Source organism: Cetorhinus maximus, chromosome 6, assembly GCF_964194155.1.
Source record: "Cetorhinus maximus chromosome 6, sCetMax3.hap1.1, whole genome shotgun sequence".
In the NCBI taxonomy this organism is placed as follows: domain Eukaryota; kingdom Metazoa; phylum Chordata; class Chondrichthyes; order Lamniformes; family Cetorhinidae; genus Cetorhinus; species Cetorhinus maximus.
Window position 1 is genome coordinate 138,303,262 of NC_135884.1, and position 72,089 is coordinate 138,375,350.

The window sequence follows — 72,089 nt, forward strand, 5'->3', positions numbered from 1 at the left end:
CCCACCCACCCTTTTCAAATTAAACGGGTTGAAAGTGTGTTTCTGCGGTGGCGATTGCGCCGTGTGGACAGTCCAGAGAGGCTGCTGCTGAGCAACCTCCCTCTTCACATCAGAATCACTCAAACTCACTGGGATGGATTTGTTTTTTTTTGGGGAGGGGGGTGCATTACCCCGACAGGGAAAGCCGAAAGGCTCGATTTTTGCAGACTTGTTAGCAGCATCAGTAAAACTTGTGAGTTCAATGAATCTCTCTCTCTCTCTCTCACACACACAAAGCTTAAACTCAAGAGCAAAGATGCTGCCAGTTGTTATTAGGAGGCTCGATCTCCATCGGGGTCCATGAATTCGTCACTTCTCTCTCTCTCTCTCTCTCTCCAGCGTCACAGCCCCAGTCCCGAGCCAACAACATCACTTCACAGGATATGACCAGCTTGCTCTGTATCCCCCCCCACCCTCTCCAGCTCCCAGCGCAGATATATAAATTCAGCAATCGATTTCTGCAGAGACGGAGAGACCCGCTATCAATCCGGGATCCCTACTCCAGCTGGGAAATCGACCTTAAATAAAAAAGCAAGTGGCCGGTTAAAATTGCTCTTTAACTGCGGAGCTTTCTGTCTTAAAGTGAAGCATTTGGAGCCAAATTCAGGCGCTGCAGGAGACTGAGACTTTCCTTCTCTCTCTCTCTCTCATCTGTCCCGCACTTGGACTTGGTGCAAAGTGAGTAAAAGGAGGCAGGGGATTGACTGACTGATTGCAAAATCTCTGACTTGCATAAACTCATCAAACTTGTTTTTTTTCTCTCCCCCCCCTCCCCCCCCCCTCAACACCTGGAGCCTGGGCTTTGTTTGTTTCACTGAAACATCTGGGACGCTGAAGGCGTAAGGGGGAAGTTTGGAAAATCCGCCGTGTTCCCCGATCAGGGGTCGACTCAGCTCAGGGGACAACCCCCCCCTCCAACCCATTCAGCCTCAGTCGGAGACCCTTCTCTCGATTCGGAGGAGGTGGGGATCCAATCGGTGGGAATCATACAGGGTAATAGTCAAGAGGAGAGTAGAAAGCACATAAAATAATCTTTCATCTAGTCGCCGAAATTTAGCTTTGATTTATTGACATGAGAGCAATGCCCCCTTCTTTCTGATCCAGGTCAGCAAGCTGGAGTGTCGAGCCTCAGTGTCGAAGCGTCCGATACAAGGAAGGGTTTCCAGTTTGTCCTGCACTGAACAAAGCCCTTCACCAAGCTGATGCCGAGCTAGATTCCAACACCAGTCCTTACAAAGAGTTGTTGGCCCAGCTAGCACTCAATGTGACCCATGTGGTCCAGTCCTGTGAACCAGCAGCTGAGTCTGACCTCCTTTCATCTTCATTCCAGGTCGTCCCCATCCAGATCGATCACCTCTCAGACATGAGCCCTTTCCGCTCCTGGTTCCTGCTCGCCGCAGTGTTGGCCCTGGCGCAAGAGTCGCGCTGCTGGTTCTTGCGCAACGCCTCGCATTTCGAAAGTTTGGTTGAATATTTCCACTCCAGGAGCAAGAGGGCCATCCCCCAGATCGACAAGGACGAGATTTTGCAACTTCACAACCACCTGAGGGGAGAGGTCTACCCTTCATGCTCGAATATGGAGTATATGGTGAGTAGATGCCATTGGTCTCTCCATCTCTGGATACCCTGTTGATGGTCATGTTAGTGTCCCAGAGACGGGAGGGTGGGGAACTCTCAGCTTAATAACTCAAAACAGAAAACGCCTTAGATACAACTGCTGTGAGTAAATGAGAAGTTTTACTCTGCTTTCTGTTCGTTCTGCCCTTTTCTGGTATCATTTTTTTTTCATTTTCAGGCTTTCTTGAAAGTTCAGAGCACTTTGTATGTGAGTGTGAATGAGACAATCGCCTAGGGCAGGATAGCTGTCATTGTATATTGTGTGAAGAACAACATTACTACTTGAAATGCCCTTTTTGGTTTTTCAATTTACCAGAAGAAGCCAGGGGGCACCTGTGCACTGCCCTGTGCGACAGCGCATCCATTGCTGAACCAGGCCTGGACTGCACAGCCCCACTTGTGCTGTCCCTGAAGCTCCACTTTCAGGGGGAGCATGACTTCCTCCTCTCTGCGTATAATGATGGAAGCATGGCTTCCTTGTGTTTGATTTGTCTAGAATGGCAGAGAAGCCTTCTCGTGATGCAAACCTAGTAGAATAAACCTGGGGAAAGTGTGAAGAAACCATTTTTTGTTGGCTTCTGCAAAAGAAGTCAATTAAATCCCTTTTTATAACACCTTTTCAATGTTTGCTCATGATTTCCATTTTGTTGAAGACTTATTTTCCCATTGTGATTGTTTCTAGTGGACTGTGGGCACTGGTAAAGCAACATTATAGCCCATGTGAAGAAACTAGGATTAGACAATGAATAAAAGGGCAGGGAAAAGAGTTGATAAGTATTTGTATAAGTAATGGCATTCTTTTCAGAATTGTCAACTGAGAAAACCTAAACATTTTAATATTAAATACTCGGTCAATACAACCAACCCCTCTTATTTATCCTTTACCCTACCAGCAAAATGTATTCCTAAAATTCTTATAACTGGGCTTTAAAGTAAATTCGACACGGAACTAAAACAATATAAAGAGATTGTTAAAGGGAACTTCAGAGGGGGTCTAGGAATCTAAATTAGTAACTTCATCACTCTGTGTTTTCATCTTTTTATTCAGATGTTCTCAATCATTATCACTGCACTAAACTGAAATGGTGTGGGAATGAATGAACAGTAAATGTAGGATTCTGTAATAAAACTTAGTGATGGGGCTATTATAAGGAATGTTTTAACTCTAGTTGCTACCTTTGACTCACAATGAATTGTTACTTGCATGTCATTATTCAATGTGTGGTGTGTCGTTTTGTAGGAGTGGGATAATGAACTGGAGCGGTCTGCTGAAAGCTGGGCCCAGCAATGTGTTTGGGACCATGGGCCTTCCCACTTGCTCAAGTCAATAGGTCAGAACCTGGCCGTGCACTGGGGAAGGTAAGAGTCTTGCACAGGCGCATTGTATTACACTTGTCTCAGAACACAGTTATAACATGGCTTGCGTGGATCAATTTGAAACAAGTACAGGATCTTGCAATAGGGGATCTGATCATTTGGCTATGCTATCCAGCCTGGCTAACACTATTGTATACCTTGTGCATCACAATATTTACACTCTCCACCCCACCCAAAATCATCTTCTGGGAGAAGCAAAAAACAGATGAAAACCCAGGTTAAATCGGGGGAAGTAAAGTCAGAGAAATTCCTCTCTGACCCTCTTTAAGTGATCCAAAGAATCTTTGTTTGGAAAAATAATAAGGTCCAATAGCTGATCTACATTATATTAAACATCTTATGTCAGTATGCACTTAGTGCCATCAAAATGTGTTGTTAGTTTCTTCTATAATGCATTATTGCATCTGCGTCTATAATGAAAATGACAAAAGTAATCTTGTAATTCTGCAATTAAACCCATCCACCAGTGGTGGCATAGTAGCATCTCAGTTTTAAATCTCCCCCAGCTCCTCATCCTCATGTACTGCGGATGCTCCAACCAACTCCGCCACACTGCATCTCAAATTGCCACATGTTTTTGCCATGTAACAATAAAACTTTTCAAAAGCCCTATACTGCCCATATTTTCTACAAAATCTTACACATTGTCACACTTTTGTGTGAACTTTTTACCATTATAGGTTTCTATATCCATGATAGTTTTTGCCGATGTGAATTAATCACCCTGCAACTGCATCATCTGACCAGTTGGTGGCTTTGCCTTACAAATTATTCAAAATGTTTTCTGAATAATTTTCAACTGATAAATTGCCTGTCACCCTTTCCCAGTAATTAAAAATTTTAATGCCCAAATAAAGATTTTTAAAAATAAATTAAAAAATATGTATTTCACAGTAAAATTACCCATCTCTTTTGTGCCGTGGTTCAAGTTTTTATTTGAAAACTTCAAGCTCTCCCGAAAGCTTAGGGATAGATTTGATATTTTTTGCCCAGAGATTTGATGCTGTGAGCTGAATTTGAATTGTTGCAATCTAATAATGCACAGTATGCCTCATTTCCCAGAATGGATCAGCACTGCATTGTTAGATACATCAATGGCATATTTTCCCTCAACTTCCAGCACTGTTTAGTCTGTTGCCTTTTTTCAAACACTTTTGAAAAGCCAGAGGATAAATTTCAACATTTTGTTGAGGTAACGTTTATATTGGATATTTCTTTTTGAAAGGTGGGATGAGGGTGGGGGGATGGGGAATGGTGGTTGTGAGAGAATAATGACAATATACCTGTTGTGGCTTTTGTTTTGGGTTCAATAAATCTCAGAAAGGAAGTCTTGTGGTGTGGTGGTAGTGTCCCCACCTCTGGTTCCAAAGCTCTGGGTTCAAGTCCCACTCCATGACTTGATGGTCAATGGAAGTTGTGTTCATAGTGTGGCCATATAGGTTAATTATCAGCCTGCAAATCCTTCCAATCTGCCTGATGGCAGGCAGTGAGAGTTTCCTGGTCAGCCATACTGCAGGAGGCAATGGCAAACCACAGCAGTACTTTGCCAAGCATAATCATGTATGGAAGGTCATAGTTGCCAGTCCCCTTTTAGGGCATGTTTTTGACATTGGAAAAGATGGTTACAAAGTGCTTACTCTCGTGAGAAAATGTTTGTAACTATTAATACCAATGAGTCAGAGAGAGAGGCAGATTGACTTTTGGCTATCTGCCTGGGGATTGGAGTGGGAATGGACTAGATGGATGATTAATGATGAGATGAATCGCAATGGTGCAAGAGGGATGGAAGTATACATGAGGCAGATTGTGAAGTTCAAAGACAAAGAAGTGAGAGAGTGATGGTTGGTAGGAAGTGGAGGAGATAGTGGAACAGCGAAGGTGGAGGAGACAAATGGAAACACAAGGTTAGAGGCAAGCATGAATGATTGGTGAAGGGGATTTGAAAGGAGAAGCTGAGGAGCACACTTTCCCTCCAACCCCAGCCCACATGTAGCTTGCCCATATTGGTTGTCCAGATTGACTCACCATGCTCACCATCCGAAAAGAGAGAAGAAACAAAAGAGAACAGAAAGAAGTAGAGATTTAGAGTGAGAGAAGTGGAAGAAGAAAAGTTGAGTGAAATAGACAGAAAGGAGCAGAAGGCTGGGTATTGGTAGTGTGGTGGTTAAATTGCTGGATTAACTAATTGACAGAATATGAGTTCAAATCCCACTATAGTAGTTGAGAATTTGAATGTTAATATAATTATTAAAATATTGGTGTTGCTATAAGTCATAGAAGCCCAACTGGTTCGTTAAAGTCCTTTAGAAAAAAATCCTATCATCCTTAACTGCTTCAGCCTGTAAATAACTCCAGTCCTACACCAACATGATTGACTCTTTACTGCCTTCGGTATCAAACTGCTATAGATAGTTTATGGCAATGGAGAATGGGCAATAACGATTACATTGAAAAAAAGAGGAGTAACAGAGACAGGTAAGGAAGTGACCATATTCTCCGACACCTTGTCTGTAACACCACATGTGATCAACTAATAACATATTAAAAATCTTATTTTTGAATGGATGCATGAATTCTCCCTTTCAGTTCTTCACATCTGACCTGCATCCCAAATTGCTGCAAGATTTGCTACTTAACTGAACGATAACATAAAATCAAAAATGTTCTTGTATAAAATTAAGGACAGAATTTAAGGCTTTAAAAGGGGGATTGAATTTTGTCTGCGCACACCCTGTTTAAATTAAACCCTGCTCCCCAACCCTGCTTCACTTGAATACTCCATCCTGACACCATGTATAATGACACCAAATTAAATGAAGATGAGGATGAATTTCTTCTCTCAGAGGGTTGTGAATCTTTGGGATTCTCTACTCCTGAGAGCTGCCGAACTTGAGTCATTGAATTGTTAGGACCACGTGAGGAGGGGTAAAAATGACACCCCTAATTTACCACCCCAAGTCTGATTGTAACAGATTCGTTTGTGAATTTAGGAGGTTGAAGGAATTTTCTCAAGGTCGGTGTTTAACTGTTTATACACTGATTGCAAATAAGCAAGTCTCTCAGGCTTTCTGGATATTTTTTAACAACAGGGGTTGGTTTTTATTGAGTTAAAAATCCACTCATTACAAGATAGCAAAATATTTGAAAAGGTAATCCTATGCTCCTTGAACGTTTTGCAACTCACATTCACACACACACAAGCATGTAAAAAAATTACAAGTTATACTGGAGGTAGTTACATTCCTGACCAAATTACAAGTCAATGCTGAAAAGGTAAGAAAATGGAAGGTCACAGTTTGCGTTCTTGACTGTTGCAGAGATTTTCCTGGTTTCCTGGTTAAAATCCCAGAGTTGAATTGAAGTCAATGTAACTGCACTTGATGGAGACAATTCCCTTTTAATCCGTAAACCGTCTTTTACAGAAATCGAGACGTTTTCTCCTGAGGTTCTTTCCGATGGGAATTGACTATCTCTTGTGATGGATTTTTAGACTGTTGGTGGATAGGGCTTTACTTAACTTAGTGGAGAGAGATTCCTTACTGCTCCATTAGCAGCTTCTCCAGACTACCCTTGCTTCTGAGTTAAGTGGCTGTATTAAAGAGATTTCAAAATGGTCACTTGAGTCATGTGACCTCCTTCTTCAACAATTATTTCAGAAAGGGTTTGTTTATCTGGTGTCTGAATCTGGCTTTTGTTCTCTACATATAATGCTCCAGTCATTAGCTTCTGAAGGAGTCATTATCCACTATGATGACCCTCTTCCAGGTAACGTTTGTCCTGGTAGACTCATAACGATGCAAATGTCACGTCCCATTCTTTTCATTAGTTCCTGTTTGGAATGGACCTTGACACCTTCAGATGTGGAATTCCTTGTGCAACATGCCAGGGCATCCATTCAGTACCTTCCCAGAAAAGTGGTCAATTTACAATTCCCATCATCAGGTGACTTGTGGCAGCCATCTTTGGTCAGTGTCATTTCTTGTCTTTTAAAAAAAGGTCCTCTTTAAACAATTCAGTATGCTTTTAGTTAGCTGGTGAAGTTATAGATAGACATCACTCAATCACAATTTTCCATTGTTGTAACAAATATATTTAAAGCCATGATAGACATATTTGTGAACTATAGGGGCCATCAGGGGTAATGAGCAACAGGCAGTTAAGTGGATTGAGGCCAAGGTCAGATAAACCATGGTCCTACTGAATGGTGGAGCAGGTTCAGGGGGATGTATGGCCTATCCCTATTCCTAAGTTAAAAGCAAAATACCGCATATACTAGAAATCTGAAACAAAAACAGAAAACGCTGGAAAAACTCAGCAGGTCTAACAGCATCTGTGGAGAGAAAAAAAACAGCATTAGTGTTTGGAGTCCATACGACTCGGAAGAAGAAACATCCAGACTCGAAACGTTAACTCTTTTCTCCTCTCCACAGATGCTATTTCTATTCCTGCTCCTCTTACGTTGTTATGTTATAATTTTAAGATGTTTGTGTGGGATTAAATAGGTATTTATGAATCTGATTCACCAATAATATGGCTTGCAAGTAATGGCTGTGAAAGATTAGTGCATCTGTTGTTTCAGATATCGTTCTCCAGCTTCCCATGTGCAAGCATGGTATGATGAAGTGAAAGATTACATCTACCCATACGCACATGAGTGCAACCCTTGGTGCCCTGAGAGATGTTCTGGTGCAATGTGCACCCACTACACACAAGTAAGTTGAATTCCCAAGAATTAGGTTACATTTCAAAACAAATACACAAAGCAAACAACAGATGTTTTACATAATGGCTGAATGGTTGTTGTGAAGAGCAAAATGTTTGTGTATTCTGGTTGGGAATATTTATGGATTACATCACTTCTGACAAACATATGGTTCCTTAGTTAGAAGTGATTACATTTTAACCTTTGTTACTATATCTGCATTGTAGTGGATAAATGAGCAAGAAAAGTCAACTTCAGGAGAGGTGTGGAACTGCTTGTGACAAAGATTCAAAGCAATGATTAATAGGGCAATTATAAAGCAAAACAGTTTTGATTCTTCAACAACACAAGTGGTTGTGTAATTTGGACTTGAAGTTGCCTGTCATGGGATCATGTTGATGAGGCAGTCTTGCACTGCTTCGGTTTGCTAGTTGCAGTATAAACTATAGATGTTATGAAGATTTTAAAGTTCTCAGGGAGCCTCATAAGTATTATTTTTAACTATGCTAGTGTTTGTGGACATTGACTGCCCAATGGGCTCTCTATTAATGTTAAAGTTTGATCAACATACAGATGCTGGTGAATGAGTGTGCTTGATGTATATATTGTATATTATTCTCTAGCCTTTTCATGCACAAAGGTATATAACACAAATATCAATCACTGATTTGAGATAGTTGTGGCAAAGAAAGAGGTATGCAAGAACAAGCAGCCCTATGTGGAATAAGTATTATCAGCTTAGGGAACACAGCACAAAATGGAATCAAGGCCATCAGACAGTGTGGAGAAGATACCGAAATTCTGTCCATCTGGCACTAGCAGTCCACTCCAGTTTGTAAGAGAAATAAATTTACAACCCCTTGATTTGTGCTGTGTCCGGACTGCACTGTAGTTAGTAAGGTTTCTTTATGCCAATACTTGAGTGCCAATAATTTAACTGAATAAACAACTGCCATTAGAATGTAAATGATACCCTAATTGCCACGGTATCCCATGATAAGATGAATCCTGCCTCGAGCCTTTAGAAGCAGTCACTGTGCCAAAGAATGTGGGCTTGGTGTTTACTGTGACTTGCAGTAAAGGCAGTCTCCTATAGGGCTGGGTGTTAAATCTTAAAATGATTTTTTCCTGGAAATCCTGTAGCCTCTCTTTGGGCAGAGGTGAAAAAATGTTTTGCAGGTTTCAGATTTCTGGAAACTAATTTTGCCCTGAGGGCTTTGTTCTTAAATTTGAACAAAAGAGGTTTGGACAGCACTGACATGATGTTCCAACCACAAACATTGACATAAACGTCTCGTAAAGGTTATTGTGCCTTGCTGTAGGCTGTATCTTGGTTCATTTCATAATTAAGAATGGGCTACCCACCAGATCATCTGCCTTAGTGTTTCACCGATGCACCGTCCTGAACATCTGCAGCCAACAGCTGCAGACCATTCACTCACAGATCCGATCATGAACAATTCAGCTATCTTCCAGTTTGGCCCTGTACCAAGGGATAATTCAGTATTTTGCCTTTTTAAAAGCTGCGCATGTACCTTTCACTCTCACTAACCCTCAATCCCATTTCCTCCTCTAATCACCCCTTATTAGAGATTATACACTGTTGATTATTTTGCAATCTGTTAAATAAAATGTTTGTCATGAATGAGTAAAGATAGCCAACTAAGTTGCCTTTCCTTTTTCAAACCAAAACAATAAAGTTACCAGTGCTTATTTTCACTTGGTTAGCAGTAAGTCATGTTCTGTGCACAAGATGTTCTTAAAGCTCAATGCTTTGTTTAACATTCATTTTGTGTTTATTTTCAGTTGGTGTGGGCAACAACGAACAGAGTTGGCTGTGCTGTTAATGTCTGTGAAAGAATGAATGTATGGGGAGAAATTTGGGAGAATGCCGTCTATTTAGTATGCAATTATTCACCAAAGTAAGTTATTGATCATCATCTCATTTATTTAGATTTATTGTTATTTAGTTGATAAGTGGAGATATAAAATGGAATCCTTGGATCTGTCTAACAGTTGTGTTTCTTTTACAATACAATTGGCAAATAACATGTTTATTTAAACAAATAATTAAGTTGTATTTGTTCTCCATGAAGTGTGCATATATCAAGTTACACAATGCTTCATTTACCTGGTCAAAGAAACAGATGTGAGAGGGTAAACCCATCACTTTATTTTAATTCTGATGGTGATGTACTTCTTTTATTCATTCCTGGGATGTGCAAGCCCAGCATTTGTTGCAAATCCCTAATTGCCTTTGAGAAGGTGGTGGTGAACCGTCTTCTTGAACCGCCATATTCCAAGTGGTGTAGGGACACTCACACTGGTGGAGGGAGTGCCAGCATTGGCTTCAGCACCCCCATGTTAGGGAGCTGGAAATCAGTTAGGGATCCCTTAACAGTCCAGTGACATTGCTAGGAAATTTGCATTTGTATACATTGGGAAAGAGCCAGGTTAGACTTGGATGTGATAGCTTTCATGGATGAATGACCCGTCAATGCTGTCCTTGTCTCTGCTGACACAATCAATGGTCATCTGGCTTCTGGCCTGGAATTATAACTCGGCATGAGTCACTGCCTTTGGGAGAAGAAGGAAGAAAACCATTGGGGGTAATATTTATTTTGAGTTTGTTGCAGCTACCTTTGCTTTTTGTTTAGACATGGACTAATTTTTTTTTGCTTGAGCAAGTGTAGCAAACAGATTTGCAGGCAACTTGTGAGATCCTTCTCTCACTTGCCACCTTGAACCTCTCTGACAGGGTTGAAAGTGATCAGAAATAGCAAACTTCCCTTCTGTAGCCCTTACATTTATACTATCAATGATGAAATGGTGCAGATTGCTCTATATTACTTGATGGTGACCATTCTGGCTCAGGATTATACACAAATTTGGAACCTACATTTGGCTAACTATTAATCCCTTCATTTAAGAAGCAAAGAAACACAGCTGCATGAGAACACTTTATTTTAAATTATTTCCTCTGAACTGAATTTAGATTTACCAGAATTAATTTCTGTTTTTAACTAACCAGGGGGAATTGGATCGGAGAAGCTCCTTATAAGCATGGCCGGCCATGCTCAGAGTGTCCGCCCAGCTATGGTGGAGGCTGCAAGAACAATCTCTGCTACAAAGGTATATAAATCTATTGTACTGCTTCCAATAAAATGGATCAGTAACAACACTTGCACTCTAACATCCAAAAATAATCCACAGATTTCTTTAACAAGGAACGCAGGTTGTTTGAACGTGGATGAGTATTCACTTATGTTTCGTCCAATATTTTGTGTCACCAATACAATTTGGTCACTGAGTTAGTGCAGTTGAGTGATCATTGCTGCTGCAAACAATTACACAAGGTCTCAGTTAATGGGTGCATTTCAGGTGAATAGAGTGAGGTGAAATGTGAAGCAAGCACATCTGTGAGAAGGTGAAAGGAAAGGCTTGGGTTCAAAGAATTTGAAATATGAGTAACGGAGACAGGTGAAGTCCCTTAGCGGAGGAACTTGCAATTGACTTAAAGCCTTCATGGGAATATGAAAATAAATATCTAAAGGTTACAATGAGAAACGGCCAACTGGCTTATTAAGCTTGTGTAATTATAATTATATCTGGGGATTGAAAACTGACCCTTTCATACCAATATGAAGGAATCAAAGTGAGAGATCAGAGCAGAGGAATAATAAAAAGGAAGCTTAATCAAAGGAGAATAGGATGGACCCCATTTCACACCAACAAGGGAAATTTAGACAAAAATTTGAAGTCTTTGAATGGAATATTCTGTATGTCACTTGTGCAAAAAAAAAAGACTGGAGGAAAAAATGAAAGGTAGCATTAATCAGAATTATAATTAGCTGTAATCAGTTGTAATTATTTCTTTCCATTGTCAATTTAAAGTTAATTAAATTGAACATTCTAACAATTAGTTTATTGCAATACTGTGTTTCTTAGAAAAGTTCATTTTTTGTAACATTAGAACAGGCAGCACAAGCATTTTTACATTGGCTACACAGTGTCTAGTTTGCTAAATGAGTTTAAAATTTGCCTCAGTTCAAACATAAATATGGCTATTAGAAAAAAAGAACTGGTGCAGTTAAGATCACATTATGTGGTTTCCAATTCATTTTTCTGTTTGTTACAAGTAAAAGATTTCAATGTCTTCCTACTCAACCTAAATTAATATAATTTTCGGTTGACTAATTTAAAATTCTTAATCCAGTTGACTTTGGCTTGCATAATCCACTTCTGTGATGAATAGCTGCTTTTTTCTAAACAGAACCTTTCATTTTGAGCTGCCAGGTACTTTTTTAACAGTTGACTTGACATTAAATTACCCTTCTGAGCAAAATTGAGAGGCTATTGGGCTCCAGTTTATTTCTACTGGGGACAGATAAGGTGACACGCAAATGCAAGAAAATATAACCGAATCAAAGAATTAGCAAAAGGATCCTAGAGTTACCTCAATGGCTGAGACCAGTCAGAGCCGTACTGACCAGAAAAGTCCCAATCCGCCCTTTGTCTTGTGTTGTCTGATGTACCCTTATGTATCAGTAGGGCCACTAAAATGGTCTTTTATAAAAGGGGAAAGTGGCTAAGATTCCTGCTGTGCAAAGACCACTGCTGGAAGTGAGTTTGGTCAGGACTGAGATTCAATGTAATGCCTGCTGTGGTTTGAATAGACCTCTGCCACTCCACTCAGGCCAGGCTTGTACTCTGTACTCCTGTCCAAAAGTGGATGTGACTGTGGCTAAGAACAAGAGAAAACTTGAGTGTTGCAGTCTACTTTCTCTGTTACCTAACTGGAGATACCTTCTCCCCACCAACCCTCTATTTCCATCAGGACTGCTGTGGAAATAGAGGGCCTTGTAGAGTGGGGCCTCTTCTCCCTCTTGTTAATGTTCAGCTGCAAACAGGATAATTCCAGCCTCAGTGTCATGACTTTCACCCAGAGACGGTGGGTGCTGGAGGGAAACCAGCAATCATAGAACCTTCCCCCTGGGGATAAATGAATGCCTTCAGGAGAGATGGGGAGATAATTGGCGAGGAGAAATGAGGAAAAGCTTTCTTAGTGCCTGTGGGGATAGAAAGAGGGATCTATCTGATTTCTGGAATCTGGCCAATGTATATCTTTATATCCAATGTAAATTTGTTCAAGGACTCTGGTGATACATTAATGCATCAGTTTATTTGTGATGACCAAACCTAGTTTAATGCTTGTCCCAGATACCCACTATGACCAATAAACATCTCAGTACCTCAAAAGTATGCAAACAAAAGACTTGCTAATGTATTCAGATGCAGTATTTTAGTTGTTAAAACTAGATTGTGCATCCAATGGAAAGATTTTTTTACTTCAATGAACTTGATATATTTGGATTAACGTTGATAGTTCCATACACACCACCTTTACTTTTTGATATGTAAAGCTAAATGAGGTTAGATTGAGCTAGATATTGTTTCATTCTGGCCATGCATACATTACCTTACACCGGGAAACCTGGTGCTGAATTTTAGGGGAGGGTATATTGCTTGCCAGCCTCCCCAGAAGAAAAGTTGGTCGACCTTTTTTTTGTAAAAAGGGCTGCCCCACAGCAATATTACACTGCCGGCAGTCTTAACAAGCTGACAGTGGGACTTCTGCCCCTCAGTGGAATTAAATCCCCCCCCCCGATTGGCCGGCAGCTCTTGCAGTCCCAGTAGAATTTGGTAGTGGGTGCTGCTGAGACGGCAAACATCTCCATGGAGAAGACTGACGACGATCGTAAGTCCTGGCTTTTTGGGTGGGAGGGATTGGACACCCAAGAGTGGGGCAAGGGATTGGGGGTGGGAGGCAGGTTTCGGAGGCTGGGCGGGCAGGCACAAAGTCGGGGTACAATCTTAGCGGGAAGTGCACATGATGTGCACAGGACACCCCCCAAATGATGTACACCCCCTTTCCCACCTTTTCACCAACTTTGGTGAAAAGAATGGCCTTCACACTCCCGCTGTCTCTCCACTGCCTATCATATAATGGCAGTGGGGGCAGCTTGAGGCAGTTAATCGTGAGTGTGTGTGTGTGTTTGTGTGTGTGTGTGTGTGTGTGTGTGTGTGTGTGACAGTGACAGAGCATTGAAGCTAAGCTACCTATTTAACAAAGATATGGTGAGTCTTGTGCATATTTCGCAAGTAGCCTTTTGGTGTCAGCAAATGGGCCTTCCAATCTTTGGGGAGAAAAATTGACAATTTCTTATGTTTTCCAAAAATGTAGACCTCTATTTTCTAAGGTGAGGTGTATTATCAGTGTGCAAGGTGCATGAGTATCTACAGTTCACACAGTGAGCCGTCCTTCTGCTGATGTGAGCGTGGAAGTGAATGGGTTGGACAAAGGAACACATGAAAATAAACCGTAAAAAAAATCTTGATTCACCGCATCTGAATTCAAATTCTGGTCCCATGCGTGCAAAACATTATTTAACTTTATTTCAACATTTGTTCTCAGGCAATGCAATGAGAAGACCACACCATGAACAAACCAATGAAGTGGAACCTCCCCAGATCAATACAGAATCATTAAACCCATGGACAGTGCCATATTACCAACCAAAACCACAACCACAACCGCAACCAAAGGAGGAACCTAACAGCAAGGAGTACATGAGTAAGGATGCATTTGAGCTTTATGCCTCATTCACTTAAATGCTACTGAAAGCATCAGAAGTTTTATGTTCTGCTTTGAAAAAAGTCTTGCACAGCTCTCTAGTGTCTCAGGAGCACGAGTGAAGATTGGTCTTTGTTGGGATGCATAATTCCAAATAAGATTCAGAAGCTGAAAATGGGCTAAAAGTAATGTAGCAATAAAGCATCTGTATGGGCAGTTCATTTAATTACAAAAGGGATTCCAGTCAGGTCAGTGAGAGATGGCTTTAACCGCGTACATAGAACCAATGATCTGCTAGGAAACTCTATGCACATGGCCGCAAGGATCCTTGGGATAGGGATCTTGTAGCCTCTTGGGCAGACCTTATGTTTATAGCTAGTACAGAAACACAAAAGTAATTATTCATTTGCATCTGGTAATGTTAATTTCCCTCCTTTGTCTATGCCAGGCTTATTTACTTTTGGTTTCATATTTCTACCTTTTTTTTGCTGGTTAGTGTTTCCTCTCTTGTCCTTCATTCTGTCCCCCCTTGCTCATATGTCCCCCTTCACCACTTCCAAAACATTCAGAATTATTTGCTCATTCTCATTGTAATGGACACAAGTTAATGCTTTCTAACCATTATTGTGTAACAGTACTCAGTACTTTTGTATCACGTGTCCATCATGAGAACAGTTCATGCTTAAATTGAAAAGTTTGTATGTTAAAAAACATACATGATCCTTGGGATTTGTAAGTAGAGACAGAGAGTACAAAAACAAGGATATTATACTAAGCCTTTATAAATCATTGGTAAGGCTCCAGCTGAAGTATTGTGTTTAATTCTGGGCATAGCATTCTTTCAGAAGGATGTCAAAGTCTTGCAGAGTGTGTAGAGGAAAGTTATCCAAATGATATAAGGGATGAGGGACTTCAGCCAAGCGGAGAGACTAGAGAAGCTGGGATTGTTCTCCTTAGAACAGAGAAGTTTAAGGGGAGATTTAATAGCGGTGCTCAAATTTATTAAGGGTTTTGATAGAATAAATAGGGAGAAACTGGATGGAAAGGAACTATTTGTAGGGATATGAGGAGAAAGCAGGGGAGTGGGGCTAATTGGTACCTATCAATGCCCTGGCACAGACACCAAGGGCTAAGTGGCCTCCTCCTGTCTTGTAAGTTTCTATAATTCCATATTCGTACAGCAAACCATTTAACTCATTTGTTGCCAACGTTCTCCATCTTGTAACTCTGGGATCTTTCCCCAAAGGTTCAACCATCTCCATTTCAGCTCTCAGTTCATGAGTACCTGTAACCCTGATAGTTCTACTCCACAGTCCCACCTATGTCTTATTAAAACAATAGTTCCCATGACATTCTCCCTGTGTCTCATCCGTCTTGAGGTCTGCTTTAACCATACAAACCAAGATAGTTAAGATTTCTATCATAACTCCCAAGGTGAACCTCCAAGACATGATTCTGATCAAAAGGATGCTATTTATATACCACCCTTCAGCATATAAGATCTTTAAGATGGGAGATATCTTGCTCTATGTTAGCCTTCACTAAATGCTATTTCACCCTGGATAGATTTAAGAATCAGTGATAGTGGGGTTATTGGGTATCCGAATCTAGCCATTACCCTAAATGCCTTTGTTTGGAGAGTCATGTTCACCCGAACTTCAGTCACATTATGGGCCTAGACAAGTACCAATATTTTATTGCCAATTTTTGACACTTCAGTCAGTGCACAAAACATTAGTTTATGAATGAGGCAATTGGCAGTCCCATACCGAAGACATATAGGAGCAGTGGTGATTCTTTCCCCATTCTGAATATCCCATATTTGTTTGATTTGGGCCCCATCTCTTAACTTGGGCAGTACAGATGGCGGAGTCCTTCATCCATAGTAAAACCACATGCTGGCAATGTGCTGATGCACATCAGAATTAGGACAGCCCACTCTATCTTTCATGTTTTCAGACTCCCCATTCCCCTCTTAGCAGTGGTATTGGATGATTCATATTCACAGCATTGATTGCCCAGGAATTCTCCACTTTAAACATTTATCATTCGAGTCAGCCTTCGATAGCCACACTGTCAGTCTTGATCCAACCACATCAATGATTTGGCTACAAGCTTTCCAGGCATAATAAAGGGCTCCCTGCCATCTTGTTTTACATCAGTTTGGGCCTGATTATATTTATTTGTTATAAAAAGGATCCAATTTTCCTCCATGCCATTTAAAACCTTTTCTGGATCTGATTGAAGAGTAACATTCTACTCAAACTGTGCAATATGGCTTTTGATATATTCTGGTCTTTAAACTGAACAAAAGTGAGTGTGATCTTTTAATTGATTTTATCCTGACTATCCTCCATCTCGACTGCTTTTCTGATTTGCCTTTTTGACTGCTTTAGTTATTCCCTTTGTTTACTCTTTCATCACCTTGTCATGTTCGGACAATGATTTGATGCCTATCTGCAATACTTGCTCCTAGTCCTATCCATTCTCCTAAATCCCTCTTTATTTTTCTTCTGTGACTCCAATCCAGGTTACACTGATTAGGGAGATGCTGTGTAAGTTTAATCATTTGCAGATACAGTTGATCATGCTTTTGAGTGCACAAGCCTTTTGGCATAGTTGCAGCAGTGAAAATGAACAACACCGGAACAATGTCGAAGCTCCATGTCATAACTTCAAGTCCATTCTTTCGGCCACTTGCAATGCTATCCGGGTACACCAGTTCATCATCTGTCACATTCACTGCTTATGTTTACTATTCCCCAAACTCACTGTTTCAACCCTTCCTTATTTTTGGTCATTCTTCAAAATGTTGTTTGATGGCTATTTGTGTTACCTGTTCTTTAGTTATCAGTCATGCATGTTAACACTACTGGACCTGTTTCTTGCACCAACACCTATTCTGGCAAAGGCTGTTCTGTAATTCTACCATCCTGTAAGTGGCCCTCTGCCACCACCTTGAGTGCAGTCCTGGGAACCATGATCACCTGTAATAAAGAACAATCTATTATGGCTTTTCTGGAGAGACCTTGAATGGTTTAATTTGCATGACATGTGATGTCTTTGTTAACTTTCTTATATCCTTCTGTCATTTGGGGAGTGCAATTGTTAAATATTGACTCAGATTAAGTCCTGAAACTTAAAATTTAATAAAGCATTATACCTTTACACTCAACATTGCGAATTAACAAAAGTGGTTGCTTAGTGAATCTTTGGGTAGAGCTGTTCTGACATTAGGAGTCTTTTTTTAAACCCACACTGCTTATGGAAGTAAGGGATTTAACTTCTCTACAGTACAGATGGTGAAAAGAAGGGATAGACCCAGCTTCGTCACAGCAGCTGCAGAATTGGGTAGATATCAAGTAATTTAAAGAATCATTACCAAATTAGAAATAAAAAATTATATCTCAGACCCCTCAGAGCTAAAAAGGACATTGTCCTGTAACTGTGTGATTCTCCAAACTCCCTTTACTCTTTTATTTCTTGTGCATTTAACAGTGGAAAATGTTTCTTGTGACGTTAATAAAATTGGCAATCAATTTAATTTCAAATAAAAACAGGAAATTCTGGAAAAACTCAGCAGGTCTGACAGCATCTTTGGATAAAGAAACAGAGTTAATGTTTCGAATCCGTATGACTCGAAACGTATGAGTCTGAGAGGAGGACCCTGGGACAGGCAGTCAGCAGCACCTAGAGGAGAGTGCGAGAGGAGGTCCCTGGGACAGGCAGTCAGCAGCACCTAGAGGAGAGTGCGAGAGGAGGTCCCTGGGACAGGCAGTCAATAGCATCTAGAGGAGAGTGCGAGAGGAGGTCCCTGGGACAGGCCGTCAGCAGCACCTAGAGGAGAGTGCGAGAGGAGGTCCCTGGGACAGGCAGTCAGCAGCACCTAGAGGAGAGTGTGAGAGGAGGACCCTGGAACAGACAGTCAGCAGCACCTAGAGGAGAGTGTGAGAGGAGGACCCTGGGACAGGCAGTCAGCAGCACCTAGAGGAGAGTGTGAGAGGAGGACCCTGGGACAGGCAGTCAGCAGCACCTAGAGGAGAGTGCCAGAGGAGGACCCTGGGACAGGCAGTCAGCAGCACCTAGAGGAGAGTGCCAGAGGAGGACCCTGGGACAGGCAGTCAGCAGCACCTAGAGGATCTGGTCTATCTAGAGGATCTAGCATTAGTCTATACTCAACTAGGAGTAAGGGTAAAATAAAAGAAGTATTCTGTTTAGTTAAGATATGCCTGGGGATCTCAGTCCCGTGATTTGCACATCCTGCGCTATGTGGGAAATCCTAGATGCTCTTGGCAGTCTGGATGACCATGTATGCAGGAGGTGCTTCCAACTGGAGCAACTCGAGTGCCAGGTTTCGGAGCTTGAGTGGCAGCTGGGGGCATTACAGTGCATTCATGAGGCTGAGAGGTTCGTGGATAGCACATTTCAGGATGTGGTCACCCCGAAGCTTAAGAAGGTGCAAGCAGAGATGGCATGGGTGACCGTCAGACAGAAGAATGGGACCAGGCAGGTAGTGAGGGAATCCCCTGAGTGCATTTCACTCGCAAACCATTTTTCGGCTTTGGAAAATGGTGAGAGTGACGGTTCCTCTGTGGAGGCGAACTAGAGCCAAGGCCACGGCACTGTGGGTGGTCCAGCTGCTCGGTGGGGGGTGTGGAGGAAGAAGTGTGGAAGGGCAATATTAGTATGGAATTCGTTAGCGAGGGGAGCAGACAGGTGCTTCTGCGGATATAGACGTGACTCCAGGATGGTATGGTGCCTCCTGGGTGCCAGGGTCAAGGGCCTCACGGAACAGCTGCAGGGCATTCTGAAGGGGAAGGGTGAACAGCCAGAGGTCGTGGTCCGTGTTGGGACCAATGACATAGGAAGAAAAAGAAATGAGTTCCTGCAAGCAGACTTTAGGGAGTTAGGTAGGAAATTGAAAAGCAGAACTTCAAAGGTAGTAATCTCCGGATTACTCCCGGTGACACACAATAGTGAGTATAGGAACAAAAAGATGAATGCGTGGCTGGAGAGATGGTGCGGGAGGGATGGTTTTAGATTCCTGGGGCATTGGGACCATTTCTGGGGGAGGTGGGACCTGTACAAGTTGGACAGGTTACACCTGAATAGGAACGGGACCAATACCTCACGGGGAGGTTTGCTAATGCTGTTGGGGCAGATTTAAACTAAATTGGTGAGGGATGGGATACTGAAAAGTAGTTCAGAGGGGAGAAAAGCTGAGATGGAATTAATAACGCTAGTAAGTCTGGAAGGCAGAGGAAACATAGGCTAGATAAGAAAGAATTGAGTTTAGCAAGACTAAACGGAATACATTTTAATGCAAGGAGCTTGAGGAATAAGACAGATGGGCTGAGGACCCAGATAGGCACATGGGAGTATGATATCATAGCTATGACCGAGACTTAGCTAAAAGGGCAGGATTGGCAGCTCAACATTCCTGGTTATAGAGTATTTAGATGAGAAAGAGAGGGAGGCGGGGTAGTAGAGGAGGGGGGAAATTGCAATATTAGTCAAGGAATCAATTATAGCAGTGAAGAGGGATGATATCTTGGAAGGATCATCAAATGAGGCCATATGGGTAGGAGTAAAAAACACAAAAGGGGCAAACACGCTGTTGGGCGTTTACTATAGGCCCCAAATAGTCAGGGAGACAGAGGATCAAATATGTAATCAAATTTCAGCGAAGCATAAGAATAATAAGGCAATAATAGTCGGGGATTTTAACTACCCAAATATTAAGTGGGATAATATTAGTGTGCAAGGTAGGGAGGGAACAAAATTCTTAAATTGCATCCAGGAGAACACTTTTAGCCAGTACATAGAAAGCCCAACAAGGGAGGGGGCAGTTCTGGACCTAATATTCGGAAATGAGCCTGGGCAGGTGGAAGGTGTATCAGTAGGGGGGAGGATTTTGGAGAGAGTGACCATAACTCAGTTACATTTAGGATAGTTATGGAAAAGGATAAGGTTGGGCCGGGAGTAAAAGTTCTAAACTGGGGAAAGGCTGATTTTACTAAGATGAGGTACAATTTGGCCCAAGTGGACTAGGAGCAGCTACTTGCAGATTAAACTGTGTCTGAGCAGTGGGAGGCTTTCAGGGAGGAAATATAGAGAGTACAGGGCAAATATGTTCCCGTAAAGGCAAAGGGGGGGACCAAATCCGGAGAACCCTGGATGTCAAGGGACATAAAAGTTAGGATTAAGGAAAAAAGAGAAGCTTATGGCAGATACCGAGGGCTCAATACGGCAGAGTCCCTAAAGGAGTATAAAAAGTGCAGGGGGGAACTTAAAAAGGAAATTAGGAAAGCTAAGAGAGTGCATGAGAAAGCATTGGTGGGTAGAATAAAGGAAAACCCAAAGGGTTTTTAAAAAATATATAAAGAGCAAGAGAATAACTAAGGAAAGAGTAGGGCCAATTAGGAACCATAGAGGTAATCTGTGTGTGGACCCGGAAGATGTGGGTACAGTCCTCAATGAATACTTTGCATTGGTCTTCACAATGGAACAGGATGACGCAGGTATATACATCAGGGTGGAGGATTGTGAAATATTACAGGAAATTAACATAGAGAGAGACGAGGTACTTGTGAGTTTAGCGGCCTTAAAAGTGGATAAATCTGCAGGCTTGGATGAGACGTATCCCAGGCTGTTGAGGGAGGCAAAGGCAGAGATATCAGGGGCTCCAGCAGTAATTTTCAAACCCTCTCTGGCCACAGGTGAGGTGCCAGAGGACTGGAGGGCTGCTAACATTGTCCCATTATTGAAAAAGGAAGGAAGGGATAGACCAGGAAATTACAGGCCAGTCAGTCTAACCTCGGTGGTGGGGAAGTTACTAGAAAGAATTCTGAGGGACAGAATATATCTGCACTTGGAGAGACATGGATTAATCAGGGATAGTCAGCATGGATTTGTTAAAGGAAGGTTGTGTTTGACAAATTTGATCAAATTTTTGAGGAGGTAACCAGGAGTGTTGATGAGGATAATGCATTTGATGTGGTCTACATGGACTTTAGCAAGGCTTTTGATAAGGTCCCTCATGGCAAACTGGTCAAGAAAGTAAGAGCTCATGGGATCCAAGGCAAAGTGGCACGTTGGACCCAAAATTGGCTGAGAGGCAGGAAGCAGAGGGTGATGGTAGAGGGATATTTCTGTGACTGGAAGTCTGTTTCCGCAGGGCTCGGTGCTGGGACACTTTCTGTTTGTGGTGTACATAAATGATTTGGACTTAAATATAGGGGGTATGATCAAGAAGTTTGCGGATGACGCAAAAATTAGTAGGGTGGTAAATAGTGTGGAGGATAGCTGTAAACTTCAGGAGGATATCAATGGACTGGTCAGGTGGGCAGAGCAGTGGCAAATGGAATTCAACCTGGAAAAGTGTGAGGTAATGCACTTGGGGAGGGCTAACAAGGCAAGGGATTACACTAAGAATGGTAGGACCCTGGAAAGTACTGAAGATCAGAGGGACCTTGGTGTGCATATCCACAGATCCCTGAAGGTAGCAGGGCAGGTAGATAAGGTGGTTAAGAAGGCATATGGGATATTTGCCTTTATTAGCCAAGGCATAGAGTACAAGAGCAAGGAGGTTATGCTGGAACTGTATAAAACACTGGTTAGGCCACAACACATTTGCAGGGCTGCGAGGAAAAGGCAGGGTAGTGGGGCTAGCTGAGTTGTTCTTGCAGAGAGCTGACAGGGACATGATGAGCGGCTGTGCTGTGCCCATTTGTTGATTCTAGCACCAGTCAAGTGTCCCAGTCTCTTTCTTGTTCACTCTTCTGAACTGCAACTACTACCTAGCTACCTGGTCCCATATTCTACCTAAAGGTGCCTCTGAGCTCTGCTACTTCCACTTCTTCTTGCTCTAGCCTCTGCTTAAGCTCTTTGTTTTCTATCAGCACCACCTCTATTCCTCAATTTAAGCTTCTAATTCCTCTTGTTCTCACATTTCTTTAATAAGCTCTTCCCACAAAGTAGAACATTGAGCTCCAGCCCAGCCTTTCCTCTTAACTCCTCAATCGCTCTCTCTATTTCTTCTGAGAGTCTAACTGATTGTTGTATCCCTTACACTCTGACATGTAGCTTGGTCTGGAAGGGCTTTTTGCTCCCAGAAACCAGACCTTTGGACTTTGTCTTGCTCTTCAATGTCTTGTGCTACCTGAAGAGGTCGCTCTCAAGGGCCTGGGCAAGTTTTGTCAGTGGATCTCCCTTTCTCATAAGTGCCCCTATATTTAATGAACCTCTGCTAAATCTGGACAGGGGCTTGTTAACAGATTCACCTGACTTCTCTGTTATGCTCCTCCCCCACTTCTACAAACAGCTGCAGTGTTATTAATGTGTGCTCAATATGGTTGTGATCCCTGTTATCGGATATGTTTTTCAGTGTCCTTCTTGCATTTTTTTGCCAGCTGTTGGAATGTAATAATCTTTTAGCCCATTAGCACAATGCTTGACTGTAGCTTTAAGGTTTGAGTCCAGGAAATGGCTAGTATTTGTGTGAAGAACCTTTTTTAGTTCTCAGCAACATACACCATCCAACTTTCATGGGAGGAAGATGGCTATCCGGTTCCATTGCTTATAACTGGAATCTTGGTGTTGGCTGATGCTCAGGGCAGACTGTGGTTTTGGAATTTTTGAAGGAGTTTGTGTACTGATTGCCTGTTCTTCCAGCTGCGAAAGACAAGGGCAGATTGTGAAACACTGAAGAACAAAAGCTCAATAACTCTTAAAGTATTCACTAAATAAACAAATCCTGCATGCAAAAATGCTGACTGAGATAGTAACTACTTCCTGACTGTTAATGCCACCCCCAATCATTTTGGCTTCATCGTGTACTCAGGAGGTGCCCTTACTGGGGCCTTAGGGGCCATGCTTCCCCCAAACTATTTTCCAATGTGACCCCATTTTAACACTTGAAAAAATTAAAGTGACCCCAGACAGTAACAAAAATGAAACAGCAACCAAGCAGCATAGTAACACTCAGTATGTAATTATCAAAGTTTGCATGTTATGGATCAACCTATAACTATTACATTGGATAAATATAAAAATCTGTATTTTTAAAGTACTTTGTAAAATTGTTAATATGTTACATACTCATGTAGGTTTCAGCCAAGCTCTCCACATTCCCCAGTGACAGAAGACACAGTTATGCCCATCTACCACCCAGTACCCTCCCCACACACGGTAATCAGCTCCTCTCCCCTCCCCATAAACACACGGTAATCAGCTCCTCTCCCCTCCCCATACACACACACAGAAATCAGCCCCTCTCCCCTCCCCATACACACATACAGAAATCAGCCCCTCTCCCCTCTCCATACACACACAGAAATCAGCCCCTCTCCCCTCTCCATACACACACAGAAATCAGCCCCTCTCCCCTCTCCATACATACACAGTAATCAGCCCCTCTCCCCTCTCCATACATACACAGTAATCAGCCCCTCTCCTCTCCCCATACACATACTAATCAGCCCCTCTCCCCACACACACAGTAATCAGCTCCTCTCCCCTCCCCATACACACACAGTAATCAGCCCCTCTCCCCTCCCCATACACACAGAGTAATCAGCCCCTCTCCCCTCCCCATACACACACAGTAATCAGCTCCTCTCCCCTCCCCATACACACAGAGTAATCAGCCCCTCTCCACTCCCCATACACACACAGTAATCAGCTCCTCTCCACTCCCCATACACACACAGTAATCAGCTCCTCTCCCCTCCCCATACACACACAGTAATCAACCCCTCCCCCTCCCCATACACACAGAGTAATCAGCCCCTCTCCCCTCCCCATACACACACAGTAATCAGCCCCTCTCCCCTCCCCATACACACACAGTAATCAGCCCCTCTCCCCTCCCCATACACACACACAGTAATCAACCCCTCCCCCTCCCCATACACACACAGTAATCAACCCCTCCCCCTCCCCATACACACACACAGTAATCAACCCCTCCCCCTCCTCACACACACACAGTAATCAACCCCTCCCCCTCCCCATACACACACAGTAATCAGCCCCTCTCCCCTCCCCATACACACACAGTAATCAACCCCTCCCCCTCCCCATACACACACACAGTAATCAACCCCTCCCCCTCCCCATACACACACAGTAATCAACCCCTCCCCCTCCTCACACACACACAGTAATCAACCCCTCCCCCTCCCCATACACACACAGTAATCAGCCCCTCTCCCCTCCCCATACACACACAGTAATCAACCCCTCCCCCTCCCCATACACACACAGTAATCAACCCCTCCCCCTCCCCATACACACACAGAAATCAGCCCCTCTCCCCTCCCCATACACACACAGTAATCAGCCCCTCTCCCCTCCCCATACACACACAGTAATCAACCCCTCTCCCCTCCCCATACACACACACAGTAATCCCCTCCCCATACACACACGGTAATCAGCCTCCCTCCTTTCCCCATACACACATAGTAATCAGCCCCTCTCCCCTCCCGGTATACACACACAGTAATCAGCCCCTCTCCCCTCCCCACACACACACAGTAATCAGCTCCTCTCCCCTCCCCATACACACAGAGTAATCAGCCCCTCTCCCCTCCCCATACACACACACAGTAATCAGCCCCTCTCCCCTCCCCATACACACACACAGTAATCAGCCTCTCTCCCCTCCCCATACACACACACAGTAATCAGCCTCTCTCCCCTCCCCATACACACACACAGTAATCAGCCCGTCTCCCCTCCCGGTATACAAACACAGTAATCAGCCTCCCTCCTTTCCCCATACACATGCAGTAATCAGCCCCTCTCCCCTCCCCATACACACACACAGTAATCCCCTCCCCATACACACACGGTAATCAGCCTCCCTCCTTTCCCCATACACACATAGTAATCAGCCCCTCTCCCCTCCCGGTATACACACACAGTAATCAGCCCCTCTCCCCTCCCCATACACACACAGTAATCAGCCCCTCTCCCCTCCCCATACACACACACAGTAATCAGCCCCTCTCCCCTCCCCATACACACACACAGTAATCAGCCCCTCTCCCCTCCCCATACACACACAGTAATCAGCTCCTCTCCCCTCCTCACACACATACAGTAATCAGCTCCTCTCCCCTCCTCACACACACACAGTAATCAGCTCCTCTCCCCTCCTCACACACACAGTAATCAGCCCCTCTCCCCTCCTCCCACAAATAGCATTCAGCCTGTCTGTCTGCCACACACACAGTAATCAGCCCCTTAACCCCCTACATGCTGTAATCAGCCCCTCTCCACCCCCCAACACACAGTAATCTGCCCCACCGCCACCTCCCTTAGGTCTAGTGGCCTGCGAAGCAGCATTGTCAGCCAGGGGTAAGGGGCCTGTACAACAGGACCAGAAACACAGTAAAGTTTGAATCTGTCGCTCATCTTCCTGGCTCAGCCACACAACCTCCTATTTTTTTCCCGCACACAGTCAGTCACTGAGTTACACTTACCTCTCTTTTCTGCCTGCATCAAGTTGGTGCACAAAAATCCTGGGCCCACTTGGCACTTGCCACTAAAGGTATGTTTTCTGAGGTTAAAGAGCGCTTTGGGTTCACCATCCACTCCTTGTTGTTTGGCAGCAAGCAGCCAGTAAGTCCAGGGCTGTCCCGCCAGAGTCTCTTATCCACAGTCTCAGATGAGGGGGAGCTTGTGACCCCAAACATTATCTCTGACCCCCATTGAGAGTTGCGACCCACAGTTTGGGAACCCCTCGCCTAGGGACAGGTCAGTTTAGGTTCAATTTGTCGTATAATTCAAAATAATGCAATGCTTTCAAGCAGAACCAGGAAGTCCTGCAGGGACTATTAGACTGGCTGGAATCCATTGGCATTGCTGGATGGAATAGATTCTCCTACTCTGCCTAATGTTGAAGATCAGGCACTTGGCTTTGAGTGTGGTGATTTGATGTGTCCCCAGACTGCTCAGACTAAGACTGTGTCTGATCTGGACTCTTCAGCCCAACACTTATCTCCCCTTCCCTGACTACAGCTACCCTGTGTGTTGGGAGATGGTGGTCCAACTATAGAACGCTGCAAATGAACCCAGGAAAAAAAAAGCCTGGCATATCAGTACTTTTCTCTGCACAGCACAGAACAGAGCAAGACCTGGAACAAATAATGGAGGCACTTGACTAGGCTTTACTTATTTTCCTGACATTAAACTGGATATAGCTTTTTTTAAGGTTAGCATATGGGTTAGCATTCTTTTAATAACTGTTGCATGCAATTATTTAATTACAATTTCTAGCCTGTTTGTTCATAAGCAACCAACCGTTCTTAAAAAAATGTTTTCAATCTAAATATATTTTATTTACTCTATAAAACATGGGATTATGTGGAATTTTTTGTGTGGATTAATACAATATAACATACAGTAAAAATACACTTTAGAATCCACACTGCAGATTTGTTGGCAGATCAAAAGAAGCTTTGTGAAAATGAATGCTATGGAACGAATGGCTTATTTTGGTCAAATATAGTCATTTATGTAAGGATCAGTTAGTTGCACGAAACAATATGTATAATTTGGTTAATGTAATGAAAGACAGTGTTCCCTTCACACTCCTACTGTCTGCAGCCAGAACAGATGAAATACCTTGAGAGAGGCTTTTTGTTTGCAAGTTGCCTACTTCTTTGACTGTGCACAAAATGCACCATAATTATATCATTCAGTCTTTTCCACATGTTAACACCTCTGCCAGCAGCTATATAAATTGTGAGAACGGTGAGGTTCAGCAATCAGCGCCCTGATGATGTGGGTGGTTTTTGGGTCTCGGCTGCACCGTTTATCAATGTGAGCGGGGCAGTAACAGGTTGGAAGTAGCACAAGCTAACTGCCTCTCATTGTCTGTCCATTAGTAAAAGCTGCCCAATTTTTATTCTGTTGATTTCATGCCATTGGATGCAACAATGTGGGTGGGCAGTTTGCTCCAGTTGATTGTCACCTAGGTAGTGCAGTTTAAAATTGTCCAAGTTGTCTCTATAAACCGTCTCTTTTCAGATCTACTGAATCAATCAGACAGCGCTCACAGAAAGACAGGTCTAATTTCACCTAGTGGGCCGCTGCATTTTATAGAACTGATTTTGTTCCAAGTTATCCCTAAAATAAATCACATGATCTTATCAGCATGATTGACCTTGGCATGTGTTAGTGTTTATCTTCCACATGAGCAGTAGACCCAAAATTCATGTGGTCTCTGTATTCACATATCTGTTTATTTCTAATCAATCACTTATCTAATTTATTCTTTAACATTGGCATGGTCCCTGCTTCCATTACTAACTTTGGTGGTTAATTTCACAACCTCATTATTGTTTGTGGAGACACATTTTCTCTTGCTCTCTGTCCTAAATCTCTTACACTTCAGGTCAGTTCAGTTACGTGGATAGATTGGATAAGTTGGAACTGTTCTCCTTGGAGAAGAGAAAGTTGAGAGGAGATTTGATAGAGATGTTCAAAATCACAAGGAGTCTGGACAGAATAGATAGGGAGAAACTGTTCTCATGGGTGGAACGATCAAGAACCAGAGGGCACAGATTTAAGGTAATTGGCAAAAGAAGCAATGGTAACGTGAGGAGAAACTTTCACGCAGCTAGAGGTTAGGATTTGGAATGCACTGGCTGTGAGTGTGGTGGAGGCAGGTTCAATCAAGGTGTTTAAGAATTGTATTATAATCTGAAAAGGAAAAAAATGTGCAGGGTTATGGGGAGAAGGCTGAGAAGTGGCACTAGGTAAATTGCTCCTTTGGAGAGGCAGAACAGACATGATGGGCCGAATTGTCTGCTTCTATGCTGTAACCATTCTGTGATTTCATCTTTTATCTATGTCCCCTTAATCTAGACCTTGTAATAAAAGCAACGGTCCATTTTTAATATGCCCTTTCCCATCCTTTCGTAACTTCAAACACCTTTATAAAATTAACTGTAATCTCTTCTAATGAAAGCCGCCACGATTTTACTAATCTTTCTTTCTATTTGTATTTTCTCACAGCAGGCAGCACTCTAGTGTACTTACTATTGAGCCAAAAACACAGATGGTTTGACTAAAATTTTATACAAATTCACCATCGCACCTCAACTTTCATATGCTCACTGTTTCCTTTTCTGTTTGACTTAAATTGCTATGCTCTTGGATCATTATATAAAATTTCCTACTTTTCAGCTCAAGACGTCAAGTGTGAAACTAAAATGAGAGATAAATGCAAAGGGACAACGTGCAACAGGTATTGTTGTTGATTCCTGCATCTGTATTATTTATGTCTATTATTCTTGTATTTCCTGTGTATGACACAATATAAACATAAGTAACAAGAATATAGTTCTTGACTGAAGTACTACGGGTACATATATAAAATGTTAGAAATCTAAATTAGCAAGTCTGTATTCTACAAGGACAGGAGCAGATGGCCTCTCATAAAGAATGGAAATCCTGGAAAGACAATCAACCAGGCAGCAAATACTTGAAATTGAGTAACCTCTGTTACATCTTGGTAGTGCACAGGTTTTGGTTCATCCCATATGTTGCACACTTTTTGGAACAGCTTGATATGACGCTCAAAGGAACTTGCTTTAGATTGATTTCATTTGACTGAATTTTCATCTAATCAGAGCTGGACCACGTTGTTATAGGATATAGCAATAATGTAAGGGGTTTACATGGAGATCCTGCTGTAAAGAGAATTGCGCTTTGCGGGACCATTGCCCAATGAGTCATGTGATTACAAGACACAGTTATATAATTAGTAATGTCAAGTCTGCCGTGCTGCATTAATTTCTTATAAATCCCCTGGTTTGGTATAAAAATAAAAATAAAAATCCCTTCTTGTCATGTGACAACAAACTGGCAGCCATATTGGCACTTGTGGTATGAGGAAAATGAAGTTGTTTTAGTAAAAGATACATAAACAGACAGCTTGGAAACGGATGGAACACATCAGAATCTTTCAAGTTTATTATGGTTTTGTAACATGTGTTCAATTAATCTGGTGTTTCCCCACAATGTTGTGACAATTCTACTTTTGTTACACTGAAACTAAGCCCTTTAAAATAAAATTGGCTATAGAGTATTTGATGTTGCCAGTGACAGTGACTACAGAGCTAAATGCCAAAGCTTGACATTTGATCTATTATGGCAATAGCCCATCAATAGAAGTTTTAATACAGTAGTAAAGGCCAGAAGAACTGTGCTTTTAAATAAGCAATGAGAGCACTTATTGTAAATAAATATTTTAAACATTTCTTTTGATCAATTTAGGTGTTTAAGTTTATTTTCAAAATGCTCTGTGATCTGTTGATATTCAGGTGTTATGCAGTAAATGCAGAAATATTGGCTAATAGAGTTTTTGTTGACTAGGTATGAGTGCCCAAGAAATTGCAAATCTTCAAAGGCTAAAGTAATTGGAACGCTCTATTATGAAATGGTAAGGGCTTGAATGCCTCTCAGCTTATTTTGATGTGTTAAACACCATTACCTTAATGATCCATGAAGGTTCCTGGAATGTGCCTACCCCTCCCTGCCTGCTGGCCTCGCCAAGGGTTATAGGTAGGGCCAGGAGATGCAGGCCTTTGGTGATGGGGGGAATGGGGTACATTTGGTGTACAGTCCCCATGCTCCATATGGAGCCAGCTTTTTTGAGGGGGTGGCAATCGCCTTGCCCCAGGAGCTCCCAGGAAACAAATATATTGGCTGCCACCCCACCCACGCATCCTTCTTTGTAAGGGGACTACTTTCGAATATATTTTTGAAACGTTGAATCATGCACAACTCAGACCCGGAACACCAGGTAGACCCCACTTCTGAGGGGGTCAGATATAATGCAGACTCCCAGTGGAAGGTCATGGTGTGGGAATACGTATTGTTTGGCATTCTCGTCTTCACTGAGGACCATTTAAGGACAGGTAGCGGCTGCATTCCGATTAGGCCATTCTGGAACCTCCGACTTAAGGTTGGGAGTCCTGGCTGAGTTTGTGGCATTCCATCAGGCTCCCAGCAGCGCTTATTGGAACCATCATGGATTTTTAGGGGCCTGTCATTTTCTGATGCTTTATCTGGTAGTGCAGCAGGTGGACAATACATTTCCTCTGCCTATTTATAGCAATCCAGTATTTGTCGGGCTGCGGTTCACCAAGGGATCATCAGTAACGAAGAAGGTGGCTTCGTGGATATCACTCGGAAAGGAAAAATCCCATTTTTCATCAAATCTTCTCGAAATGGTGTTCAATCTCTGAGGTGAGAGCCTCCAATATATGGGTAAAAGTATTCAAGCCAAAGGAGATGCTTTCCCTACTTACTGACTTAGTTTTGATGCTGCAGTAAATTCTTAATGGCTATGCATAAATCAACTGAGGTTAACTGGGCTTTTTAATTTTCCCAAAACGTTTATAAGTGAAGACTAAAATCAAAATTCTAAAATAAAATGGATTAGGATCACTGCTTGTGTGGAGGATAAACACCAACAGAGAATGGTTGGACTGAACAACCTGTTTTCGTCTTGTGATTTTTAGGTAATGCTTTGTAATTGCGTTTTCACAGTGTATTAATTTATTGGATGTCAATGTATGCAGTCTAGACTGGAACGTTAAAAATAGTTGCACTTTGATCTAATTTCCGTCAATATGAGAAATGAACAAAAAAATGTGGTGCAACATGGCACTAAATGGAGGAACTCACAATCTCTTGCCATAAAGTTATCAGGAGATTGACAAAACTCTGGAAAAGTTGGATAGATGGCTGTTTTTAGCCACTTACACTGATTTTTGAGTGGGATTGTGCCGATCTCATGCTGGAGACCTCCATGGAAATTTCAAGTAATTATGTAGAGCATGTCTAGGCATGTGGCCACTGAGTAGATTAACCACTAATTATAAAGACAAATAAAGCTGATAAATATCAATAATTCAGTGACGCCAATTTTTAGTGACCCTTTTGTTACAGGTTTACCAGCCGTTCTCTCTCACTTATTCACTCTTACACACAAGCACACAAACACACTCTCAACGTTAGGGATATGAAGATAGCGCACATGCATGTACAATTAATCTGTTTGGTGTTAGCCAACTGTGATTTTCTAGGCAATAACATTTCATTGGCAAAGAAGACAAAATAACAGAAGTGCAGGTGTCGGTATTCACAGAATTTACAATTGTCTTAGTGCTGAAGGAGGCCATTCAGCCCATTGTGTCTGTACCAGCTCTGTGAATGAGCAATTCACCTAGTGCCATTCCCCCACCTTTGCCATGTAACCTTTTCAGATAACAACCTAATTCCCTTTTGAATGCTTTGATTGAAACTGCCTCTCAGGCACTGTATATTGTGATTTAGCTGTTATGCTATCTATTTATGCTCACTTGCTCCTTCAATTTGATACCATGGCTATGGATTATATATATACTATGGATAGTATATTTAGTTTGCATTGTACACCTCTGGGATTCCGGTTGATCAGGACTAGGTCTTACTGGCTTTAACAGAAGCTCTGGATGCTGCTCCCCAAAATGTTGGAGTGTTAACCCAAATTAGTTTCTTATAAAGTTAAAAATAGTGAAAAGAATAAATGTTCTGCTAATTGATATTTTGAAATTAGAGAGAGTCTAAAATCCTAATGTGGTAAAACTTTAACTATTGGAACTTACATCACTGATGAAATACCAGAACAAAAATCTGAGCAATTATTACCAGAAACTCATAAGAGCACTTTCAATTTGGAACAAACTATTCTTGCACTTTATCCTCCTGGGGGTTACAACTTACTCATCTAGTCAAAATTGGATTCAACAGTGTTTCATTTTCAGCTGTGTTCCATTCTGGTGCGCGATACCTGATTAATTGAGTGGTAGAAAGCTTGACGTTAGTGGTGATGATTGTCATTCAAAAATCCATCACTGATCTTCAGTTTAATTCATATGCTATTCATTTACAGCAAGTTCAAGTCAGCAAATGGATTTAGTGTGTCCAAAGTGACCAGTAAGTTTATTTCTTCAAATTTTCACATGTTTCAAGAAATTTTCGTTTATTGTGTATAACCTTCACTTTAAGTGGTGTCATTGTACTGAGTGTAATTTTGTTTTATTAGCCCGGACAGTTGACTGTTATGCTACAGTGGCTCAACTGTGCCCATTCAGAAAGCCAGCCACCCATTGTCCCAGGTAAGACGATTACAATGTCCATCAGTTATTTTTCTCCAAAAACTCAGATTAACATTGTAGATTGTTATAAAGAAATGTCATGAAAAGCATCATTAAAACTAACAGATTATGTGATGAGTGCTTTGTTAAGATGTACCTGAGATTTTATAACTGAGATTTAAATTTATTTCCAAATCAACTGCGCTTTGTAATGCGTTCAGCCAGGCCTTAAGGATAATGAAAGTATTCTGCAATTCCAATGCAATAGTGGTGTTCTGAAGTTTGGATTGAGAATAATGAGGAGGGTTGTTTGTATTTCATCAATTCTCTGTTTGTATTTGGAAGTGTTCAGTGTTAATAATGGCATGATCAATCAACCACACTGTAATAATCTCTCACTCAATGAAACATCTTTCTTTTTCACTTCTTCCCAGTGCACTTCACCACATGTGGAGACCGCCAGATATACCCTGGCAGCCTCCTTGCAGGCTCGGTGGGGTTGGGGAGAGGGACCCTCCTGATTGAGCACCCTGTTGCCCAAGGAGGGCAACCCCCTCCTCCAGTGCCAAGGTTTGCCTCCACTGAAAGAACCCCTCCCTGTTCTCATGAATGACCCCACCACCCCTCACCGGGGATGCCTGATTGGCCTGGAGAGTCTGACCCAACTTACCTTCAGCCCAGGGCCTCCTCGATTGGGGCTGATCCAGGCCTGCTGCAGCCTCAGCAGTGGCCACCATTCCTGGTGGCACTGCGCGGACTGAAGGGCTGCTGGCCATCTGATTGGCTGGCAGATCTTGGGGCGCGGGACCTCATCTCTTAAAAGGGCAGAAGCCCCAGCTGCAGGTAATTGACTGCCTGATGAATGTAAGATGCAGTCAGGACTTGCATGACTGGCCAAGGCAGGGTTGCCCCTGACTTTCTGGCCAGTGTACGCGTGCTGAAAAGTCCCGGCCAATGAAAGTGAGCTAAATCTAATCAAAACACTCGGGTTGGGGATGAATAGTCCTTCTTTATAACTCACTTCACAGCCTCAGCCACAGTACGTATACTGCTTAGAACATGTTATCTGTTCCCATCTTCCTGCAGAATCTATTTATGCCTTTATTGTTTTGTTGCTGTGTGTAGTATTTCTCCTCAAGGTTCAAAATACCACCTACCTCCATTGCATCCTTCAGCGCTGTGAGACTGTTCTTCATGTGTTTCCACTTCTCTCGACCCAAACACAGGCAGTGCATCTCCAGCAATGGCTTCTCTTGTCTCCCCACTTCTACAACCCAAACTGTCAGCCCCTCAAGGGTCTATCCTTGCTTTCCTCCTCTTCATCATCTACATGCAATTAAAGGGCCAGCTTCCATATACATACTGATGATAGCCTTCTCTAACATGCTTAATATACTTCTCTACCACCTCTTTCAACATCACAACATCCTTCATTCTATCAGATTACCTGTCACAAGTCACAACTTCATCTGACCAAACAGTGGGAAGATCAAAATTCCCGCCATAAATTCTCCCTTCCCACTGCTTCTACCCCCAGTCACTTCTATTAACTTGGAGCTGAGCATTAAAACCCACATACTTTCCATCACCGTGTTGGACCATTTCCAACATTTTCCACCTCTATATCTATCTCAGCCCTTACACTGCTGAGCTTTGGCCACATCGACATTTGGTTACTCCTTTCACAGCCGATAAGCTCCACCTGGTCCAATATGCAGCTGACTGTACCTGTCCTGTCTTGTATTCGGTCTAACTCATTCATCACCCTTATTTTTGCTGGCCAAAAATTGACTTCCTGTCCACTGATATATCAAAACTTCTCATCCTCCTCTTCAAATCCCTCTCTGGCTTTACCCTAACGTAGCCGTGCAACCTCCTTCAGCAGAATAATCCCCTCCTACACTCTTCAATCATCTGATTCTTTTTTTTGTCTGTGTACCTCCATCCCTTTGTCCCACGATTGGTGATGGTGCTTTCAGCGGCCTCAATCCCACTATTAGCAACTCCTTCCCTGGATCCCTTCTTACTCCTCCCTCTTTAAAAACTTTCCAAAACCTATCTATTATATCAAAATCTTGCTCACCTTGACTAATCTTTCCCTTAAAGGCGACGCATCCATTTTCCTTATGTATTTCCATTTATCAAGCTCCCCAAGGGTGCCAGATCAATGCAAGGTATTGTGGAAGTAGTATCAATCACTGTGTTATACTTGGCTTTACCATGCTACCATGAACACTGCAATCCTGGAAGCTAAGCCACAAGTATAAAACTGAAGTTTGACTGTAATGCAAAGTTAAACAGGTCCTTAACGTAATGCACTTTATCTCGACCTTCTTTCCAACTGTCACTTTCTGTTGTTCCTTTTATGTCATATTTCTACTCCCGTTGAGCTCTTGGTAAAAACTAGATTGGAGATTGTGTATCTGTAATTAATTTGAATTTTTTTTATCTCACCCATACTGTTTGCTTGTACAAGCTTGTATTGATTAATCTATAAATAACTTATATAATAATGTTCTATTGTGCACTTCCCAAGTTATAGACTCATTTATTTGATCCTTAGAATTAACTGCCCACCAAACTGTTTGGAGGAGTTTCCCTTCTGGGCACGAGTCATCGGCAACAAAATTTATTCTGACGTAAGTGTATTTTACTTTATGTGGTTGTGACACATTATCTAGGTTCTGCTAGAAAATGTAAGTTTTTGGATCAAGCAATATCACGGAGAGTAGAAGCCAAGATCCCACCTTTGTGGTAAAAACAGAAAATGCTGGAGACACTCAGCAGGTCTGGCAGCATCTGTGGAGAGAGAGAAATTAACGTTTCGAGTCCGTATGACTCTTCTTTACCTTCAGCACCTTCTTTACTCTTCCCCACTGCCATTGGCACTCCCCTTGTCTTGTGTCCATGACATCTTTGTCAATCTCTCCTTAGCTGTTACCTATCCCTGACCTTCTATCTCATTCTACCTGCTCCACCTCCTCTCAAACAGCATAAAATTCATCACATTTCTACTCTTCAGCTCTGAAGAAGAGTCATACGGACTCTAAACGTTAATTCTATTTCGCTCTCCACAGATGCTGCCAGGCCTGCTGAGTTTTTCCAGCATTTTCTGTTTCTATTTCAGATTTCCAGCATCTGCAGTATTTTGCTTTTATCCCACCTTTGTGGGATGGGTTGTGCAGCCTGTGTTTGTAATGTCTGATGCTAATTCAATGTAACATCCCATGAGACAAGAAAATTTGTTCACCTACACGGAAAGTTCACCGAGTATTCTGTTTGCATTCTGCGCTATACTTTCATTAATGTGTTTCTAAAAGCTGGATAACAGCAACAAGTAAAGCCAGTGCAGGAAATTTATGTTGTGGTTCCTTTCTTCACTGCAGAAAGCTTAAAGCCTCCTGGGGATTATTCTCTTTCTCAGTTTTGTTTTGTGTTTGATGACCAATTGTGGTTTTGATGCTGGTTCATTCCAGCAGATGATGTTCTGTTTTCTAAATCCCTTTGTTCCTATTTTGCTGCTAGTACCATTTTTCAGAGCAAAAGAACACTAAAGACATGAAACCATTCTCTTCATTGATAGCTGCATCCACAACAGATTAGATAACCATTACTGACAGGCTGCTACAATGGATATGATGTCTCCTATAATGTGAAGTGTCTATGCTAAGAATCCCTTGCAGGAATTGGGCTCTAGCATTGCTAGACTGTAAGAGGAACAAAGCCAGAAAAAGCTCATTAGAGAATAGGATGATTACCACTAAAGCCTGTCAGAGTGGAAATAGACATGACAAATTGAGAATTTAATGAGCATTTATTTAGGCTGTAAAGCATTCATTTAATAATTGTTTAATGAACTTCTATCCGAATTTCTATAATCTCCCCAGCAGATTTTTTAAACAATTCCTTTTTGCAACATCAATGGTAAAAGTTGATTCATTAGATTCTATTTGAGAATCTTTACGTTTACCTAACTAAGCAACTTTTAAGGTTTCTGCTTTGATTGCTCTGGATTTAGAATCAATCAAGTTGAAACCTTGAAATCAGGGTTTAGCACATGGTCCATTTTAGTTTAACAGTGATGCGTATCCTCTTTAGCCTCTGTTCCGTCTGCATTAACTGCATGTGAGACAACCAGAAATATTAATAAAATAATTGGCCGAATGTGGAATCCACATGAATAGCCACGCATTCTGATAATGTCAGCAGGTTCAGTTTTGCTTTAAGAGGGACAACTGGGGTGGCATGGGACTCAACTGTAGACACACACTGTAGACGTTCCCAGAGTTAATCCATTGTGTTCCACTTAATGAACAGCCTTTACAAGACTTTGCCTAATTATATGTCAGAATGCATTACCGATATAGAAGAAGATGAAAGGAAAGACTTATTGTATGTACACCACACATTGAATAGTGGTGGTTTGCCAAAAGAAAATCACGAGCAGTGTCAGATGGCATAGCTGTGGGCCCAAAGGGAGAGGAAGGGTATATTGTCTGACCATCAGGCTGAAAGCAAGCTAATGTAACTGGAAGGGAAAAGAAGGAATGGGGAAAAGCAATAAAAGTTTCACATGAACAGACTACGGCAAGATAAGCATTGATATAAAGAAAAGAGAAGAAAATAATAATGAGGAAAGAATAGGAGGTTTGGTGTATGATTGGGAGAGAGATGAGCCAATGCCTGTACTGCCATTCAGTGAATTCACCCTGTGACAAAGAATGGTGCTGAAATAATAATGCTTGATTCACAAGGACAATAACCTGCATTAACTTGATTCAGTAGATAATATTTTAGACTCTATTTTACCTGACTACACAACTTTTCTGGTTTCTCCTCATGACTTTTTTCTGGCTTTCTTCTGCATAATGCTCACATTTTGAACATTAGTTTACCTGTAAATTTTGTGTGAACTTTTATCCATCCATTAGAGATGAATTTCAGCACATCTCGTTGCGCAGTGCTATGACAAACATGAAGTACCCAACTATGACACTGAAATTATTTATTTGCAATAGAACTACAGGGTTGTTAATGGGCAGGGTTCGATTCAGACATGTTATTGCAGTACATAAAGCTGGATGTTTTCATAGTTGCCCATTGGTGGATATATACTCCATCCGGAGACATCCTAAAGTTCTCCTCTTGTGGCATCCAAATGTTGCCAGGGACTTTTACTGCCAAACCTGGAAAGTTATTCTCCATATTCACCACTCACTGTATGCGGAAAATTTTGCCAATTTACATTTTATCAATTTGAAGCTGTGTACCCTTTTCGTAATATAAATTCCATATTTACTTTTACCATTCATAGAGTTATGTAAAAATGACAGGAGAGAAACAGGCCTTTCGGCCCAGCTGCTCTATGCTGGTGTTCATGCTCCACATGAGCCTCCTCCCACCCTGCTTCCTATCATTTTGTCAGAATAATTGTCTATTTCTTTCTCCTTCATGTACATATCTAGCTTCCCTTTAATGCATTTGCCTCAACTTCTCCATGGGGCAGCAAATTCCACATTCTAACAACTCTCCAGGTAAATAAGTTCCTTCTGGATTCCTGATTGGATTTATTAGCAACTATCCCATTTGCTATTTTATGTGCTTCTATAAGGTCATCTCTTAAATACTTCCTTTCTGGATTGAAAAGTTAAAGTATCTCCAGTTTCCCTCAATAACTCAGACCCACGACACAAGAGATCAACCTTGTGGCTGTCCCCTCTGCTGTCTTCATTGTTTCAATGACTTCCTTTTGTCACGGTGACCCAAAATTGGTCACAGTACTCAAAGTGTGGTCTGACAAGAGCATTGTATGTTTGATTGTGGATTTCTTTGACTTATATTCTGCTGTTTTGGCAAAGTAGTCCTAAAATTTGCTATTTGCTGTCCATTGGTTGGACATGTTTAGCAGGCTTAAACTGTTAGGTTGCCAGTTGATATGTTTACCTACAATCTGGATGAACCAGGGGCGAATTGGGAAAATTTCAAGTGTAAGTTTTTTTAAAAAAGAGGTCTTTATGCCTTTTGCTGTTTCTAAATCACTTGTGTGTCTGCTGTTCACAATCAGGGTAAGGCTCCATTTTGTCTGTTCAACAGTATTTATCACTGTTTCTCAGAGCGAGCATACACATTAACTTCATGAACTTCATTAACTACAATAGTAATTGCACTATAAATGAATAATAAAGTAATCGCACTTGCATGTACGTCATTCTTTTGGCTACTCCAAAGCTCTAAAAGCATCCATTGAAACATTTTAGTAGATCATTTTAATGATCCGAGTTGAAGGCAGCAATGCCATAGAAGATTGTCCTTTTGCGAAATACTTAAGCTAAATACTTGAGTTAGAATGCAATCCGTTTTGCCATGCAAACTTTATGTAGCTCTCAGGCAAAGGGCCTGGATGCGATAAATCCTTGTGACTCTCCAACAGACCAGGTTCTGCTAATGTATGGACACACTGTGTGACTATGACTAAAGTAAATGCATTCCTGCGCATCTCCAGAGAGCTTTGCTATACACAGTGGCAGTAAATCGAGGCTGACAGATAGAGCATTGCCAACTGTGGAGTACAGCTTCTTCACCAGTGTCCAAGGTGGAAAAAAAGCAATGAGGCATTAATGTTGTCTAGCCCGAGTGTAATAACATTTTTTAAGGATACGCCCAGTTCTTTTATTGCAGTATAAGCAGGCCTATTTCGTACTGACCGAAGGCTATGTTTACTTTATTGCTTTACAGTTAGGAAACTTGACTGTTCTATAGTGCTCACTATTTAAGTAAATCTGTGACGTGATACAGTAAAAATTCTGTTATCCGGCACTCTACCAACCAGAATTCTGGGTTTGGATTTGCTTTTGTGGAATTTTATGCAGAAGCAGTGACCCATGTGGCTGATTTTATGGCTGTTGGGCCATTAATTGGATTGGGGCAAGACTTCTGCCCCCATCTGGAAGGAAGCCCTGTATCTGAGAGCTGCCAGCCAGCTCTCCCGTCCCAGCAGCGCCACTGGGAGTTGTGGACACTGCTGGGGCTGCAGGCAGCCCTCAACAATGATCATCTCTGGAGTCGGATAACAAGGTGAGTGGGAGGATTTCACTGAGGCCAGTCTGGCAGGCCCTGGCAAGGGGGGTGGTGGAGGGGCTGAGATTGGGAGGATAGTTTGGGGAACACGCAGGGACGGGTAGTACCATAAGGAGTAGTCTCTGTTGCGCACAAGGTGCCCAGCAAGAGGGACGGCCCCCAGCCTCCAACAAAATACCAGTGGCGGGAGGAGGTCGTTAAGTGGCCATTAATTGGTCACGTAAAGGCTTCGATTCACCCAAGAGCAGGCAACTTGCCTGACACCTCACCCGGCACTGATAAAATCTCAATGGAGGTGGGTGGGTAACACAGGCACAACGCCACCCCCACCATCCCACCCAAATTTATGTCTCCCTGCCTGCCAGTCCAATCCTGGGGAGTGGGGGCAGTAGGGGGGGAGGGGAGGTGGGCAGGGGGGCACTGTGGGGGGGGGCATGTAAAATTCCACCCATTCACTCAGGTTGAACCAGATAGTGCACATCTTCAGTGTATGTTTGACCCTGAGCTGAATTTCAAACCTCACATCCCAACCACCTCCAAAACTGTTTAATTCCTCAGAAGCAACATTGTCCACCTCCAACCCATATCTCATTATTTCATTCTCATGGCTTCTCTTGGCCGCTGAAACTCTGAGTCCATATCTTTGCCGCCTCCCGACTTGACTGCGTTAATGCTCTTGTTGTCAACATCTTCAGCTCCACCTCAAGTGAACTACAACTCATCCAAGCCTCTGCCATTCACATCGCATCCCATACTAAGTCTGAGTCCCGTATCAGTCCAGTCATTGCTCATTGGCTCCCCATTCCCCAACTCACCAAATTGAAAAGCTTTGTTGTCCTTTACAGACTGCTTCATGGCCAGACCTTTCCTGAACTCTGAAACCTTCTCGAACCAATACAAAAACAACCCCTTACATTTTTATACTGCCTTTAATGAAGTTAAATGTCCCAAGGTGTATCATGGCAAAGGCTCCACTCTTTCAATTATGGTTTCCTTTGCAATGCCTCCTCTCTTTCTTCTATTTACTTTCAGATCTTTCCATGGCCCTGAACTCTGGAACAGTCTCTTTAAACACCACTGCTTTGTTACTGCTCACCATATTTCAAAGGTCGTCATTAAAAACTAACTCTTCAGCCGCGTTTTGTTACTTTCCCTAATTCTTCTTTATCACCATTGGCTTTTCTGTTCGGAATGTTTTATTGCATTAATTATACAGGCATAATTTGTGCGAAATAGAGGGACAAATATGTTTTTCATATCCTAGTCTTACTTGTGAGGGAGGGGGAACTGACAAGTTGCTGTTATGTGAGACGAAAGGAGTCTTGTGCAGACTGAATTTTGTTGATCGAACAGGGAGTAAAGAAATTCCTGATCCCTACCAATCTAATTATGAGGGGTGACAAGTAAGATTCTTTTTGACTGATAGATGTGGAACTGTGGGGGAGGGGGAGTAGTGGTGGTGCAGGGTACGTCCTGATCTCACTGGCAGAGTATAGGTCTGTTTTACCAGTTATTGGTGGTCTAATTAATTGAGATGTGTCTGTATCTAATTCCTCTTTGTATAGTGGTGAGCATATAGCTGCACTTTTAGGCATTTTATTAGATAATGGCAAAGAGTCTGGATTCCCAGTTTATGTAGGATTGGCCTGTGGAGCCAGGATTAGCCTTTGCTTATAGATTTTGTAGAAAAATACGTTTTAAGAATCCCAAGCCCAAAATTTTACCGCACTAAAGTAGCTACACTGATTTGTTTCTTCTGCCTTGTGTGATCCATGAGCTGTTATGTGCACTGTGAGTACCTTTTAACAATTTAATTGCAATTGTACTTCCTTTTTGGGAAGAATCATATGGAAGGAATTATAAATTGGTTAGAGTGTATATTAAGCCTTAGTCAGCTCCAGCTAGACTCACATTGTTCACTGTACGCAGCAGAAGGACTGCAGATGTATAAAAATGATATTAATGCACACAAATGGAGGCTTAAACAAATGAATTGAGTTGGCAACTTGGTAGTGCAACAGTTTAAAAGAGCTACATGCTGTGAATTTGAGCTCTGCAATAGTTAACTTGCCCATTAGCTCTTGTGGTTCTTGACAGTGCACGGGCATATATGGTGCCATGAGTCAATTGGGATGTAACACAGGTTTTGGGGAGGGAGTTATGCCATTTGTGCTTGTAGTAGGTGAATAGTTGCAAAGGACTGAAAAGCAAATGGTGAGCCATCTAGGAAGGATGATTTGAGTAAAGCCTATCACAATAGAATCATATCAATAAACAGAAAGGACAGAATTTTTCACTTGGGTGTGTGGGCGCGGGCCAGATACGTTCGAGCGTAAAATAGTGCACAATATTTCGGCCGGCAGGTGCGCGCTAAACTCGGAAGCGTGCCTGCTGATAATTAAGACTATTAAGCCCATTAACGGCGCAATTAACTGGGACTTTTCACTGCCTGTCCAACGTTATGGTTGGCAGGTGGGCAAATTGGCCAGGCGGCCTTTGCATTTTTTCAGGAAACCTCAGCCAAGGGCGGGATGAGGTTTCTGATATTAATTTAAAAAAAAATGTTTGCACAGAATTTTCACCATCCCATATGTACCAGAGACTGATTCGGATGCACGAGCATTTTTTTCCTGGTTTTTAAAACCTTTATTTTTTGCATTTAAATTCTTCAGTTCCCTGAGGCAGCTCTCTGCCTTCAGGGGGCTTCGATTCTGCGGTCCCCCGGCGCCCATGCTGACTGCAGGGCTCGCCCTCCCCCGCCCCCAACCCCGGCAGCGCTGAGCATTTCAGCCCGTGTTTCACGTTGGCTGGCTGTTAATTGTCCAGCCAGCGTGAAATCGCGGTCGGCGGTCTGTTCCCGACCGCTCCTGGGCATGCTGACCGCGTCCACCCGCCGAGCTGAAAATTCAGGCCTAAAAGTATTAGTTCCTTCAATTCAATGGCAATGGAAAAAGATGACCTCGTGGCATAATGTCAACCAATCAAAGAACAAATAACTGGCACCTTTTTGAATTAGAACGAGGGCACCTCAGTTTTTTTCTATTCTCCCTACTCAAATTTACAAAGAACAACAGTAGCATTTCCTTCTAATTTTCTTGTACCACCCAACCGCTCAGGGCTGCAAACTGAGTTGAGAGGATAAATGGCAGAATAATACTTCTGAAAAAGTAAACAGGCAGCCGGACATGAGGTTAATAAAAAAAAAACAATCATCATCAATTTTACACTAAAACTGATAAGAGTCTTTGACTCACTTAATAACGATACAGATTTATCAGAAGCAAATGACACAGGAATACATCTTTCCTGAGAGTGCATTCTAATACGAAAGCTTCTTTTGTTTTTGCCATATATAGCTAGAATTTCTAACTGCAAATGTTGCCAAGATTTGAGCTGCACAAAGCACTGAAGGATTCATATCATTTTTCTGCTAATTTTCTAGAGATCCAGTATCTGTCGAACAGCAGTACATGCCGGTGCAATTAAGAACCACATTGGGGGGCTGGTGGATGTGAAGCCAGTGGAGAAGAAGAATCGATACACAGGAGTCTCCAAAAATGGAATTCAGTCAGAGAGGTAACCTTCAGAAAAGGAGAAGGACAATTGTTATTATCCACTATACTTTGTTACAGACAGGAAACAGGGAGCAGGAATAAACAGAGTGGCAGTTGATGATTGGTGGGGTACCGCAGAGATCAGTACCTGGGCCCCAGCTATTCACAATATATATCACTGATTTGGATGAGGGAGCCAAATGTAATATTTCCAAGTTTGCTGATGACATGAAACTTGGTGGGAATGTGAGTGGTGGGGAGGGTGTTAAGAGGCTTCAAGGCCATTTAGATGGGTTGAGTGAGTGGGCAAATACATGGCGGATGCACTATTACTTGGATAAGTGTGAAGTTATCCACTTTGGTAGGAAAAATAGAATGGCAGAGTGTTATTTAAATAGTGATAGATTGGGAAATGTCACCTGAGTGTCCTTGTACACCAATCACTGAAAGCAAGCATGCAGGTGCAGCAAGCAGTTAAGAAGGCAAATGGTACGTTAGCCTTCATTTCGAGAGGACTTGAGTACATGAGCAAGGATGTCTTACTGCTGCTATACAGGGCCTTGGTGAGACCACACTTGCAGTATTGTGTGCAGTTTTGGTCTCCTTGCCTAAGGAAGGATATACTTGCCATAGAGGGAGTGCAGTGAAGGTTCACCAGACTGATTCCTGGGGTGGCAAGATTGTCGTATGAGGGGAAATTGGGCCAACTAGGCCTCTATTCACTGGGGTTTAGAAGAATGAGAGGGCATCTCATTGAAACGTATAAAATTCTGACAGGGATGGACAGACTGGATGCAGGGATGATATTTACTCTGGCTGGCGGGATGGGGCGTCTAAAACAAGGGGTCACAGTCTCAGGGTACAGGGTTGGCCATTTAGGATTGAAATGAGGAGAAACTTCTTCATTCAGAGGGTGGTGAACCTGTGGAATTCTCTACCACAGAAGGCAGTGGAAGCAAAGTCACTGAATACATTTAAGAAGGAAATAGATAGATTTCTGGACTCTAAAGGCGTCAAGGGGCACGGGGAGGGAGAGGGAGTACGGCGTGGAGATAGAGGATCAGCCATGACCACATTGAAAGGTGGAGCAGGCTCGAAGGGCCGAATGGCCAACTCCTGCTCCTATTTTCTATGTTACTATGTTACAAATACAGCTGTTTCAGATGGTAGTGGGTAGCTGTTTAAATTTCTCAGCTGGAGCTGGCTGGAGTGAGAAGAAATACTTGAGGGGAAATATTATTTTCATAGAATCGTAGAATGATTACAGCACAGAAAGAGACCATTTGGCCAGTTGTGTCTGTGCCAGGACTCTGCAAGAGGAACTCGCCTAGCCCCACTTCCCCACCTGTTTTCCTGTGGCCCTGCAATTTTTTTTCTTGAGTTAATTATCCATTTCCCTTTTGAAAGCCACATTTGAATCTGCCTCCAGCCCACTCAGACAGTGCATTCCAGATCCTAACCATTCATTGTGTAAAAAAAAATTCCTCATGTCGTTTTTGGTTCTTTTGCCAATCACCTTAAATCAGTGTCTTCTGGTTCTCAACCCTTCCATCAATGGGAACAGTTTCTCTGTATCTATTCTGTCCAGAACCCTCGTGATTTTGAACTTCTCTATCAAATGTCCTCTCAATCATCTCTACCTCCTCTAAGGAGAACAGCTCCACCTTTGCCAATCTATCCACATAACTGAAATCCCTCAATGCCGGAACCATTCTCGTAAATCTTTTCTACAGCGTCTTCAATGCCTTCACATCCTTCCTAAATTGCGGTGCTTAGAATTGAACACAATTTTCCAGCTGAGGCTGAACCAGTGTTTTCTAAAGGTTCACCATAATGTCCTTGCTTTTATACTCCATGCCTCTACTTATAAAGCCCAGAATCCCATATGCCTTATTAACCGCTTTCTCCACCTACCTAGCTACCTCCAACGATTTGTGCACATGTTCCTCTGCTCCTACACCCCTTTTAAAATTGTACCCTTTATTTCATGTTACCTTTCCCCGTTCTTCCTACCAAAATGTTCCAATTCACATTTATTTGCATTACATTTCATCGTCCATGTGTCCGTCCATTGCATCAGCCTATGTTCTCTTGAAACCTATCACTATCCTCCTCACAGTTCACAGCGCGTCCAAGTTTTGTGTCAGCTGCAAATATTGAAATTGCGTCCTGCACAGCCAGTCCAGATCATTAATACCGATCAAGAAAAGCAGTGGTCCAAATGCTGACCCCAGGGGAACCCCCACTTCCTCCAGTTCAAACAACAACCTCTATTCACTGTTTCTTGTTGCTAGCCAACTTTGTACCCATGCTGCCCCTGTCCCTTTTATTCTATGGGCTTTAATTTTGCTGACAAACTTGTTATGTGGCACTTTATCAAATGCCTTTGGAAGTCCATGTATACCCCATCAACCACATTCCCCTCATCAGCCCTCAGGGGTGCAGCATCATAGTGGTTATATTACTGGGCTAGTAATACAGAGACCTGGATTAATGATTTAGAGATATGAGTTCAAATCCCACCACGGCAGTTGTGACAATTCAGATTCGGTTAATTAAATAAATGTGGAATAAAAAGCTAGTCTCAATAATGGTGACCGTGAAACTATTGGATTGTCATAAAAACCCAACTGGTTCACAAATGTCCTTCAGGGAAGGAAATCTGCCATCCTTACTTAATCTGGCCTGCTTGTGACTCCAGATCCAAGCAATGTGCCTGACTCTGAAATGGCCTAGCAAGACACTCAGTTGGATTCAAGAAGGCAGCTCACTGCTCCTTCTCAAGGGGCAATTAGGGATGGGTAATAAATGCTGGTCTTGTCAGTGACACCCACATCCCATTGATGAATGTTTTAAAAAACCCTGTCTGTTACCTCATCAAAAAAAAAGCTTTTTTATGTTAAAAACATGATTTGCTTTTAACAAACCCATGCTGCTTTTGTTAAAGAAACAAAATGAAATGGATTAGTAGATAGTGTGAAGTTATTGGGACAAATAAATCTTCGTTTTTAAAAATTCAGCATTGGCCTTGAATTTTTTGGACTTTGTCCACGTATTTCCATAGTTTCTCTGGAATTATGTCAGAAACTCCCTGTAAGTGTTTAAATGGAACTTCACTCCAGCTTCACTGCGAAGTTACTGAGGTCATATCCACAGAGACATTACACAAGATGCTATAATTTGACACTGATCATCTCTCATTTGTTCTCTTCCAGTATAAAAAATCCTCCTGATGGGAAAGCTTTCAGAATATTTGCTGTGGCATGAGTGAGAGAAGCTAATTGTGAGAGAACTCTTCTGGGTTTGCCAGACTGATTTCCAAGGGCAGGAAGCATGAGCATAAGAAACATTAACGAAAACTGTGCACACTTGACAATAGTGATCATCTTCATCACAGGAAGAATTAAACAACATTCTCAGACTACATATCTTGCATCTCATCTGCCAAAAAAATAATGGACTCTGGTTTGAACATTCCTATCATTTTTGTACATAATAAATGTAATATTTTGTTTAAAGGCAGAAATATAGTTATTTACAGCAGTGCTGGTAAGTCTATAAGTTAAATTGCTCAATATTAATATAGTTAAGTATGTACTCTTAGTTTGATATATATTTCAGTGCAATCAATTGGAATTAGGGTTTGCGCGTCTCTTTTACATTTGTTTTCTCCACTGCAAATTGGATAAACATCACCTGTGTACATTTTGTGAAACAGATTCTAGAGAACAGTTAAAGGGAAAGCCTTCAGGAATTCATGGCAGCTTTTCCTTTAGCTGGAAGTGCACAGGGTATAAAGGCTGGTAAACATTGGTGGACATCCAGGCTAATCTACCAAAGTGTTAGCAATGTTAATTCCATTTTCACAACAAAACAATGGTGACTTTTCTTTGAAGATACTTTGAGCTTGAGTTTCACCTCAGAAGTTATTCGCGTGGCACTTGGCTTGAATGATTTCAATAACCAATTGTGTTAAAGGTTATTGTATCTTGTAACCGTTAGATTCTAATGTATGTAAACTCCATTCTCATTCTTTGAACTCAGAAATTGTATCCTTGCAATCTGTACTTACACCAGAATATGTCCCAACCCAACAGATGTCCACAGGCTCATTCTTGGACTTGCCAACCATAAGGTCATATTACACTAGTAACATCACAGCCACGGTACATGGCTTGAGAGGGGAGGAAAGAGTTGTATATTTTATACAAATTATGGTGGGCAAGGAATGAGTTACACAGATGTACAGGTGGTGCCTCAGTACCTTAGGGTTTGTAAGTGTCTTGTGGCTGTGCCACTCATGTAAATACTGGCTCAGGCAAATTGATGACCGCGCACCGGTCTGTATTTTACCCCTGTTCATCTAGTAATCCACAAATAAACTTGATTAAAAGGTAAACTAAACCTAAGTGAATCCATATAAAAGCAAAATACCGCGGATGCTGGAAATCTGAAATGTAAACAAAAAAAGCTGGAAAAACTCAGCAGGCCTAGCTGCATCTGTGGAGAGAACAAAGAGTTAACATTTTAGGTCTGTGACCTTTCATCAGAGCTATCTAAGCAAAACTATTCCTTTCACAACAATACTCTTGTGATTCCTATTTCATTTAATTACCCTCAGTGCTTGTCAGAAATTTCTTACTTATCCAACTTTGAGTGCAGTTTGCTCAGTTATTTAGACCACATGACACTGAGATACCATTTTTCTGCTAAGAATTATGCGTAATTGATGCCATTATGTACTTAACAGATCACATGAAACTATTGTTATAGTTGGAAGGTTGGGAGTGAGGAAGAAATAGGAGGAACCATATCTTAAAACCAAATTCTCAGTCACATCAATAATTCATGGGAAAATACACGATGATAATGAAGTGATAAACATAAGCAATATTAAATAAATAATGCATTAATGCATTGGATTCACCACTGTAGTTTAGCTTTCTTTTAATTCTTCAATATAAAAAGTTAAGTTCTCTTTTTCTCTATTGCATACCTGCAAAGCATCAGAGATCTGAAAGATGTTTCCAGAATTAATTTTTGCATGTGCATATTCTGGTGATACTATTAAATATAATTTATTGTGCTGCATCGGGCCAACAGGGGTGAGGATAGCTGCTCAACCACTTTGATTTGCGTTATGGCATTACATTGTATATTTTTTCATAAATATATATAGAACGATATAGACTTACAATCCGCATCAGCTAATTTTAATACATTATAAAATAGAGTTAATTATTTCACAATAAAATGTCATTTTTCTGTCAACTGACCCTATTGTATCTTGGTTGAGAGGTTTCAAACCTCTCCCGAGGTGGAATTGAATGGAAATATTTGTTTGCTGTAATGGCAGTGGAAGTGAAACTGAACAGAAAGCTCTAGAGGCAAAACAAAATTGAAATTGTGCGTATTACGAAACTAAATTGTGCTTGGAAAGGAGTGTAAGACATCTGGTTATGTAAAGTCCTTTGCCATGTTTATGTCAGCAAATCCTTTCTATTGTGCACAGCCTTCTAAACATACTGTCAGTGGTATTATTGTTTAGCACTCTTTGTCCATTACTATCTGACAGAGGTTAACTTTTTTCCTGTAACATCCCTTGTCAATAACAAAACGTCTCTTCTCGATCTCTGGGACACACACCAACTCCGGCCAAGAGATGATCCTGTTTGCCAGTGCAGCTCTGAAACAGCCACTGTGAGGTGCTCAGGAGTGCCTACGGGATTTTTTTTCCCTCATTTTTCATCCACCTGTGGGGAATCTGCACACAGCCATGATTGTGGGACCTATGATCCATCACTTCGTGGCACTGTACTTCAGTGCTCATCTGGGCTGTTATGCTCCATCACCAGAGCCTCTGCAAACATTCAATGTAAATGTTTCAACAGTGCACCATTTTTAAATATTATGGTGTGATTCGGTGCGACATCCAGATTTATACAAGCAAAAAGGGTCCATAAGCTAAAATATTTTACATATGTTCATTTGTTTTGTAACTGCTTTCTTAATAAGTGCGGCATCACATCAGTTTGAAATTGGTTTCCTGTATGACTGCATGCTATATTATTTCCCAGAATATTCTGCAAAACTTCGGGAAAAAAATTCTGGAATATAAAGAAAATTCGACCGAAGGTGCATTTCATTTTCGACATTTCCCCATATCTCCTAAAGCTCATATAAAATATAGTGATTTACCCCGCAAACAAAAATAATGTTTAAAAAGTGGATAGCATTTAGTGTTTAATAATAATTCCTGTATTTCTGATTCCTAACATTCTTTGAAATTCTCGCGAAAGTAAAATCCAGCCGCAGGTTAAATCGGTGCCCTTTGAGCTGGTTTTAATGGGTGGTTTTTTTTAAGCCGGCGGGATTTCACGGTCCTGGCGAAATCGATGGACTTTTGGACGGTTCGCCTCATTTTATGGCCCCGCCCCCACCGTGATGGGGGCCATAAAATTCCGGCCAACGGCCTTAAACATGAGGTAAATAGTACCCTGAATAGATTGGATATCTGTACTCCTGTTCACTTGTAGATGCTGAACGGCAGATTTAAGTTGAACTTGCCCAGAAATTATTGCCAGAAAATATTTTAAAAACAATGACCAAGGAGGGAATTTTACATCTCTGTCACGGCAGGGGTGGGGCCTGTAAAATGTGGCGAGCCATTCAGCAGTCCCTTAACTTCGGTGGGATGGTAAAATCCCGCTGGTGTAAAATTCCATCCCGCCGAACAGTTAATTTTTAAGTTTACCAGTACTTGTTTGTTAAAGCTGTTTGAGTAGAAAAAGTCAATTTGTTTTATTTTTTAAAAAAAAACAAATTATCCTTTTGTTATTGAAAATAAATTTGTCAGTGGTCTAAATTCACCGTGCACTTAAAAATGAGGCCATGTATCATTTGTACACGATGGGCAGAATCTCAGAATCTTGTAGAGGTCATGGGAGGGGGGGTGGTCTTGGCTGCCAGCTGGAGGGCCAGCAAGAGCTCCGCAGTGCCTCTTTTCGGGAGGGTCCCCCCCATCTGGTTCCACTCAGGCACTCGACAGGCCAGCGACCGTCCTTTCCCCGGGATTAAGGACCCCGTAGAATAAAACCCTTCCCGCCAAGAGCAGCCGGCCAGTCAGAGGCCAGCAGCTCTATTGAATGACGCCGCGACAGGGGGAGGCGGTGGCTGCTGCTGGTACGACACCCGCCTGAGGCCTTGAATCATCGCTAGACCCCTGGCCAGAGGTGAGTAACAGCGGGAGAGGGGTTGCGGGTTGGGGTAACATGGGAGGGGTGTTCGGCAGCAAGGACAGGAGTGTGGTTCTCACCAGGCCTCCCCCATAACCCCCACCCCTTCCCAATGCCGGGTCCCTCAAACACGCATGGAGTGGCTTTGAACAAGGGACCCTCCCCTGGGAGCCGTAAGCAACCCTGCGTAGGGCTTGCTTGTTATGCTCCCCACATGGTGGATCCCCTGCATGCTGCTGGGTTAACATCAGTGGTGGTGGGATGAGGCCCTTAAGTGGGCACTAATTGACTACTTTGGGACGTCAATTGGTGGTGGGGCAGGAAGGCCTTTATAGTCAGGCATTCCACCACAGACTTAATTGGGTTCGAAGCGTGAAAGCGGCGGTGTCCGCAGCTGCCACCCTCCGACCTGATTAAATGCTTCCTGGCCACCAAACTTACCATGAGGGAGGCCACAAGATTCTGCCCGGTCACTCTCTAAGAACATGAAAAAAAAAGTCCAGGTTGAGGAAAGGCCCATATCTCTTTATATCAAACAGTAGATTAAATGAGGACACAACTAAAATACTGCAGTTGCTGTAAATCTGCGATAAAAACAGAGAATGCTGGAAAAAAAACTCACCAGGTGTAGCAGCATCTGTGGAGAGAGAAGCAGAGTTAACATTTCAGATTGATGACCCTTTGTTAGAACTGAAAGATATTAGAAATTAGTGAGCAAATACAGATCCAGGGAAAATTGGGGGTGGCGGGGCAAGGGATAGGGTGGAGGCAAGAGTGATTAAATTACAAAAGGATTGATGGTGGAAGGTGAAGTGGCACAGTAATGAGACAAATATTGCAACAATAGATGGTCCCAAAGGAAGTGTAAATGGTTATAACAGAATAGCAGTGGGAGAGGAAAGCATGATAAGTCTTGCAAAGAGGGAAGGCTTCCTTAGTCTGGGAATGTAGGGGCATGGTTACACCCCAGGGTTGCAAACCACCTCACTGGCTGTGTATCAATAGGGATTCCCCACTCCCAAGCACCAGCCAACACTCCCTCCTCACCCAGTGACTCCGGTGCAACCCTCCTCCATTATTAGCACCAGCTGTCCAAGAAAATGGGAACGATGGTTAAGGTATAACTTGCTGACTGACCAGCCCAAATTTACTTCAGGAAAGTGCACAATTCCAGAGAAGAACGTGGGCCAAGACAATACATTTCTAACATTGTTTAAATATTGTTTTTTCCACTTAGGGATAATTCTCCCTATTATTGGGGCCGTGCAGCAGTCACTAATATCAGCCATAACTTTTCTAAGAGCAACAGTCTTAACTGCCAGACACGAGTTTATTCATCTCTAAACTTATCACCTCCATAATTGAATTTGACTGTTATCACCAAATTTTCTTTATTATTTGCTCCTCTGTTAAGCATTCCGATACTTCTGACATTGCTGCTGGACCTGTCCTAAGTGCAACTTAAAAGTGACGGTGCTTTTTAGCTGTCTTGTGTCAAGGCTTGATTCAATGCCATTGACATTGTTCCATTAAAGGAACCACTTTAATTATAAATCTCCAGCCTTCAAGCAGAGGACAGTTTAGAAATATCAGATTACTGTAATTTTTAGATAAAAGCAAAGAACTGCGGATGCTGGAAATCCAAAACAAAAACAGAAACGGAAATACCTGGAAAAACTCAGCAGGTCCGGCAGCATCGGCGGAGAAGAGCGCAGTTGACGTTTCAAGTCCTCATGACCCTTCAACAGAACTAAGTAGAAATAGGAAAGGGGTGAAATATAAGCTGGTTTCACCCCCCACCCCCACACCTTAAACCAGCTTATATTTCACCCCTTTCCTATTTTTACTTAGTTCTGTTGAAGGGTCATGAGGACTCGAAACGTCAACTGTGCTCTTCTCCGCCGATGCTGCCAGACCTGCTGAGTTTTTCCAGGTATTTCTGTTTCTGTTTTTGTACTGTAATTTTTACATTAAATACATTTTTCGACAGTTTAAAAAGGCTACTATTTAATTGACAAGCCCTAACATGATTCATTTCAACTATTTTAAGTAATTCATACTATGGTCATGACCCCGCCTAATTTAATTTATCAAAATATTAGGATTGAAAATGCAATCCCTGTAATGGTATGAAGTACGGTTTATATAAACGAATATGAAAATACCAAGAAACAATATACCTTTGTGACTGCGTTACTTTCCTACTCTGAAACACTTACAGGGTGCTCGTTAGTGTTGGGCTGTTTGCTACCTCAACCTGGTGTTCTGTTATTACTTGTGTGTGATTACTTTCTATGGAAAAATACCTTATTATTATCTTGGGACAACAAATGGATAAATAATGGGAATTTTCTGCATGTTCCTTTTTTAACAAGTGTATTTGTAATCATTTTTGAGTTCTACCAAATGTAGAAATTTTAAATAAATTACCATTTATATTGTCAATGACGGAAGTGAGTGTTTGCTTATTTTCAACCAGTAAGAAAGTTTTATGATTTACTTCAGCTGTTTGAAGCTACTGGTTGTTCTAAGACAGTAGCTGGTTCAGCAATGTCCTTCAGGGAAGGAAACCTGCTGCCCTTACCTGGCTTGATCTACATGTGAAATATGGGCGGGATTTTCCAGCCCCTCCCGACGGCAACGGACATTTGAATGGCTTGCCACATCTGTTGCGGGGAACCCTCTGTGGTGGGGCTGGAAAATCCTGGCCCATGTCCCGTGCTAATTTGGTCGACCCTTAGTGCAATTCTGGGACGATTCAACTCTAAGTGCGGGAGCAGGCACGAAAAGCATTTTACCCGTCGGCCGCAATGGTCTGTTTTCACGTCGTATCGTCTGCTTTCCCCTCATTAATTATGCAGCCTCAGGAAACACGCTGTCTCGCTGGCGGGCGGCCTCTGAATTGCCCGCCACACTGTTACCTCACTGTTTCCTCACCCTGGGTGCCATATCTAAACTGCAGCTGTGCACAGAGTTCTCAATGCTTGCAGCCCAGGACTGCTCCAGTTAAAAATGGCCCTGAAAGCCAAGAAGAGCTCAGTGACCCATCACTGGCATGCTTTTTGGAGGCCCATGAGATACCCTCCACAGGATTGCTGTCCGCAGGAGGCCCAGCAATCTCACCACTCCGGCTTGGGAGGCGGTGGCAACGCTGCACAGAAGAGGTTGGACATTCAGTGCAGAAAGAGGATGAATGATCTCATCTGTGCTGCCAGGGTAAGGAAACCAACTCATCATTCTAAATCACACACTCACAAGGCCATCACACATTCACTGGCATCTCACTCACTGCCAGCTCAAGGGACATTGTCACTCACCCTCTCACACACACCCTCACATCTCCATCTGGCCTGATCTCCTCTGGAGACTGCCTCCTCAGCCCTCATCACCTTGAGGCCACTTGCACAGATAAACATGTGCACACACACACTCTGAGATATCCCCCTTCCCCAATACAGCCCTCACCCTACAGCCTCTTCCTTTGCCTGAGACCACTTCTCCCCCTTCCCCAAGCAAGCCCTAGCCCTGCAGCCATTGAAAAGCCACCCCTGCCTTACAGCTGGTCTGGTAGGTAGAGACCTTCCAATGAGCCCTCCTAAAAGTGATGTGGTGCTGCCTGTGAAGCCTGGCGCTGATGACCACGAGTGCTGCCCGAAGCAAGGTAGGCAAACAAACCTCGAAGTCCCGAGCGAAGTGCAACTAGCCAGGTGCACATCACTTATGTTTAGTATTGAAACATGTCGGTGTGCAATCACACCAATGTGCCCAGATGATCCAACATGGGAGGAGATGATTCCGGTGAGCAGGGCCAATAATGAAATGCCGATGTATTAAAATGACGTTCCTGATGTCTGGCGGCAGGAAACGCGGCCCGTTATTGACGGGTAGAGCAGACGATCACAATCTGGTTTCACAACGTCGTGAAGCTGATTTTTGGTCTGCCTGCCATATTGTTCACTCAAGACCCACACCAATGGGGACAGAAAACTCCGCCCTTAATTGTTCTCCTAAGTTCTCTCGCAAGTCACACAGATAGATCAAATTTTATGAAAGCAGGTGATCACCACCTTCTCAGGCCAATGTGGACGAGCAATAAATACTGGCCGACACTCACGGATCGAGAATGAAATTTTTCTCAAAATGCAGGTTTTGCACACATCCTAATTTTCTTACCCAGGTTTCTAAAATTCTGAAGCATTCAAAATTACATTGGCTCGATAATCAGTTCTGAAACCAAGCTGTGCTTGCACCCGGTACTTAGATCAGCACAGACCAACCGTGGGTAAAACCGACCATGAAACCTGATCTGCTTAAATTCAACTGGTTCAATAAAAGCGAGTTCAAAACCAGACGTTGTAAGGTTCCATTGTTATTTTTTAAATTAATTTCAATGGTGAATTGAATGGTTGAGCTGGAGCAGAGAACAGCTTTCTCAATGCGAAAGATTTAGATTAAAGGAATTTGTTTCAATTTGGATTGAATCAGTCAGACCAATCTCATGGTCTTGGGTCCCATTCAGGGCCTTCAAAAATCATTGCAGCCGTAAAATAATGAATGGCCAGTTCAATATTTTTTAGAACATTGATTTTTCCACGGTAGATTTTATTTTCCAATAATATTATCTATAATATGTAGCAAAACAATTAACAGTGGAGGGAGGAGGTTTATGTGGGTTGGAAGGAGGTTTGTACAGAGCATTAACACTAACATAGAGCTGTTGGTCCAAATAGTATGTTTTGGTGCTATAGCCTCAAGATAACATGACGTCACTCATTGACACATTAAAACCGGGACTGGAATTGTGAAAGACTGCTGCTATGTTTTCAGGATTCTGACATTTGATAAAGCTTGCAGGGACTAATGATAAGTCTTCAAGCAGCAGAAGATCAATTTGGTTCACCCATTAAGCCTGGAATTTATGATGGCCCGGTCACTTTATTTACCAACTCTAGTAGTTTCAGTCGTGCTTCAGGAAGCCCAGGAAATAGCTGTCATTCAATATACATGATGTCTAGTAGGCTGGTAGTTTGTAATATTGGTGTTTTTTTTATTCATTCACGGGATGTGGGCTTTGCTGGCTGGGCCAGCATTTATTGCCCATCCCTAGTTGCCCTTGAGAAGGTGGGGGTGAGCCGCCTTCTTGAACCGCTGCAGTCCATGTGGTGTATGTACACCCACAGTGATGTTAGGAAGGGAGTTCCAGGATTTTGACCCAGCAACAGTGAAGTAACGGCGATGTATTGCCAAGTCAGAATGGTGAGTCACTTGGAGGGGAACTTCCAGGTTGTGGTGTTCCCATGTGTTTGCTGTCCTTGTCCTTCAAGATGGTAGTGGTTGTGGGTTTGGAAGGTGCTTTTGAAGGAGTATTGGTAAATTTCTGTAATGCATCTTGTAGATGGTACACACTGCTGCTACTGTGCGTCGGTGGTGGAGGGAGTGAATGTTTGTGGGTGTAGTGCCAATCAAGCGGGCTGCTTTGTCCTGGACTGTGTCGAGCTTTTTGAGTGTTGTGGGAGCTGCACTCATCCAAGCAAGTGGGGAGTATTCCATCACACTCTTGACTTGTGCCTTGTAGGTGGTGAACAGGCTTTGGGGATCCAGGAGGTGAGTTACTTATTGCACGATTCCTAGCCTCTGGCTTGCTCTTGTAGCCGCAGTATTTATATGGCTAGTCTAGTTTGGTTCTCTGGCCAATGGTAATGCCCAGGATGTTGATGGTGGGGGATTCAGTGATGGTAATGCCATTGAACATCAAGGGGCAATGGTTGGATTCTCTCTAGTTGGAGATGGTCATTGCCTGGCACTTGTGTGGCATGAATGTTACTTGCCACTTGTCAGCCCAAACCTGGATGTTGTCCAGGTCTTGCTGCATTTGGACATGGACTGCTTCAGTATCTGAGGAGTTGTGCATGGTGCTGAATATTGTTCAATCATCAGTGCTATTCTCCACTTCTGACCTTATGATGGAAGGAAGGTCATTGATGAAGCAGCTGAAGATGGTTGGGCTGAGGACACTACCCTAAGAAACTCCTGCAGTGATGTCCTGAAACTAAGATGACTGACCTCCAACAACCATCTTCCTTTGTGTTAGGTATGACTCCAACCAATGGAGAGTTTTCCCCCTGATTCCCATTTTGCTAGGGCTCCTTGATGCCATACTTGGTCAAATGCTGCATTGAAGTCAAGGGCAGACACTCTCACCTCACCTCACCTCAGGAGTTCAGTTCTTTTGTCCATGTTTGAACCAAGGCTGTAATGAGGTCAGGAGCTGAGTGGCCCTGGTGGAACCCAAACTGGGCATCAATGAGCAAGTTATTGCTAAGCAAGTGCAGCTTGTTAGCACTGTTGATGACCCCCTTCCATTACTTTACTGGTGATTGAGAGCAGACTGATGGGGCGGTAATTGGCTGGGTTGGATTTTTCCTGCTTTTTGTGTACAGGACATACCTGGGCAGTTTTCCACATAGCCAGGTAGACGCCAGTGTTGTAGCTGTACTGGAACAGCTTGGCTATGGGCGCAGCAAGTCCTGGAGCACAAATCTTCAGTACAATTGCCGGAATGTTGTCCGGGCCCACAGCCTCTGCAGTATGGAGTGAATTGAATTGGCTGAAGACTGGCACCTGTGATGCAGGGGAGCTCCGGTGGAGGCTGAGATGAATCATCCACTTGGCACTTCAGCCTGATGATTGTAGCAAATGCTTCAGCCTTATCTTTTGCACTGATTGTGCTGGGCTCCTCCATCATTGAGGATGGGGATATTTGTGGAGTCTCCTCCTCCAGTGAGTTGTTTAATTTTCCACCACCATTCACAACTGGATGTGACAGGACCACAGAGTTTAGATCTGATCCGTTGGTTGTGGGATCACTTGCTGCTTATGCTGTTTGCAGTCATGTGTTATAGCTTCACCAGGTTGACACCTTATTTTTAGGTATGCCTGGTGCTGATCCTGGCATGTCCTCCTCATTAAGCTTTTAATTCCATATTTTTATTGAATTCAAATCCCACCATCTGCTGTGGTGGGATTCAAACCCGGGTCTCCAGAGCATTACCCTGGGTCTCTGGGTTACTAGTCCAGCGACAATACCACTACGCTATTGCCTCCCCCTGTGTACCATTGTGGTGTGGCATAATTTGCCAAACTCAGGCTCAGAGTTGCAACTTTCTATGTGACGATTTCCTGATCTCTGCTCTGGCATCAGGGTTAAGTACTAACTATGGACAAAGTATTTCCATACAGGGAAGAGAGAGGGCAAGGAAGGAGAAAATTTCCAAGTGAGTCAAACCTCACTGCTCCCCTGAGCCTCCTAATAGCTGATTTGAGTCTCAGTGCAACAGTTCCCAGAGGGTTGGAAGCAGAACATGCTTCCATGAATCCCATATTGCGGTTGGCGGGTAAGGTGCCTGGCAGCCTGCCCGCCATTAGGCCTCTTGAGGGCCTTAACTGCCCAATTAATGGCCAATTAAGGGCCTATTTCTGCCTCCATTCTATAAAACGTGCGGCTGGGGAAGGCAGAATCAAGGTGGGCAGCCAGACAGCTTTCAGACTACTGTCAGGCAGGAGGAGAGGGTACCTCCATTGGGTGTGTCTCTGTGCCCACTGGGGGCAATATCCCCAGATCATACACTTCCCTTTAAACCTCTTCTGCTCCCAGCCTCTAAAACACAGTCCCCCACCCATCTCCCCTCCTACTCGGTGAGGTCTGCTAGGCAGACCTGACCAAAATCCCCAGACTTAACTGAACTCCAGGATCCACAACACTTCTTCTCTGGGGGCTGCTTATAGTCCCAGCAGTGGCCACTACTCAAGCCTGATGCTGCTGGGACTACAAAGATGCCAGCCAATCAGATTGGCCTGCAGCTCTCTAGGACTGGATTTACTCCTAGATGGGAGTGGAAGTCCAAGTCTAAATAAATTACGATAAAAGCAAAATACTGCATGTTGTGCTGTGGCCGAGTTGTGCTATTAATGATCTGTAGACACTTCTTGGGTGGGAGGTGTTAAATGTTAAGTTTATTTACAACATACTCAGCAGCAACTAGACATGTGCATTCAACTCCAACTCTGACTCTACACTGACAGCTGAGATAGCCTGAACTATTCTCCTATTGGTTACTACAGGTCATGTGATCTCGCCTAACGCATACGATTCTTAAAGGTACATTACACACTAAATAAAACCATAATTACTACACTGCGAATGCTGGAAATATGAAATGAAAACAGAAAATGCTGGAAAAACTCAGCAGGTCTAACATATCTGTGGAGAGAGAAACAGAGTTAACGTTTCGAGTCCGCACTACTCTTTTTCGGAGCGGACTCGAAGAGTTAACTCTGTTTCTCTTTCCACAGGTGCTGTTGGACCCATTGAGTTTTTCCAGCGTTTTCTGTTTTTTACTAAATCAATTAAGGCTGTCCCCAGCGTATTATTGCCGTGGGACTGTTGGGTTTCTGGTCGGCACAGTGTCAACGGAATATTCAGCATCCACCCATAAAATCTACCCTATTATTCTTGTCAACAACTTCAACCTTTAAAAGCCGCAAAACATACTTTCAAAATGGATAACATATATTGCACACATAGAAGGTCCTGTAATTACACCACAAATGACTTGGATGAGGGAAGTGAATGTACTATCGCCAAGTTTGCGGATGATTCAAAAATAGATGGGAAGGCAAGTGGTGAGGATAACACAAAGAGTCTACAGAGGGATATAGACAAGTTAAGTGAGTGGGCAAAAACTTGGCAGATGGAATATAATGTGGGAAAATGTGAGGTTATGCACTTTGGCAGGAAGAATAGAGGAGCTGAATATTATTTAAATGGAGAAAGACTGCAGAAAGCTGCAGCACAGAGGGATTTGGGAGTCCTCATGCATGAACCCCAAAAAGCTAACATACAAGTTTAACAGGTGATAGTGAATGCAAATGGAATGTTGGCCTTTACATCAAAGGGAGTGTGTATAAAAATAGGGAAGTCTTGCTAAAACTATAAAAGGCACTCGTTAGATCACACCTATGATACTGTGAACAGTTTTGGTCCCCTTATCTAAGGAAAGGTGTACTGGCATTGGAGACAGTGCAGAGAAGGTTCACTAGGTTGATCCCGGGTATGGAGGGATTTTCTTATGAGGAGAGGTTGAGTAGGTTGGGCCTGTACTCATTGGAGTTTAGAAGAATGAGAGGGGACCTTCGTGAAACATATAAGATTCTTAGGGGGCTTGACAGGGTAGATGCTGAGAGGTTCTTTTCCCTTGTGGGAGAGTCTAGGACCAGAGGACATAGTCTCAGAGTAAGGGGTCACCCATTTAAGACAGAGATGAGGAGGAACTTATCTCACAGAGGGTGGTGTATCTGTGGAATTCTTTACCACAGGGGGCTGTAGAGGCTGGGTCATGAAGTATATTCAAGGCTGAGATAGACAGATTTTTAATCAGTAAGGGAATCAAAGGTTATGGGGAAAAGGCAGGAAGTGGAGTTGAGGATTATTAGATCAGTCATGATGTCATTGAATGGCGGAGCAGGCTCGATGGGCTGAATGGCCTACTTCTCCTCCTACGTCTTATGGTCTTATGTGCATTTGTGCAAATTTTTTCTCTCCAATGTTTGTGCAGACGTCGAACTCACTTACTTGAAATAATGGAGTTGGGAATCTCTGCATCTATTAAATATTCTTGCATCAGTATCGCACATGTACCTCTGGATCTAGCATTCAGGGAGAAGTAGAGGAGATTTGCACCCTCGCACCCTAAACTTACCTGTTCCTTTCTTCTGATGAGGATTTGCTATGAATTTAAAAGAAAACAATCTGTGCCAACAGCTTTCCAGTGCAATCAGCAGATTGGGTCACTGTAAAAAAAATCAACATCCTTTAAGGTTAATTTAAACGTTTTATTGGATTTACACAACTCATCGTCACACCTCCCTGCTTCATATGCAGTGGATTGCTTTGAAATCAATGACTGTTACATCGACAATCACGCCAGCAATCTTGCACACAAACATAATCAGCATATTGCTTTTGGTGGTGTTAATTGAAGGAGAAACGTTTGTACAATATATCAGGAGCATGCTTTGTTTCAATTACTTTCGCCTGATGCTTAACACTTAATTGAACTACCAGGGTAGGCAGTTGGGGCCTCACTTTATTGGTCTCATCTGAGTTATGGCACATCCTCCCTCTGTACAGAACAAAAACAGAATTACCTGGAAAAACTCAGCAGGTCTGGCAGCATCGGCGGAGAAGAAAAGAGTTGACGTTTCGAGTCCTCATGACCCTTCAACAGAACTGAGTAATATTAGGTGAGGGGTGAAATAAAAGCTGGTTTAAGGTGGTGGGGGGGTGGTGGGGGGGAGAGAAGTTGAGGGTGGGGTGGTTGTAGGGACAAGCAAGCAGTGATAGGAGCAGATAATCAAAAGATGTCACAGACAAAGGAACAAAGAGGTGTTGAAGGTGGTGATATTATCTAAACGAATGTGCTAATTAAGAATGGATGGCAGGACACTCAAGGTACAGCTCTAGTTGGGGTGGGGTGGAAAGACTAACAGGGCATCAAAGGTATAGATTTAAAAATAATGGAAATAGATGGGAAAAGAAAAATCTATATAAATTATTGGAAAAAACAAAAGGGAGGGGGAAGAAACGGGAAGGGTGTGGGGAATGGAGGAGGGAGTTCAAGATCTAAAGTTGTTGAATTCGATATTCAGTCCGGAAGGCTGTAAAGTGCCTAGTCGGAAGATGAGGTGCTGTTCCTCCAGTTTGCGTTGGGCTTCACTGGAACAATGCAGCAAGCCAAGGACAGACATGTGGGCAAGAGAGCAGGGTGGAGTGTTAAAATGGCAAGCGACAGGGAGGTTTGGGTCTTCTATATATATATTCCTCTATACAGTATTGAAATGTCAGCCTACATTATCTGTTAGAGTGTGGGTGAAACCCATGACTGGCTGAGACAAAGGCAAGAGCATTATAGGCTGATAACTAGGATATTTGAGAAAAAGAGTAAATTAAAAGCAAAATACTGCGGATGTTGGAAATCTGGAATTAAAGCCAGAAAGCGCCGGAAATACCAGGCTGGTCTGGCAGTGTCTGTGGAGAGAGAAGCAGAGTTAGTGTTTCGGGTCGAATATGAGCCTTCTTCAGAGCTATTTAAAAAAGAACTCTGAGTTCTGACTATAAGAAATCCATATTCTTGCCTTGGATGGTGTCGTGTGGAAGCATAATAGTGCTTTGCAGTGTTAGAGTAAAAATATGATAAAGTCAGTTATTCTGACTTGAATCTAAGAAACCTCCTGGCTAAACCAGGAAAAGCACTGTGTCAGCAATCACTGGGGTGGCTGACGTTTGTTTACCAACCTTCTTGGCTGGAGAAGGCCTATGAAGGCCTGGGTTGTAATGGTGAAGAATAAAAAGTAGAAATTGTTGGGATTAAAAAAATAAACTAGAGCGACACTAGACGATACTGAGCCCCACATGATGCTGCTGTGGCCTGGTGGACTGTGGGCAGCATTTAAACATACATGCTGTGTGCACAGGTTCTGTCTGTGTGCTCACTCTTTACCCACCGAACAGTGACTCATGTTTTCAAAGTAAAGAATAAACAGAATTTTTCACCAACTGAGTGGGCTGCTGTTTTATAGCAAATAAATGCTCTCACCAACCTATTAAGTTTCACCCATAAAGATGAGATGCTACAACATTCTCTGTTACCGATCAAATAGACAAGACTTAAACCCTTGCAAGTTTCACCAATAAGCACAGTGTGTGATCAGACATTCTGCGTGAGGTTGGCGTTACAGGCATCCTTGGCCTAGACATTGCCCTCTGCCACCAGATTTAAGATTGAATTTGAGATCCTACAGTGGGTTTGTATGGCCTGTGGCTGATAAAGCTATTTGGCCGTAATTACAGAGCAACCAGCCACATTTACCGCCCAGGCAATAATACACAATACAGTGTGGTTATCTTTGCATCACTGATTTTAATTGCTCCACCATTGGTGGCTGTGCCTTCAGCTGATGGGGCCCGAAGCCCTGGAATCCTCTCCTTAAATCCCTCCACCTCGCTTACTCTTTTCTCTTTAAGATGGTCCTTAGAAACGAACTCTTTGGCTAAGGCCTGGATTTTGCGTTCTGAGGTCGGGCATGTGCCCACCCAAACACACGAAAAATTGTACAAAAATACGCCGGGCGTGTGTCCTGACGTTACCGCGCATGCGTGCAATATTGAGGTCGGCGGGCATGCGCGGGAGTCGGAGCAGCGCCCACCGAAGATTAAAGGGCAAATTAAGGTTATTAAAAAGCCTATTGACTGTGATTTTCTGTTGCCCGTGTGATTTTTAGCTCGTCACACGGGCAAAATGTGTGTTTTTATCATTTCCTCATCCACGGGCAGGATAAAAAGCAGCAGCACTTTCTCTGTCATTGTCGGTCCTTTTCTGTGTGATTACAGAGTTGTCCTAGAGTTTCTTGGTATCTTGTTTGATTGTCAAGTCTGCCTTTCAGCATCTCGGGTCTTCATCTCCCCTGGAAGGTTCCCCTGAGTATTGCAGCACGGCGCTCCTTCAGTTTCAAAGCACTGTCCCTCTGCATCCCATCTAATGGGGATAGTGTATTCCGCCAGTGGAACCTCCTCTAAAGGGGGAGAGAGGGACAGGACAGAAAGGAGACCAAGTGAGCACAGGTAGCATCCGAGGGACAGACCTTTAAGAGGAGAGGCAGGGGCTCAGTTGGTGTAGGGCCAGCAGGGAGGCCAAGGCAGGAGGGCCTGCTAAAGATGCCACTACCCAGTGGCTAGACAGGTAGCGCTCCAACTACCTCCAGATGTCCAAGGTCCAGTGCCACAGGTGGCTCCACCTCTCCAGGGACACAGTGACAACAATGTGTCACATGATAGGTCTGGAAATCGCCTCCAACTGCCTGGGTGGACACCCCATGCCGTTGGCTTTGAAGGTCACAGTGGCCCTCAACTTCTATGCCTCTGGTTTTTTTCAGGGCTCAGTGGGGGATCCGTGAGGTGTTTCTCAATCAGCTGCACACAGTTGTGTCAAGCTCGTGACTGATGCTATCTTTAGACACGTCCGCACATTCATCCATTTCCGGACAGATGAGGTGAGCCAGGCGGAGAGAGCGTGAGGCTTTGCTGCGATGGCTGGGTTCCCCGCGTCCAGGGTGTAATACATTAAACTCATGTGGCCATCAAGGCACCAGCAGTTGAGCCTGGAGCTTTCGTAAACAGAAAGGGGTTCCACTCAATTTAATGTTCGGATTGTCTGTGACCCCAGGACACAGATTCTCCAAGTTTATGCCTGTTACCCTGGGAGCTCACACGATGCTTACATCTTGCGGCACTCGCAGGTACCAAGGCTGCTCATAGCTCCGGCACGAGTGGATGGAAGGCTCCTGGGTAACAAGTTCTATCCCTTGAAGAGGTGGCTGATGACCCCACTCCGTCACCCAAGAACTGATGCCGAGGAGAGATACAACAGGAGTCATGTCTCCACAAGGGCGGTGATGGTGAGGACCATCGGGCTGCTGACGATGCGCTTCAGATGTCTGGACTGGTCAGGGGAGCATTGCAGTATCCTCCAGAGCGTGTCTCCCTCATAGTTGTCACATGCTGCATCCTGCACAACCTGGCTCTGTCAAGGGGGGACGCACTGGAGGCTGAGGAAAGCGAGGCAGCTCTACAGGCCAGGGAGGGTTACTCAAGTGTTGGCTCAGAGGAAGAACCTGGGGAGGTGCAGGGTGAGGACCTCGAGGCTGAGGACAGGAGTCCTCATGGAGGCAGGGACACCAGGGATGCTTTGATCCAGCGAACCTTCTGCCAGGCATCCAAGGCATCGATGCCTCGTCAAGCCAATGGCACTGTCTCCTTTGCTAACAATCAATAAATGAGAACCCAACCCAGTACACCAGCACCAAACAACGCCATGCTTTTACAAGCCTGTGCTGCATCTGGCACCTATTCAGACCATCCAGCCAACTCAGCCCATTTAAGTCAAATAAATGTTTATGTTACTTCACATGAACAAACAAAGTACAAACCGAGTGTCCACCCCTAACACAAGAGTCAAAATAATTAGCGCCCCTGCTGTGCTCAAGGCGCCTTCAACTTACGTTTGTGGGTGCTGCGTCTTGGTGCCCTCCCTCGCTGACAATGGCAGCCAGCTGACTCTGCTGTCCTGGTGGCCCTGATGACCTTGGTGGTCGTCCTCTGGCTGCCGGAGCCTGAGCAGGGTCTGCCTGGGAGAGCTCATCCAGCCCCATAGCTGGGCACTCCTCAGTCATCACGGCATCATCAGATGCAGCCACCACTGGCAGAAGGGCAAAGGAGCTGGTGCCCTCGTCCAGAGCGCCCTGAGAGAAGCCCACAGAGACGACAGGTGGCTTGTCTGCCACCGTGTGGTGTGTTTGCATCTCCCTGCTACCATTGATGGATGGGGACCTTGCAGGGAGACTAGGTGCCTCATCCATCTCTCATGCTGTCAGTGACCTCCTGAGGTCACTGCCTGTGTGAGGGTTTGCATTCCGAGTGCAACACCGGGAACCCCTGAGTCTGTTCCTGAAGCTGCCTCTCCATGAGAGTCGCCACTCTCTCCATGGAGGAGTCTATGCGCTGGATGTTAAGGGTCAACGCAGAACTCATGCTCCTCAAGGACTCCTCCATGATGGACACCATGGTACACAGACCTTCATGGATCTCTGCCAGATCTCCACACGCATCCTGCTGGACATCCAGCATCTGCTGCCTGATGGATAACTCCAGAGGCTCATCATCTGCCTCGGACAAAACATGGTACTAGTCGCCACCTGTGCTCCCACTGTCAGCTCCCGGAGGCCTCTCTGCCTCTGCCAGCTCCTTATGTGAGTATGATGTGCCCTCACTGCCCGCAGAGCTGAATACCTAATGCCCACCGACGTGTGAGTATCTGCCCTGGTGCCTGGTTCAGAGGGACAGTGTGACATTGGTGCGGGTGAGCTGTTTTCCTCAGAGCTCAATAGGGGGTCCTCGGGGTCACTGGCAACTTCTGCGGATAGTGCATCTGTGGGAGGAAGGCAAAAGATCAGTACATTCAATCATCAAAGTCACTATGCACGCTAGGCAGGCTTAGGAGACAATGGAGACCTGCTGCATTAGAGCATCAGTAATCTCTCTGGCCATGACAGTTCAGTTTCTGATGAGAGGAGCCTGATATGTTTCCAGCACGCACGGCACACGCATCTGTCACCTGCACTTTTACCTTTGTCCGAGACCCCCACCTCACCGCGGCTGGAGGAGTGAGCCGGCCGGTGGCATTCCAGCTCCAGTGCATCGCTCTCGTGCTTAGTGAGGATGCACAGATTTGGCCCTCCTCCGCCTGTTCTGCAGCACCCAGCGGCATTATGACCTCATTATTGCTCCGTCTCCCTGAAGCCCCTTTCCTGGTTCCCACCCACCCTCCCACCCGCGTATTAGGCAGGCCGCGACTCTGTGGCACATCTCACCTTGCAATGCACTGAGGCCAGCCGTACTGACATCCCAGCCTTGGCAGGGCAGGCTTCAGTGCCAGTTGGCATACACACTCTTAATGCCTTCTTCTGGGCATTAAGATATGCTGTCTGGCACTGACCTCCTCGACCAGCACTCCCAGGCACTCCTCTGAGAAACAGGGGGCAGAGTGCCAACCTGATTTGCCTTCCCACTTCCATGACCACCGGGTGCTGAGGCCATGACTGCACACCAGGACACTTCTTGAGCAGCTTCCAGGCAGCTCCCTCAGCCTCCCCACAACTCCTAGCAGCCTTCAGTGAGCTGATTCTTCCAGTTTTGAACACCCTGCCTGGTCCCCATTTGACATGGCGCCCTAAGCGTTTCCGCTCCTGCGCATGGAAAACACATCTGGCGGCCGCGTTTCACAGCAGGCGGGCTTAATTGGCCACCTAGCGTAAGATCGCATTCACAACGCAAACTCGGCCGGGAGTGGGTTTTACATCCGCTTCCAGCTGCGCCAACTTCAGGTGCACCCCCAGGGTAAACTTCAGGCCTAAGCTGTTGGCCATCTGCCCTAATATTTGCCTTATGTGGATCAGTGACATATTCTGCTTTATAATGCTCGTATGAAGTTTTGGGGCAATTTATTATGGTAAAAATACAAGTTGTTGTTGTAGTTGCTGATTAAATTGTCTCTATTTGATTGTGCAGAATTGTTTTATGGTTTTCAGAGTTGTTTAAAGTTGGCGATGTTGACGGGGCGTGGTGTTGTACATGGAAAGGATCTTAGAGGGTCTTCTGATTTCAAGGGTTCTGGTCAGATAATCTGCTCTCAGGGAGAAGGCTGAAGCCTTTGCAACCATAGAGTCATAGAGTCATAGAGGCCTACAGCAGAGAAAAAGGCCTTTCGTCCATCAAGTCTGCGCCGGTCAAACAAGTACCTAACTATTCTAATCCCATTTTCCAGCACTAGACCTATAGCCTTGTATGCCATGGCATCGCAAGTGCACATCCAAATACTTCTTAAATGTTGTGAGGGTTTCTGCCTCTACCACCCTTTCAGGCAGTGAATTCTAGATTCCCACCACCCTCTGGGTGAAAAAATTCTTCCTCATATCCCCTCTAAACCTCCTGCCCCTTACCTTAAACCTATGCCCCCATTGTTACTGATCCCTCCACCAAGGGGAAAAGTTCCTTCCTGTCTACCCTATCTATGCCCCTCATAATTTTATACACTTCAATCATGTCCCCCCTCAATCTCCTCTGCTCCAAGGAAAATAACTCCAGTCTATCCAATCTCTCCTCATAACTAAAACTCTCCAGCCCAGGCAACATCCTGGTAAATCTCCTCTGCAAATCATCTTAAGCCACAAGTGCCGGGTGGTTGACCCATTTTGGCCCCTGAGTTCTCCAACATCACAGATCCTAGTCTTCAGCTAATTAGATTAACCCCACGTGCAGAAACGGCCAAACGTACTGGTATTAGGCCATGTGCCCTGACAACATCCTGGCTGTAGTGCTGAACACTTGTGCTCCAAAACTAGCCACACCCCTGTCATGTTTTTATAATGACATAAAAGCACCAGTCACTGACAAAGGATTGGGTAAACCACATTGTGGATTCATTTATTTAAACCAGGCACATGAGAACATATATACATATACAGCTCGAAGGCGTCAGCAGCAGAGCTATGTGTGCTGTGTTCTGCTCACAGACCAAAGTGAAACTGAGACTGGATCACATGAAACCCTTCCCTTTTAGTGAAGGTGTGCTGCTATCCCTTAAAGGCATATTACAACAGGAAGGGGGTGGGTTGGGGGCAGGCGGTGGCATTGTGGCATTGTCACTGGACTAATATTCCAGAGACCTAGGGTAATGCTCTGGGGACCTGGGTTCGAATCCCATCATGGCAGATATGAAATTTGAATTCGATAAAAATCCAGAATTAAAAGTCTGATGATCACCACAAAACTATTGCTGATTGTCATAAAAAATCCATCTGGTTCAGTAATGGAGAGGAAATCTGCTGGTCTACATGTGACTCCAGACCCATAGCAATGTGGTTGACTCTTAAAATACCTTCTGCACAAGGACAATTAGGGATGGGCAATAATAACATCCAATGAACCAATAAAAGAAACGGGGACAACAGCCCCTCACCAAGATGTTCCAGTGGAACTACAACACTGGCATCCACCGGACACACTGGAAATTGCCCCACTATGTCCTGACCAGGTTGTGTCTGTGGTATGTGTCAGAGTTAGCCCCTTCTTCAAGAATTATCTACGTCCTACTCACGAGATGGCTAACACTGCACCTGGTCCTCGATATGTACCCAGCTCTCACCTGTGACTCCACGTAACTGCTTGTGCACAGCAGCAACCACACCGCAGTAACTGCGTCAGTTTGCAGGCCAAACCAGGTGAGGTTAACATGTGGGCTGGTGTCCACATGTGAGAGAGAATGCCTATCTCCAACCACACTTCCTCATAAAAGCTGCCTTGACGGATGAAGCAGAGGAAATGATGTTCCCTTACTGTACTGAAAGCATCGCAGGACATCTGTAAAGTTCATCTGCATGGGTGCAGAAGGTGTTGCAAATCATCCACTGCAGTCGATCCATGTGTCCAGTCGTCTTGACTTGCCAAACCACCAGGAACAGATGTGTAAGAGCGAGAGTGTGGGGCTGGCTAAGCACAATCTGTAATCAACTCATGCAGGGGTGTTTCTTGTGTGCACACCTTACTGACTCCTTCACACACACACACCCCGTTATATCTTAAAATGCACTCCGTTAATGTATATTGTGAGTGAGTCAAAAAGAAGAAGAAACAGGAATTCTACTTAACTTCTTGGAATGCACGAATTCTACAAAAATTGATAAAGACAACAATTCCAGACCCCAGTGCAAAACTACTCTGGTTGACATGGAGCTATTGCAATACAATATTGGCTTTGCTGCTTTAAGCAAAACCCGCCTAGCTGGGGACGGCCAGGTAACAGAACTATCAGCAGGCTACACTTCTTCTGGATAGGTGAGACAAAGAGTGAGAGGTAAGAGGCAGGTGTTGGCTTTGCTATCAAGTCTGACACTGCAAAAAAATGGAATACTCTCCCTAGGAGCATAAATGATCACATCGTGACTTTACGCCTACCTTTAGTGAACAATAAGTATGCAAGAATCATCTGTGCATATGTTCTAACAATGGCTAGTTCTGGGGATATCAAGGACAAAATCTATAATGATTTGGGCAGAGCTATTGCAAATACTCCACAGGAGGACAAGCTCATAATGACGAGGAACTTCAATGTGAGGGTAAGAGCTGGCAATCAGGCTTGGAATGGTGTGGAATCAAGGTGTGGGGAGATGCAACAGCGGTGGCTTGCTTCTCCTGAGTCTTAGCACTTTGCTGGAATATGTCACTCACCAACACCAGCTTTAGACAGAAGGCAAAGTACAAAAACACTTGGATGCACCCAAGATCTGGCATCAGACCGACTTTATCATCACCCGGCTGAGCAACATAAAAGATGTTATGATCGGTAGGGCTATGAGAGGAGCAGGGTGCTTAACAGACAACAGGATGCTATGGTGTAAGATGAAATATACAATCTTACTGAATAGAAGAACAACATACGTTCGATCCCCAGGAAAGCTAGATGTGCAGAAAGAGGCATCTGCAGAGCACTGCAAACACTTCAGTTTCAGACTCGAGGAACAGCTGTCCTCCGAAGAAAACTCAAGTGATGATGTTGAAGTGGCGCGGTCAACCTTCAAATCAACAGTTCTGAAAGCTGCCAATGATATTGTGGGAACGTAGAAAAGAAACCGAGATTGGTTTGATGAAAATGACGATCAAATTAAGGAACTGTTACAGGAGACAAATGCAGCATAAGACGCATGGCTGGAAACGAAGATCCATATGTTGTTAAGAAACCACCCTGGGAGAACAAAACGAATGGTGTAGAATACAAGAAGCAGGATAGGGCAAAAAACCCAGAAAGCTTCAAGTCTACGTTGATCAGTATGACATGAAGAATTTCTATGAAGTCCTGAAGACTGGTATGGTCCTCCCTCAAGTGGCTACTCGCTATTCCACTGCTGAAGGGGAATCTATCCTGGTGGACATGACAGGCAGCAAAGACTGCTGGGCTGAGTACTTTAAGTGTGTGTTTAACTGCCCATTCACTGTAAGTGGGGTAGCTGTAGACAAGCTTCCAGACTGGGTCAAATGTGAAAACCTGGACAGCAAACCCTCTGTTGTGGAGGTTGACGAAGCTTTTATGTCTTGGGTAAATGAATTCATTGGCCAACTGAACTCTAACTGCATGCCTTTCTATGTTCCCCTCAATTGCTGCTTGCAATCAACAATGGAGAGAGACTGATGTAAGAATAAACAGTGATGGTTTATTGAGACATAGAGCAGAGCACCAGATCATACATGCTCACTCAGAAACCTCCAGAAGTAGATTGTTCTCAGTTGCCCACGCTGTACTGCGATTCATCAGCGCTGTCACATGAACAGTACGCTTGTATTCTCTTAAAGGGGCAGGGTACCTCACTTTACCACATCCCTCTCCCTTTACTTAAAAGTACAGCCAACAAACTTAAAACACATTAATTATTTACACAATAACTATTTACAGGTCAAGTATCTCAGGAGGCTTTCTTTGATGGGTTGAGCATTGTAGCCCAATAACCTCGGTTGGTGTTCCCGAGACCTCCTCCTTTTTCAGGGGCAGTTTCCCACCATGTCCCTCAGTGGATGATTTTCACCATCTTCTGGGTGCAGTCACATTCACTCCTGCTGCCCCTCCCCTCCAAGCTGAAACAGATAAAGGACATCAAGCACAAAGCGATACAGCGATGAGCTGCATGATAAGTGAGGAGAAAGAGGAAAAGGGGAAAAAAAGATTCTTATTGTTTTTCTTTCCGAGGAATGTCAATAATTTCTTTTTTTCTTCCTGCATGTTCTTTTCTTGGTAGCACTGACCCGTACCTCTGTCTTCTCTTTAATTTCGCTGTTGGCTGGACTAGATACAGGCGTGAGCTGAACATGAATGAGCTCAGTAGTTGGGTTTTCCGACAGCTCTTCTGAGAAATCAGGGCCTTCTAGCTTTAAAACTTCAGGGCTTTTACACAGCTGCTGCTTCAGCTCTTCCAATTCTTTCCTATTCTCATTAATAGTTTCCTGAAGAATCTCATATCTTTGCTCCTTCTCAGCTAATTTGTTCCTTAACTCAGAGACAGGTTTAACTCTTCCTTTTGTTCTTCATATCTTTTTTTGTGGCACAAATTGGTAGCTGATTAAATTTTGTAGCGCACAAAAATCCTTTAATAGATTTTCCACTTCTTTTTGAAGGATGCTGACCTCAGCTTGAACCCTGTCCCGGTGTACATTTCTACGGGCTTCTCCCACTGGGTCTCAGCGTACTTATTTTTTCTTGCAGAAACACTTCTGGTTTTGAATTGGGAATTTAGCGGGTCCTCGAGATTTATCTTTCCCAGCCAGTTCCTTCCGAGGAGGCTTGGTCCCTGCTTGACATTACAAATGGGGGTAATTTTGCAGACTGTTCCTCATCCTGCATCTTGACTTGACATACCCCTTTCACATTTATTTCTTCACCCATGTATGTCCTTAGCTTTGTGTCCTAAACTTCTAATTTCAAAGGATGGATTCCTTTACTCAGATAACTAAAGTATGCCCTCCAGTGACAGGCATCGATGCTCCTGTATCAACTTCCGCCTTAATGGGTTGTCCGTTAATTGTAATGATCACTTGGATCGGCTCGGTTCTACCCACTTTGAAGTTATATAATGAATGGTTGTCTGATTCTATTTCTTCTGGCTCTTCCATGAGGCATATTTCACAATTTTCCCTTCTGCCTTTATAATGTTGTTTTAGCCTTTCTCTGCAGTTCTGCCTTATGTGGCCATAGCGTTGGCAGAAAAAGCAGTCGACTTGTTTGAGTTCTCATTTGCTCACTGGAGCCCTGGGTGTATTTCTCGCATTCATTTTGTGGGTTTTCATTGTAGCACCATTGTTTTTCAATGGTCTGGAGCTAGAGAGCGCTTCCCGCTTTTCCGCGGAGTCTAAAGTTTTTGTTTCTTTTGCTGCCAGATTGTCCCACTCGACCAGATGGATGGCGCCATTTTGTGTATCTTTTATTACTTTGGAATTTCTAACAGCGCTCTCTATGGTGGTAGCTAATTCTAATGCCT

The 72,089-nt window shown here is 43.4% G+C and overlaps 1 protein-coding gene across 1 annotated transcript; it reads left to right on the plus strand.

Annotated features, from left to right (window-relative positions):
- The first annotated feature begins 501 nt into the window (after window positions 1-501).
- Window positions 502-48,436, plus strand: crispld2 (cysteine-rich secretory protein LCCL domain containing 2). The gene is made up of 15 exons (XM_078544584.1): window positions 502-717; window positions 1,370-1,627; window positions 2,897-3,015; window positions 7,613-7,745; window positions 9,542-9,657; window positions 10,767-10,867; window positions 14,211-14,369; window positions 28,569-28,629; window positions 29,760-29,826; window positions 30,502-30,635; window positions 32,326-32,369; window positions 32,479-32,551; window positions 35,094-35,169; window positions 43,050-43,183; window positions 46,377-48,436. Exons 2-15 carry the CDS (start codon window positions 1,403-1,405, stop codon window positions 46,426-46,428), a joined length of 1,494 nt encoding a protein of 497 aa, XP_078400710.1. The 5' UTR covers window positions 502-717; window positions 1,370-1,402; the 3' UTR covers window positions 46,429-48,436.
- The last annotated feature ends 23,653 nt before the right edge of the window (window positions 48,437-72,089 follow it).

What these genes read in the sequence shown, in the direction of transcription:
- crispld2 (XM_078544584.1), top strand. Translation starts at nt 1,403, where the DNA reads ATGAGCCCTTTCCGCTCCTGGTTCCTGCTCGCCGCAGTGTTGGCCCTG. An exon ending in GCTCGAATATGGAGTATATG is followed by an intron (nt 1,628 to 2,896) that starts GTGAGTAGATGC and finishes GTCGTTTTGTAG; the next exon opens with GAGTGGGATAATGAACTGGA. An exon ending in TAACAGCAAGGAGTACATGA is followed by an intron (nt 14,370 to 28,568) that starts GTAAGGATGCAT and finishes CCTACTTTTCAG; the next exon opens with CTCAAGACGTCAAGTGTGAA.